This window comes from Rhinoderma darwinii, unplaced genomic scaffold (genome assembly GCF_050947455.1).
Source record: "Rhinoderma darwinii isolate aRhiDar2 unplaced genomic scaffold, aRhiDar2.hap1 Scaffold_4366, whole genome shotgun sequence".
NCBI classification, from domain to species: Eukaryota; Metazoa; Chordata; class Amphibia; order Anura; family Rhinodermatidae; genus Rhinoderma; species Rhinoderma darwinii.
Window position 1 is genome coordinate 66322 of NW_027463853.1, and position 62625 is coordinate 128946.

Below are 62625 nucleotides of genomic sequence, written 5' to 3' on the forward strand. Positions count from 1 at the left end.
TGTCCCTGGGTAGCCTGCGAGGGGGAGAGGTATGCCCAGAGTTTGTCTGGTCCCAGTAAAAAGATTTACCAGCCAGGATGACAGGATAATCAGCAGGAGAAGTTACGGTCCCCGGGAGCTCAGCTCAGATACGACTATCCATGCTGCTTGCTGGCCACGCCCCAAAAATAATAATAATATTTAATAATATAATATATTATTACCCCTTTAAGGACACAGTATTTTGTCCTCTAATTGTGCCCACACAGTGTTTTGCCCCCTAAGTGCCATACACAGTAGATTTCCCCCTGTAGTGCCCTTACACAGAATAATGTCTGCTTAGTGGCCTTCACACAGTATAATGCCCCCCTCCCCTCGCTGGCACACACACAGCCCCCCTTGTAGATAGTGCCCCCTGTAGATTGTGCCATACAGCCTCCCTGTAGACTGTGCCATAATCCGCCACCCCTCCTTGTTGACAGTGTCATACAGCCCACCACCTCCCCCTTGTAGACAGTGCTGTTCATTCCCCCACCTCCCCCTTGTAGATCGTGACATACAACCCCCCACCTCCCCCATGTAGACAGTGCTATACAGAGCCGCAACTCCCCCTTGTAGATCATGCCATATAGCCCCCCACCTCCCCCATGTAGACAGTGCCATACAGCCCCTCACCTCCCCCTTGTAGACAGTGCCATACAGCCCCCCACCTCCCGATGTAGACAGTGCCATACTCCCCCCAACCCCCCACCTGCTCCTTGTAGACAGTGCCCCAAACACAAAAAAATTGTACTCCTCTAGGCCCCGTTCCCAAGTTCGAGCTGCTCCGCGACGGGATCCTTGCGTAGGCCGGCGTGATCCTGTAGCCTAGTGCAGAGTTTCCCAACCTTTTCGGACTCGAGGCACCACTGGAGAAATAAAATTTCCTCAGGGCACCCCTACCAAAAATTGTTTCGAGAAAGACAGAAAACAGCTAAAAACAAGCACTACACTGAGAATATGTTCACACAGCGTTTTTTGTAAGGCAGAAAATATCTTCTTCAAAATTCATTCAGGAATTTTATAATGCCCCCCTCCCCTCGCTGGCACACACACAGCCCCCCTTGTAGATAGTGCCCCCTGTAGATTGTGCCATACAGCCCCTCACCTCCCCCTTGTAGACAGTGCCATACAGCCCCCCACCTCCCAATGTAGACAGTGCCATACTCCCCCCAAAATTCCTTCAGGAATTTTAACGCAGATTTTAAATTGACAGCGTTGTTTGACTTTTTTTTTAAGCCGTTGAAGCTAACGGAAAAGACGTAGGCAAAGAAAGCTCCAAACGAACGCCACAGGTATTTTCTGCCTCCTATTAACTTTAATTGGAGGTCAGAGGTGAAAACCACTTGAAGACCATCAGCCTGCCACTCTCACTTAAATGACCATCAGCCCACCACTCACAGATTCCCCTGTAGATAGTGCCACACAGCCCCATTGTAGATGATAGAACCCCCCCCCCCCCTTCCTGTACATAGCGCTACTGTAGCTCCCTGAAAGAGCGGAATCCCCCTGTGGCTGGAGATTCCGCTCCTGGACGGAGCGCTTGATGACTCTGTCTATTTATGGACAGTGACGTCAAGGGCCTCTACTGAAGTGGAATCCCCGGTCACTGCATCGGCAACGCTGTGGACGGGGATTACGCTTCAGGAGTTGCCCCTGATGTCACTGTCCATATATGGACAGTTACATCAAGCGCTTCATCCAGGAGCGGAATCCCCAGCCACACAGTGGCGCTAGCAGATAGCAGAGCTGGGAGATACCTTCCTGCTTTGCTATAGTATTTAATAGTACCTGTGTACTGATCACGCAGACACTATTGAATGTGGCGTTGCTACAGCTGTAGCAGCTGCTAGTGGTGCCGCCGGCCATGGGGGGCCGATCCCGACTGGCAGCATGGGCGTCCTCATTCCCGGTGTCGCCGCTATGGCTGCTATGGGCGGAAAGGCGGATGCTGAGTCACCGGGCGCGGGCGCTTCTGAAACAAGCAGGGGAAAGGTAGCCAGTGCAGCGCCCCCTTCCACCTGCTAGAGTGATGCACCCAGTGCAATGGCACACCGTTCTGGCCGGCCCTTTGTGGCACTATGTACAAGGGGTGTGTGGCGCTTTCTACAAGGGGATGTTTGTGGCGCTATCTACAAGGGGGGTATGTGGCGTTATCTACAAGGGGATGTGTGTGGCATTATCCACAAGGTGATGTGTGTGGCTCTCCCTACAAGGGGGCTGTGTGTGGCGCAATCTACTGAAGGGCTGTGTGTGGCGCAATCTACAGGAGGGCTGTGTGTGGAGCAATCTACAAGGGGGTGTGGTGCTTTCTACAAGGGGGGGGGTGTGGTGCTATCTACAGGGGGGCTGTTTGTGGCGCTATCCACAGTAGGACTGTTTGTGGCGCGATCTACAGGGGGCTGTGTGTGGCACTATCTACAGGGGGGCTGTGTGTGGCGCTATCTACAGGTGGGCTGTGTGTGGCGCTATCTACAAGTAGGCTGTGTGTGTCCCTATCTACAGGTGCGATGTGTGTGGCCATATCTACAGGGGGGCTGTATGTGGCCCTATCTACAGGGGGGCTGTATGTGGCCCTATCTACAGGGGGGCTGTATGTGGCCCTATCTACAGGGGGGCTGTATGTGGCCCTATCTACAGGGGGGCTGTATGTGGCCCTATCTACAGGGGGGCTGTATGTGGCCCTATCTACAGGGGGGCTGTGTGTGGCCCTATCTACAGGGGGCTGTGTGTGGCGCTATCTACAGTAGGGTTGTTTTTGGCGCTATCTACAGGGGGGCTGTGTGTGGCGCTATCTACAGGGGCAGTGTTGAGCGCCATCTACAAGGGGCACTGAGTGTGGCGCTATCTACAGGGGGCTGTGTGTGGCGCTATCTACAGGGGGGCTGTGTGGCACTATCTACAAGGGGCAGTGTGTGGCATTCCCTACAGGGAGCAATGTGTGGCATTCCCTACAGGGAGCAGTGTGTGGCATTCCCTACAGGGAGCAGTGTGTGGCATTAGCGCCGAAACGCGCGTTGGGGTGGACCTTGGCTGCATTCATTCTGTTCATTCATTATGGGTATGTGAGACCTCATCTATTTTGTGTACTTTACTTACCTTATTACGGAATCTCTGCATGTTTGATCCCATTGCATTTATAAATGACATGTGTGTTGTTACGTTTATTGTACCATAGTACTGCTAACTTATTTTTTGACTATAGGGTGTGATTCTATTTAGTCTACAGTACTTTGCATTCACATATGCACATAGCTGACCTATTTACTTTAATAGACTATACTCTCAAAGACGCTCACACACTCATGTCATATTATTTTCCATCAAGGGATACACATGTGTCTCACTAACCGTTCATATATAGATACATGGTTTGGTTAATGCTCCAGTCAAGGATCCGTGTTTTTACTGTGGGTTTATGGATTCTTTTTACATGTCTTATTATATGTTAATAAAATATTTTTGTATTTTCATTACTTCTTTGTTTCTCAGCATTTATTTTCTCTTTTGGTCTCGCTATCTACAGGGGGCTGTGTGTGGCGCTATGTACAGGTGGGCTGTGTGTGGCCCTATCTACAAGGTGGCTGTGTGTGGCGCTATCTACAGGGTGGCTGTGTGTGGCGCTATCTACAGGGTGGCTGTGTGTGGCGCTATCTACAGGGTGGCTGTGTGTGGCGCTATCTACAGGGGGGCTGTGTGTGGCCCTATCTACAGGGGGGCTGTGTGTGGCCCTATCTACAAGGGGGCTGTGTGTGGCCCTATCTACAGGGGGGCTGTGTGTGGCCCTATCTACAGGGGGGCTGTGTGTGGCCCTATCTACAGGGGGGCTGTGTGTGGCCCTATCTACAGGGAAGCTGTGTGTGGCCCTATCTACAGGGGGGCTGTGTGTGGCCCTATCTACAGGGGGGCTGTGTGTGGCCCTATCTACAGGGGGGCTGTGTGTGGCCCTATCTACAGGGGGGCTGTGTGTGGCCCTATCTACAGGGGGGCTGTGTGTGGCCCTATCTACAGGGGGGCTGTGTGTGGCCCTATCTACAGGGGGGCTGTGTGTGGCCCTATCTACAGGGGGGCTGTGTGTGGCCCTATCTACAGGGGGGCTGTGTGTGGCCCTATCTACAGGGGGGCTGTGTGTGGCCCTATCTACAAGGGGCAGTGTGTGGCATTCCCTACAGGGAGCAGTGTGTGGCATTCCCTACAGGGAGCAGTGTGTGTGGTAATATCTACAGGGGGCAGTGTGTGTGGTAATATCTACAGGGGGCAGTGTGTGTGGTAATATCTACAGGGAGCAGTGTGTGTGTGGTAATATCTACAGGGAGCAGTGTGTGGTAATATCTACAGGGAGCAGTGTGTGTGGTAATATCTACAGGGAGCAGTGTATGTGGTAATATCTACAGGGGGCAGTGTGTGTGGTAATATCTACAGGGAGCAGTGTGTGTGTGGTAATATCTACAGGGAGCAGTGTGTGTGGTAATATCTACAGGGAGCAGTGTGTGGTAATATTTACAGGGAGCAGTGTGTGTGGTAATATCTACAGGGAGCAGTGTATGGTAATATCTACAGGGAGCAGTGTGTGGTAATATCTACAGGGAGCAGTGTCTGTGGTAATATCTACAGGGAGCAGTGTGTGTGGTAATATCTACAGGGAGCAGTGTGTGTGGTAATATTTACAGGGAGCAGTGTGTGTGTGGTAATATCTACAGGGAGCAGTGTGTGTGGTAATATTTACAGGGAGCAGTGTGTGTGTGGTAATATCTACAGGGAGCAGTGTGTGTGGTAATATCTACAAGGAGCAGTGTGTGTGGTAATATCTACAGAGAGCAGTGTGTGTGGTAATATCTACAGGGAGCAGTGTGTGGTAATATCTACAGGGGGGGCTGTGTGTGGCCCTATCTATAGTGGGCTGTGTGTGGTAATATATACAGGGAGCAGTGTGTGTGTGTGTGGTAATATCTACAGGGAGCAGTGTGTGGTAATATCTACAGGGAGCAGTGTCTGTGGTAATATATACAGGGAGCAGTGTGTGTGGTAATATCTACAGAGAGCAGTGTGTGTGGTAATATCTACAGGGAGCAGTGTGGTAATATCTACAGGGAGCAGTGTGTGTGGTAATATCTACAGAGAGCAGTGTGTGTGGTAATATCTACAGAGAGCAGTGTGTGTGGTAATATCTACAGGGAGCAGTGTGTGTGGTAATATCTACAGGGAGCAGTGTGTGGTAATAACTCCAGGGAGCAGTGTGTGTGGTAATATCTACAGGGAGCAGTGTGTGTGGTAATATCTACAGGGAGCAGTGTGTGTGGTAATATCTACAGGGAGCAGTGTGTGTGGTAATATCTACAGGGAGCAGTGTGTGTGGTAATATCTACAGGGAGCAGTGTGTGTGGTAATATCTACAGGGAGCAGTGTGTGGTAATATCTACAGGGAGCAGTGTGTGGTAATATCTACAGGGGGGGCTGTGTGTGGTAATATCTACAGAGAGCAGTGTGTGGTAATATCTACAGGGAGCAGTGTGTGTGGTAATATCTACAGGGAGCAGTGTGTGTGGTAATATCTACAGGGAGCAGTGTGTGGTAATATGTACAGGGAGCAGTGTCTGTGGTAATATATACAGGGAGCAGTGTGTGTGGTAATATCTACAGAGAGCAGTGTGTGTGGTAATATCTACAGGGAGCAGTGTGTGTGGTAATATATACAGGGAGCAGTGTGTGGTAATATCTACAGGGAGCAGTGTGTGTGGTAATATATACAGGGAGCAGTGTGTGTGGTATTATCTACAGGGGGCAGTGTGTGGTAATATATACAGGGAGCAGTGTGTGTGGTAATATATACAGGGAGCAGTGTGTGGTAATATGTACAGGGAGCAGTGTGTGGTAATATGTACAGGGAGCAGTGTGTGGTAATATCTACAGGGAGCAGTGTGGTAATATCTACAGGGAGCAGTGTGTGTGGTAATATCTACAGGGAGCAGTGTGTGGTAATATCTACAGGGAGCAGTGTGTGGTAATATCTACAAGGAGCAGTGTCTGTGGTAATATATACAGGGAGCAGTGTGTGGTAATATCTACAGAGAGCAGTGTGTGTGGTAATATCTACAGAGAGCAGTGTGTGTGGTAATATCTACAGGGAGCAGTGTGTGTGGTAATATCTACAGGGAGCAGTGTGTGGTAATATCTACAGGGAGCAGTGTGTGTGGTATTATCTACAGGGAGCAGTGTGTGGTAATATCTACAGGGAGCAGTGTGTGTGGTAATATCTACAGGGAGCAGTGTGTGTGGTAATATCTACAGAGAGCAGTGTGTGGTAATATCTACAGGGAGCAGTGTGTGGTAATATCTACAGGGAGCAGTGTGTGGTAATATCTACAGGGAGCAGTGTGTGTGGTAATATCTACAGAGAGCAGTGTGTGTGGTAATATCTACAGGGAGCAGTGTGTGTGGTAATATCTACAGAGAGCAGTGTGTGTGGTAATATCTACAGGGAGCAGTGTGTGGTAATATCTACAGGGAGCAGTGTGTGTGGTAATATCTACAGGGAGCAGTGTGTCTGGTAATATCTACAGAGAGCAGTGTGTGGTAATATCTACAGGGAGCAGTGTGTCTGGTAATATCTACAAGGAGCAGTGTGTGTGGTAATATCTACAGGGAGCAGTGTGTGGTAATATCTACAGGGAGCAGTGTGTCTGGTAATATCTACAAGGAGCAGTGTGTGTGGTAATATCTACAGGGAGCAGTGTGTGTGGTAATATCTACAGGGAGCAGTGTGTGTGGTAATCTCTACAGGGAGCAGTGTGTGTGGTAATATCTACAGGGAGCAGTGTGTGTGGTAATATCTACAGGGAGCAGTGTGTGTGTGGTAATATCTACAGGGAGCAGTATGTGGTAATATCTACAGGGAGCAGTGTGTGTGTGGTAATATGTACAGGGAGCAGCGTGTGTGGTAATATCTACAGGGAGCAGTGTGTGTGGTAATATCTACAGGGAGCAGTGTGTGGTAATATCTACAGGGAGCAGTGTGTGTGGTAATATCTACAGAGAGCAGTGTGTGGTAATATCTACAGGGAGCAGAGTGTGTGTGGTAATATGTACAGGGAGCAGCGTGTGTGGTAATATCTACAGGGAGCAGCGTGTGTGGTAATATCTACAGAGAGCAGTGTGTGGTAATATCTACAGGGAGCAGTGTGTGTGTGGTAATATATACAGGGAGCAGTGTGTGTGGTAATATCTACAGGGAGCAGTGTGTGTGTGTGGTAATATCTACAGGGAGCAGTGTGTGGTAATATCTACAGGGAGCAGTGTGTGTGGTAATATCTACAGGGAGCAGTGTGTGTGGTAATATCTACAGGGAGCAGTGTGTGGTATTATCTACAGGGAGCAGTGTGTGTGGTAATATCTACAGGGAGCAGTGTGTGGTAATATCTACAGGGAGCAGTGTGTATGGTAATATCTACAGGGAGCAGTGTGTGGTAATATCTACAGGGAGCAGTGTGGTAATATCTACAGGGGGCAGTGTGTGTGGTAATATCTACAGGGAGCAGTGTGTGGTAATATTTACAGGGAGCAGTGTGTGTGGTAAGATCTACAGGGGGGCTGTGTGTGTGGTAATATCTACAGGGAGCAGTGTGTGGTAATATTTACAGGGAGCAGTGTGTGTGGTAATATCTACAGGGAGCAGTGTGTGGTAATCTCTACAGGGAGCAGTGTGTGTGGTAATATATACAGGGAGCAGTGTGTGTGGTAATATCTACAGAGAGCAGTGTGTGTGGTAATATCTACAGAGAGCAGTGTGTGTGGTAATATCTACAGGGAGCAGTGTGTGTGGTAATATCTACAGGGAGCAGTGTGTGTGGTAATATCTACAGGGAGCAGTGTATGTGGTAATATCTACAGGGGGCAGTGTGTGTGGTAATATCTACAGGGAGCAGTGTGTGTGTGGTAATATCTACAGGGAGCAGTGTGTGTGGTAATATCTACAGGGAGCAGTGTGTGGTAATATTTACAGGGAGCAGTGTGTGTGGTAATATCTACAGGGAGCAGTGTGTGGTAATATGTACAGCGAGCAGTGTGTGTGGTAATATCTACAGGGAGCAGTGTATGGTAATATCTACAGGGAGCAGTGTGTGGTAATATGTACAGGGAGCAGTGTGTGTGGTAATATCTACAGGGAGCAGTGTGTGGTAATATCTACAGGGAGCAGTGTGTGGTAATATCTACAGGGAGCAGTGTGTGGTAATATCTACAGGGAGCAGTGTGTGGTAATATCTACAGGGAGCAGTGTGTGGTAATATCTACAGGGAGCAGTGTGTGTGGTAATAGCTACAGGGAGCAGTGTGTGGTAATATCTACAGGGAGCAGTGTGTGGTAATATCTACAGGGAGCAGCGTGTGTGGTAATATCTACAGGGAGCAGCGTGTGTGGTAATATATACAGGGAGCAGTGTGTGTGTGTGGTAATATCTACAGGGAGCAGTGTGTGGTAATATATACAGGGAGCAGTGTGTGTGGTAATATCTACAGGGAGCAGTGTGTGTGGTAATATCTACAGGGAGCAGTGTGTGGTAATATCTACAGGGAGCAGTGTGTGGTAATATGTACAGGGAGCAGTGTGTGTGGTAATATCTACAGGGAGCAGTGTGTGTGGCAATATCTACAGGGAGCAGTGTGTGGTAATATCTACAGGGAGCAGTGTGTGGTAATATCTACAGGGAGAAGTGTGTGTGGTAATATCTACAGGGAGCAGTGTGTGTGGTAATATCTACAGGGGGCAGTGTGTGTGGTAATATCTACAGGGAGCAGTGTGTGTGGTAATATCTACAGGGGGCAGTGTGTGTGTGGTAATATCTACAGGGAGCAGTGTGTGGTAATATTTACAGGGAGCAGTGTGTGTGGTAATATCTACAGGGAGCAGTGTGTGTGGTAATATCTACAGGGAGCAGTGTGTGTGGTAATATCTACAGGGAGCAGTGTGTGTGTGGTAATATCTACAGGGAGCAGTGTGTGGTAATATCTACAGGGAGCAGTGTGTGGTAATATCTACAGGGAGCAGTGTGTGGTAATATCTACAGGGAGCAGTGTGTGTGGTAATATCTACAGGGAGCAGTGTGTGGTAATATCTACAGGGAGCAGTGTGTGGTAATATCTACAGGGGGGGCTGTGTGTGGTAATATCTACAGAGAGCAGTGTGTGGTAATATCTACAGGGAGCAGTGTGTGTGGTAATATCTACAGGGAGCAGTGTGTGTGGTAATATCTACAGGGAGCAGTGTGTGGTAATATCTACAGGGAGCAGTGTGTGGTAATATCTACAGGGAGCAGTGTGTGTGTGTGGTAATATCTACAGGGAGCAGTGTGTGTGTGGTAATATCTACAGGGAGCAGTGTGTGTGGTAATATCTACAGGGGGTCTGTGTGTGTGGTAATATCTACAGGGAGCAGTGTGGTAATATCTACAGGGAGCAGTGTGTGTGGTAATATCTACAGGGAGCAGTGTGTGGTAATATCTACAGGGAGCAGTGTGTGGTAATATCTACAGGGAGCAGTGTGTGTGGTAATATCTACAGGGAGCAGTGTGTGTGGTAATCTCTACAGGGAGCAGTGTGTGTGGTAATATCTACAGGGAGCAGTGTGTGTGTGGTAATATCTACAGGGAGCAGTGTGTGTGGTAATATCTACAGGGAGCAGTGCGTGTGGTAATATATACAGGGAGCAGTGTGTGTGTGGTAATATCTACAGGGAGCAGTGTGTGGTAATATCTACAGGGAGCAGTGTGTGTGGTAATATCTACAGGGAGCAGCGTGTGTGGTAATATCTACAGGGAGCAGTGTGTGTGTGGTAATATCTACAGGGAGCAGTGTGTGTGGTAATATCTACAGGGAGCAGTGCGTGTGGTAATATATACAGGGAGCAGTGTGTGTGTGTGTGGTAATATCTACAGGGAGCAGTGTGTGGTAATATCTACAGGGAGCAGTGTGTGTGGTAATATCTACAGGGGGCAGTGTGTGGTAATATCTACAGGGAGCAGTGTGTGTGGTAATATCTACAGGAAGCAGTGTGTGTGGTAATATCTACAGGAAGCAGTGTGTGTGGTAATATCTACAGGGAGCAGTGTGTGGTAATATCTACAGGGGGGGCTGTGTGTGGTAATATCTACAGGGAGCAGTGTGTGTGGTAATATATACAGGGAGCAGTGTGTGTGGTAATATCTACAGGGAGCAGTGTGTGTGGTAGTATCTACAGGGAGCAGTGTGTGGTAATATCTACAGGGAGCAGTGTGTGTGGTAATATATACAGGGAGCAGTGTGTGTGTGGTAATATCTACAGGGGGGCTGTGTGTGTGGTAATATCTACAGGGAGCAGTGTGTGTGTGTGGTAATATCTACAGGGGGGCTGTGTGTGTGGTAATATCTACAGGGAGCAGTGTGGTAATATCTAAAGGGAGCAGTGTGTGTGGTAATATCTACAGGGAGCAGTGTGTGGTAATATCTACAGGGAGCAGTGTGTGTGGTAATATCTACAGGGAGCAGTGTGTTGTAATATCTACAGGGGGGGCTGTGTGTGGCCCTATCTATAGTGGGCTGTGTGTGGTAATATATACAGGGAGCAGTGTGTGTGTGTGGTAATATCTACAGGGAGCAGTGTGTGGTAATATCTACAGGGAGCAGTGTCTGTGGTAATATATACAGGGAGCAGTGTGTGTGGTAATATATACAGGGAGCAGTGTGTGTGGTAATATCTACAGAGAGCAGTGTGTGTGGTAATATCTACAGGGAGCAGTGTGGTAATATCTACAGGGAGCAGTGTGTGTGGTAATATCTACAGAGAGCAGTGTGTGTGGTAATATCTACAGAGAGCAGTGTGTGTGGTAATATCTACAGGGAGCAGTGTGGTAATATCTACAGGGAGCAGTGTGTGTGGTAATATCTACAGGGAGCAGTGTGTGTGGTAATATCTACAGGGAGCAGTGTGTGTGGTAATATCTACAGGGAGCAGTGTGGTAATATCTACAGGGAGCAGTGTGTGTGGTAATATCTACAGAGAGCAGTGTGTGAGGTAATATCTACAGGGGGCAGCGTGTGTGGTAATATCTACAGGGAGCAGTGTGTGTGGTGATATCTACAGGGAGCAGTGTGTGTGGTAATATCTACAGGGAGCAGTGTGTGTGGTAATATCTACAGGGAGCAGTGTGTGTGGTAATATCTACAGGGAGCAGTGTGTGTGTGGTAATATCTACAGGGAGCAGTGTGTGGTAATATCTACAGGGAGCAGTGTGTATGGTAATATCTACAGGGAGCAGTGTGTGGTAATATCTACAGGGAGCAGTGTGTGGTAATATCTACAGGGAGCAGTGTGTGTGGTAATATCTACAGGGAGCAGTGTGTGGTAATATCTACAGGGAGCAGTGTGTGGTAATATCTACAGGGAGCAGTGTGTGTGTGTGGTAATATCTACAGGGAGCAGTGTGTGGTAATATCTACAGGGGGGCTGTGTGTGTGGTAATATCTACAGGGAGCAGTGTGTGTGGTAATATCTACAGGGAGCAGTGTGTGGTAATATGTACAGGGAGCAGTGTCTGTGGTAATATATACAGGGAGCAGTGTGTGTGGTAATATCTACAGAGAGCAGTGTGTGTGGTAATATCTACAGGGAGCAGTGTGTGTGGTAATATATACAGGGAGCAGTGTGTGGTAATATCTACAGGGAGCAGTGTGTGTGGTAATATATACAGGGAGCAGTGTGTGTGGTATTATCTACAGGGGGCAGTGTGTGGTAATATATACAGGGAGCAGTGTGTGTGGTAATATATACAGGGAGCAGTGTGTGGTAATATGTACAGGGAGCAGTGTGTATGTGGTAATATCTACAGGGAGCAGTGTGTCTGTGGTAATATATACAGGGAGGTGTGTGTGGTAATATCTACAGGGAGCAGTGTGTGGTAATATCTACAGGGAGCAGTGTGTGGTAATATCTACAGGGAGCAGTGTGTGTGGTAATATATACAGGGAGCAGTGTGTGGTAATATCTACAGGGAGCAGTGTGTAGTAATATCTACAGGGAGCAGCGTGTGTGGTAATATCTACAGGGAGCAGTGTGTGTGGTAATAGCTACAGGGAGCAGTGTGGTAATATCTACAGGGAGCAGTGTGTGTGTGGTAATATCTACAGGGAGCAGTGTGTGGTAATATCTACAGGGAGCAGTGTGTGGTAATATCTACAGGGAGAAGTGTGTAGTAATATCTACAGGGAGCAGTGTGTGGTAATATCTACAGGGAGCAGCGTGTGTGTGGTAATATCTACAGGGAGCAGTGTGTGGTAATATGTACAGGGAGCAGTGTGTGTGGTAATATATACAGGGAGCAGTGTGTGTGGTAATATCTACAGGGAGCAGTGTGTGTGGTAATATCTACAGGGGGCAGTGTGTGTGGTAATATCTACAGGGGGCAGTGTGTGTGGTAATATCTACAGGGTGCAGTGTGTGTGTGGTAATATCTACAGGGAGCAGTGTGTGTGGTAATATCTACAGGGGGGTTGTGTGTGTGGTAATATCTACAGGGAGCAGTGTGTTGTAATATTTACAGGGAGCAGTGTGTGTGGTAATATCTACAGGGAGCAGTGTGTGGTAATATCTACAGGGAGCAGTGTGTGGTAATATCTACAAGGAGCAGTGTCTGTGGTAATATATACAGGGTGCAGTGTGTGTGGTAATATCTACAGAGAGCAGTGTGTGTGGTAATATCTACAGAGAGCAGTGTGTGTGGTAATATCTACAGGGAGCAGTGTGTGGTAATATCTACAGGGAGCAGTGTGTGTGGTAATATCTACAGAGAGCAGTGTGTGTGGTAATATCTACAGGGAGCAGTGTGTCTGGTAATATCTACAAGGAGCAGTGTGTGTGGTAATATCTACAGGGAGCAGTGTGTGTGGTAATATCTACAGGGAGCAGTGTGTGTGGTAATCTCTACAGGGAGCAGTGTGTGTGGTAATATCTACAGGGAGCAGTGTGTGTGGTAATATCTACAGGGAGCAGTGTGTGTGTGGTAATATCTACAGGGAGCAGTATGTGGTAATATCTACAGGGAGCAGTGTGTGTGTGTGTGGTAATATCTACAGGGAGCAGTGTGTGTGGTAATATCTACAGGGAGCAGTGTGTGTGTGGTAATATCTACAGGGAGCAGTGTGTGGTAATATCTACAGGGAGCAGTGTGTGTGGTAATATCTACAGAGAGCAGTGTGTGGTAATATCTACAGGGAGCAGTGTGTGTGTGGTAATATGTACAGGGAGCAGCGTGTGTGGTAATATGTACAGGGAGCAGTGTGTGTGGTAATATCTACAGGGAGCAGTGTGTGTGTGGTAATATCTACAGGGAGCAGTATGTGGTAATATCTACAGGGAGCAGTGTGTGTGTGGTAATATCTACAGGGAGCAGTGTGTGTGGTAATATCTACAGGGAGCAGTGTGTGTGTGGTAATATCTACAGGGAGCAGTGTGTGGTAATATCTACAGGGAGCAGTGTGTGTGGTAATATCTACAGAGAGCAGTGTGTGGTAATATCTACAGGGAGCAGTGTGTGTGTGGTAATATGTACAGGGAGCAGCGTGTGTGGTAATATCTACAGGGAGCAGTGTGTGTGGTAATATCTACAGGGAGCAGTGTGTGTGGTAATATCTACAGAGAGCAGTGTGTGGTAATATCTACAGGGAGCATTGTGTGTGTGGTAATATATACAGGGAGCAGCGTGTGTGGTAATATCTACAGGGAGCAGTGTGGTAATATCTACAGGGAGCAGTGTGTGTGGTAATATCTACAGGGAGCAGTGTGTGGTAATATCTACAGGGAGCAGTGTGTGTGGTAATATCTACAGGGAGCAGTGTGTGGTAATATCTACAGGGAGCAGTGTGTATGGTAATATCTACAGGGAGCAGTGTGTGGTAATATCTACAGGGAGCAGTGTGTGGTAATATCTACAGGGAGCAGTGTGTGTGGTAATATCTACAGGGAGCAGTGTGTGTGGTAATATCTACAGGGAGCAGTGTGTGTGGTAATATATACAGGGAGCAGTGTGTGGTAATATCTACAGGGAGCAGTGTGTGTGATAATATCTACAGGGAGCAGTGTGTGTGGTAATATCTACAGGGGGCTGTGTGTGTGGTAATATCTACAGGGAGCAGTGTGTGGTAATATCTACAGGGAGCAGTGTGTGTGGTAATATATACAGGGAGCAGTGTGTGGTAATATCTACAGGGAGCAGTGTGTATGTGGTAATATCTACAGGGAGCAGTGTGTCTGTGGTAATATATACAGTGAGGTGTGTGTGGTAATATCTACAGGGAGCAGTGTGTGGTAATATCTACAGGGAGCAGTGTGTGGTAATATCTACAGGGAGCAGTGTGTGTGGTAATATATACAGGGAGCAGTGTGTGGTAATATCTACAGGGAGCAGTGTGTAGTAATATCTACAGGGAGCAGCGTGTGGTAATCTCTACAGGGAGCAGTGTGTGTGGTAATATCTACAGGGAGCAGTGTGTGTGGTAATATCTACAGGGAGCAGTGTGTGTGGTAATATCTACAGGGAGCAGTGTGTGGTAATATCTACAGGGAGCAGTGTGTGGTAATATCTACAGGGAGCAGTGTGTGTGGTAATATCTACAGAGAGCAGTGTGTGTGGTAATATCTACAGGGAGCAGTGTGTGTGGTAATATCTACAGGGAGCAGTGTGTGTGGTAATATCTACAGGGAGCAGTGTGTGTGGTAATATCTACAGGGAGCAGTGTGTGTGGTAATATCTACAGGGGGCAGTGTGTGTGGTAATATCTACAGGGAGCAGTGTGTGTGTGTGTGGTAATATCTACAGGGAGCAGTGTGGTAATATTTACAGGGAGCAGTGTGTGTGGTAATATCTACAGGGAGCAGTGTATGTGGTAATATCTACAGGGGGCAGTGTGTGTGGTAATATCTACAGGGAGCAGTGTGTGTGTGGTAATATCTACAGGGAGCAGTGTGTGTGGTAATATCTACAGGGAGCAGTGTGGTAATATTTACAGGGAGCAGTGTGTGTGGTAATATCTACAGGGAGCAGTGTGTGGTAATATCTACAGGGAGCAGTGTGTGTGGTAATATGTACAGGGAGCTGTGTGTGTGGTAATATATACAGGGAGCAGTGTGTGTGTGTGGTAATATCTACAGGGGGGCTGTGTGTGTGGTAATATCTACAGGGAGCAGTGTGGTAATATCTACAGGGAGCAGTGTGGTAATATCTACAGGGAGCAGTGTGTGTGGTAATATCTACAGGGAGCAGTGTGTGGTAATATCTACAGGGAGCAGTGTGTGTGTGGTAATATCTACAGGGGGGGCTGTGTGTGGCCCTATCTATAGTGGGCTGTGTGTGGTAATATGTACAGGGAGCAGTGTGTGTGTGTGGTAATATCTACAGGGAGCAGTGTGTGGTAATATCTACAGGGAGCAGTGTGTGGTAATATGTACAGGGAGCAGTGTGTGTGGTAATATATACAGGGAGCAGTGTGTGTGGTAATATCTACAGGGAGCAGTGTGTGGCATTATCTACAGGGAGCAGTGTGTGTGGTAATATCTACAGGGAGCAGTGTGTGTGGTAATATCTACAGGGAGCAGTGTGTGTGGTAATATCTACAGGGAGCAGTGTGTGTGGTAATATCTACAGGGAGCAGGGTCTGTGGTAATATATACAGGGAGCAGTGTGTGTGGTAATATCTACAGAGAGCAGTGTGTGTGGTAATATCTACAGGGAGCAGTGTGGTAATATCTACAGGGAGCAGTGTGTGTGGTAATATCTACAGAGAGCAGTGTGTGTGGTAATATCTACAGAGAGCAGTGTGTGTGGTAATATCTACAGGGAGCAGTGTGGTAATATCTACAGGGAGCAGTGTGTGTGGTAATATCTACAGGGAGCAGTGTGTGTGGTAATATCTACAGGGAGCAGTGTGTGTGGTAATATCTACAGGGAGCAGTGTGTGGTAATATCTACAGGGGGCAGTGTGTGGTAATATCTACAGGGAGCAGTGTGTGTGGTAATATCTACAGGGAGCAGTGTGTGGTAATCTCTACAGGGAGCAGTGTGTGTGGTAATATCTACAGGGAGCAGTGTGTGTGGTAATATCTACAGGGAGCAGTGTGTGTGGTAATATCTACAGGGAGCAGTGTGTGTGGTAATATAGCAGTGTGTGTGGTAATATATACAGGGAGCAGTGTGTGTGGTAATATCTACAGGGAGCAGTGTGTGGTAATATCTACAGGGAGCAGTGTGTGTGTGGTAATATCTACAGGGAGCAGTGTGTAGTAATACCTACAGGGAGCAGTGTGTGTGGTAATATCTACAGGGAGCAGTGTGTGTGGTAATATCTACAGGGAGCATTGTGTGGTAATATTTACAGGGAGCAGTGTGTGTGGTAATATCTACAGGGAGCAGTGTGTAGTAATATCTACAGGGAGCAGTGTGTGTGGTAATATCTACAGGGAGCAGTGTGTGTGGTAATATCTACAGGGAGCAGTGTGTGTGGTAATATCTACAAGGGGCAGTGTGTGTGGTAATATCTACAGGGAGCAGTGTGTGGTAATATCTACAGGGAGCAGTGTGTGTGGTAATATCTACAGGGAGCAGTGTGTGGTAATATCTACAGGGAGCAGTGTGTGGTAATATCTACAGGGAGCAGCGTGTGTGGTAATATCTACAGGGAGCAGTGTGTGTGGTAATATATACAGGGAGCAGTGTGTGTGTGTGGTAATATCTACAGGGAGCAGTGTGTGGTAATATCTACAGGGAGCAGTGTGTGGTAATATCTACAGGGAGCAGTGTGTGTGGTAATATCTACAGGGAGCAGTGTGTGTGGTAATATCTACAGGGAGCAGTGTATGTGGTAATATCTACAGGGGGCAGTGTGTGTGGTAATATATACAGGGAGCAGTGTGTGTGTGGTAATATCTACAGGGTGCAGTGTGTGTGGTAATATTTACAGGGAGCAGTGTGTGTGGTAATATCTACAGGGAGCAGTGTGTGGTAATATGTGCAGCGAGCAGTGTGTGTGGTAATATCTACAGGGAGCAGTGTATGGTAATATCTACAGGGAGCAGTGTGTGGTAATATCTACAGGGAGCAGTGTGTTGTAATATGTACAGGGAGCAGTGTGTGTGGTAATATCTACAGGGAGCAGTGTGTGTGGTAATATCTACAGGGAGCAGTGTGTGTGGTAATATCTACAGGGAGCAGTGTGTGGTAATATCTACAGGGAGCAGTGTGTGGTAATATGTACAGGGAGCAGTGTGTGGTAATATCTACAGGGAGCAGTGTGTGTGGTAATAGCTACAGGGAGCAGTGTGTGGTAATATCTACAGGCAGCAGTGTGTGGTAATATCTACAGGGAGCAGCGTGTGTGGTAATATCTACAGGGAGCAGTGTGTGGTAATATCTACAGGGAGCAGTGTGTGTGGTAATATCTACAGGGAGCAGTGTGTGTGATAATATCTACAGGGAGCAGTGTGTGTGGTAATATCTACAGGGAGCAGTGTGTGTGGTAATATATACAGGGAGCAGTGTGTGGTAATATCTACAGGGAGCAGTGTGTATGTGGTAATATCTACAGGGAGCAGTGTGTCTGTGGTAATATATACAGGGAGGTGTGTGTGGTAATATCTACAGGGAGCAGTGTGTGGTAATATCTACAGGGAGCAGTGTGTGTGGTAATATCTACAGGGAGCAGTGTGTGTGGTAATATATACAGGGAGCAGTGTGTGGTAATATCTACAGGGAGCAGTGTGTGTGGTAATATCTACAGGGAGCAGTGTGTGTGGTAATATATACAGGGAGCAGTGTGTGGTAATATCTACAGGGAGCAGTGTGCATGTGGTAATATCTACAGGGAGCAGTGTGTCTGTGGTAATATATACAGGGAGGTGTGTGTGGTAATATCTACAGGGAGCAGTGTGTGGTAATATCTACAGGGAGCAGTGTGTGTGGTAATATCTGCAGGGAGCAGTGTGTGTGGTAATATCTACAGCGAGCAGTGTGTGTGTGTGGTAATATCTACAGGGAACAGTGTGTGGTAATATCTACAGGGAGCAGTGTGTGTGGTAATATCTACAGGGAGCAGTGTGTGTGGTAATATCTACAGGGAGCAGCGTGTGTGGTAATATCTACAGGGAGCAGTGTGTGTGGTAATATATACAGGGGGCAGTGTTTGGTAATATCTACAGGGAGCAGTGTATGTGGTAATATCTACAGGGAGCAGTGTGTCTGTGGTAATATATACAGGGAGGTGTGTGTGGTAATATCTACAGGGAGCAGTGTGTGGTAATATCTACAGGGAGCAGTGTGTGTGGTAATATCTACAGGGAGCAGTGTGTGTGGTAATATATACAGGGAGCAGTGTGTGGTAATATCTACAGGGAGCAGTGTGTGTGGTAATATCTACAGGGAGCAGTGTGTGTGGTAATATATACAGGGAGCAGTGTGTGGTAATATCTACAGGGAGCAGTGTGCATGTGGTAATATCTACAGGGAGCAGTGTGTCTGTGGTAATATATACAGGGAGGTGTGTGTGGTAATATCTACAGGGAGCAGTGTGTGGTAATATCTACAGGGAGCAGTGTGTGTGGTAATATCTACAGGGAGCAGTGTGTGTGGTAATATCTACAGCGAGCAGTGTGTGTGTGTGGTAATATCTACAGGGAACAGTGTGTGGTAATATCTACAGGGAGCAGTGTGTGTGGTAATATCTACAGGGAGCAGTGTGTGTGGTAATATCTACAGGGAGCAGCGTGTGTGGTAATATCTACAGGGAGCAGTGTGTGTGGTAATATATACAGGGGGCAGTGTTTGGTAATATCTACAGGGAGCAGTGTGTGTGGTAATATCTACAGGGAGCAGTGTGTGGTAATATCTACAGGGAGCAGTGTGTGTGGTAATATCTACAGCGAGCAGTGTGTGGTAATATCTACAGGGAGCAGTGTGTGGTAATATCTACAGGGAGCAGTGTGTGTGGTAATATCTACAGGGAGCAGTGTGTGGTAATATCTACAGGGGGCAGTGTGTGTGGTAATATCTACAGGGAGCAGTGTGTGTGTGGTAATATCTACAGGGAGCAGTGTGTGTGGTAATATCTACAGGGAGCAGTGTGTGTGGTAATATCTACAGGGAGCAGTGTGTGTGGTAATATCTACAGGGAGCAGTGTGTGTGGTAATATCTACAGGGAGCAGTGTGTGTGGTAATATCTACAGGGAGCAGTGTGTAGTAATATCTACAGGGAGCAGTGTGTGTGGTAATATCTACAGGGAGCAGTGTGTGTGGTAATATCTACAGGGAGCAGTGTGTGTGGTAATATCTACAGGGAGCAGTGTGTGTGGTAATATCTACAGGGAGGAGTGTGTGTGGTAATAGCTACAGGGAGCAGTGTATGGTAATATCTACAGGGAGCAGTGTGTGGTAATATCTACAGGGAGCAGTGTGTTGTAATATGTACAGGGAGCAGTGTGTGTGGTAATATCTACAGGGAGCAGTGTGTGGTAATATCTACAGGGAGCAGTGTGTGTGGTAATATCTACAGGGAGCAGTGTGTGGTAATATGTACAGCGAGCAGTGTGTGTGTGGTAATAGCTACAGGGAGCAGTGTATGGTAATATCTACAGGGAGCAGTGTGTGGTAATATCTACAGGGAGCAGTGTGTTGTAATATGTACAGGGAGCAGTGTGTGTGGTAATATCTACAGGGAGCAGTGTGTGGTAATATCTACAGGGAGCAGTGTGTGGTAATATGTACAGGGAGCAGTGTGTGGTAATATCTACAGGGAGCAGTGTGTGTTGTAATAGCTACAGGGAGCAGTGTGTGGTAATATCTACAGGGAGCAGTGTGTGTGGTAATATCTACAGGGAGCAGTGTGTGTGGTAATATCTACAGGGAGCAGTGTGTGGTAATATCTACAGGGAGCAGTGTGTGTGGTAATATCTACAGGGAGCAGTGTGTGGTAATATCTACAGGGAGCAGTGTGTGTGGTAATATATACAGGGAGCAGTGTGTGTGTGGTAATATCTACAGGGAGCAGTGTGTGTGTGGTAATATCTACAGCGAGCAGTGTGTGTGTGTGTGGTAATATCTACAGGGAGCAGTGTGTGGTAATATCTACAGGGAGCAGTGTGTGTGGTAATATCTACAGCGAGCAGTGTGTGTGTGTGGTAATATCTACAGGGAACAGTGTGTGGTAATATCTACAGGGAGCAGTGTGTGTGGTAATATCTACAGGGAGCAGTGTGTGTGGTAATATCTACAGGGAGCAGTGTGTGTGGTAATATCTACAGGGAGCAGTGTGTGTGGTAATATATACAGGGGGCAGTGTGTGGTAATATCTACAGGGAGCAGTGTGTGTGGTAATATCTACAGGGAGCAGTGTGTGGTAATATCTACAGGGAGCAGTGTGTGTGGTAATATCTACAGTGAGCAGTGTGTGGTAATATCTACAGGGAGCAGTGTGTGTGGTAATATCTACAGGGAGCAGTGTGTGTGGTAATATCTACAGGGAGCAGTGTGTGGTAATATCTACAGGGGGCAGTGTGTGTGGTAATATCTACAGGGAGCAGTGTGTGTGTGGTAATATCTACAGGGAGCAGTGTGTGTGTGGTAATATCTACAGGGAGCAGTGTGTGTGGTAATATCTACAGGGAGCAGTGTGTGTGGTAATATCTACAGGGAGCAGTGTGTGTGGTAATATCTACAGGGAGCAGTGTGTGTGGTAATATCTACAGGGAGCAGTGTGTAGTAATATCTACAGGGAGCAGTGTGTGTGGTAATATCTACAGGGAGCAGTGTGTGTGGTAATATCTACAGGGAGCAGTGTGTGTGGTAATATCTACAGGGAGCAGTGTGTGGTAATATCTACAGGGAGCAGTGTGTGGTAATATCTACAGGGAGCAGTGTGTGTGGTAATATCTACAGGGAGCAGTGTGTGTGGTAATATCTACAGGGAGCAGTGTGTGGTAATATGTACAGCGAGCAGTGTGTGTGGTAATAGCTACAGGGAGCAGTGTATGGTAATATCTACAGGGAGCAGTGTGTGGTAATATCTACAGGGAGCAGTGTGTTGTAATATGTACAGGGAGCAGTGTGTGTGGTAATATCTACAGGAGCAGTGTGTGGTAATATCTACAGGGAGCAGTGTGTGTGGTAATATCTACAGGGAGCAGTGTGTGGTAATATGTACAGCGAGCAGTGTGTGTGGTAATAGCTACAGGGAGCAGTGTATGGTAATATCTACAGGGAGCAGTGTGTGGTAATATCTACAGGGAGCAGTGTGTTGTAATATGTACAGGGAGCAGTGTGTGTGGTAATATCTACAGGGAGCAGTGTGTGGTAATATCTACAGGGAGCAGTGTGTGGTAATATGTACAGGGAGCAGTGTGTGGTAATATCTACAGGGAGCAGTGTGTGTTGTAATAGCTACAGGGAGCAGTGTGTGGTAATATCTACAGGGAGCAGTGTGTGTGGTAATATCTACAGGGAGCAGTGTGTGTGGTAATATCTACAGGGAGCAGTGTGTGGTAATATCTACAGGGAGCAGTGTGTGTGGTAATATCTACAGGGAGCAGTGTGTGGTAATATCTACAGGGAGCAGTGTGTGTGGTAATATATACAGGGAGCAGTGTGTGTGTGGTAATATCTACAGGGAGCAGTGTGTGTGTGGTAATATCTACAGCGAGCAGTGTGTGTGTGTGTGGTAATATCTACAGGGAGCAGTGTGTGGTAATATCTACAGGGAGCAGTGTGTGTGGTAATATCTACAGCGAGCAGTGTGTGTGTGTGGTAATATCTACAGGGAGCAGTGTGTGTGGTAATATCTACAGGGAGCAGTGTGTGTGGTAATATCTACAGGGAGCAGTGTGTGTGGTAATATCTACAGGGAGCAGTGTGTGTGGTAATATATACAGGGGGCAGTGTGTGGTAATATCTACAGGGAGCAGTGTGTGTGGTAATATCTACAGGGAGCAGTGTGTGGTAATATCTACAGGGAGCAGTGTGTGTGGTAATATCTACAGTGAGCAGTGTGTGGTAATATCTACAGGGAGCAGTGTGTGTGGTAATATCTACAGGGAGCAGTGTGTGTGGTAATATCTACAGGGAGCAGTGTGTGGTAATATCTACAGGGGGCAGTGTGTGTGGTAATATCTACATTGAGCAGTGTGTGTGTGGTAATATCTACAGGGAGCAGTGTGTGTGTGGTAATATCTACAGGGAGCAGTGTGTGTGGTAATATCTACAGGGAGCAGTGTGTGTGGTAATATCTACAGGGAGCAGTGTGTAGTAATATCTACAGGGAGCAGTGTGTGTGGTAATATCTACAGGGAGCAGTGTGTGTGGTAATATCTACAGGGAGCAGTGTGTGTGGTAATATCTACAGGGGGCAGTGTGTGTGGTAATATCTACAGGGAGCAGTGTGTGTGTGGTAATATCTACAGGGAGCAGTGTGTGTGGTAATATCTACAGGGAGCAGTGTGTGTGGTAATATCTACAGGGAGCAGTGTGTGTGGTAATATCTACAGGGAGCAGTGTGTGTGGTAATATCTACAGGGAGCAGTGTGTGGTAATATCTACAGGGAGCAGTGTGTGGTAATATCTACAGGGAGCAGTGTGTGTGGTAATATCTACAGGGAGCAGTGTGTGGTAATATCTACAGGGAGCAGTGTGTGTGGTAATATCTACAGGGAGCAGTGTGTGTGGTAATATCTACAGGGAGCAGTGTGTGGTAATATCTACAGGGAGCAGTGTGTGTGGTAATATCTACAGGGAGCAGTGTGTGTGTGGTAATATCTACAGGGAGCAGTATGTGGTAATATCTACAGGGAGCAGTGTGTGTGTGTGGTAATATGTACAGGGAGCAGCGTGTGTGGTAATATCTACAGGGAGCAGTGTATGTGGTAATATCTACAGGGAGCAGTGTGTGGTAATATCTACAGGGAGCAGTGTGTGGTAATATCTACAGGGAGCAGTGTGTGTGGTAATATCTACAGGGAGCAGTGTGTGTGGTAATATCTACAGAGAGCAGGGTGTGGTAATATGTACAGGGAGCAGTGTGTGTGTGGTAATATGTACAGGGAGCAGCGTGTGTGGTAATATCTACAGGGAGCAGCGTGTGTGGTAATATCTACAGAGAGCAGTGTGTGGTAATATCTACAGGGAGCAGTGTGTGTGTGGTAATATGTACAGGGAGCAGTGTGTGTGGTAATAGCTACAGGGAGCAGTGTATGGTAATATCTACAGGGAGCAGTGTGTGGTAATATCTACAGGGAGCAGTGTGTTGTAATATGTACAGGGAGCAGTGTGTGTGGTAATATCTACAGGGAGCAGTGTGTGGTAATATCTACAGGGAGCAGTGTGTGTGGTAATATCTACAGGGAGCAGTGTGTGGTAATATGTACAGCGAGCAGTGTGTGTGGTAATAGCTACAGGGAGCAGTGTATGGTAATATCTACAGGGAGCAGTGTGTGGTAATATCTACAGGGAGCAGTGTGTTGTAATATGTACAGGGAGCAGTGTGTGTGGTAATATCTACAGGGAGCAGTGTGTGGTAATATCTACAGGGAGCAGTGTGTGGTAATATGTACAGGGAGCAGTGTGTGGTAATATCTACAGGGAGCAGTGTGTGTTGTAATAGCTACAGGGAGCAGTGTGTGGTAATATCTACAGGGAGCAGTGTGTGTGGTAATATCTACAGGGAGCAGTGTGTGTGGTAATATCTACAGGGAGCAGTGTGTGGTAATATCTACAGGGAGCAGTGTGTGTGGTAATATCTACAGGGAGCAGTGTGTGGTAATATCTACAGGGAGCAGTGTGTGTGGTAATATATACAGGGAGCAGTGTGTGTGTGGTAATATCTACAGGGAGCAGTGTGTGTGTGGTAATATCTACAGCGAGCAGTGTGTGTGTGTGTGGTAATATCTACAGGGAGCAGTGTGTGGTAATATCTACAGGGAGCAGTGTGTGTGGTAATATCTACAGCGAGCAGTGTGTGTGTGTGGTAATATCTACAGGGAGCAGTGTGTGTGGTAATATCTACAGGGAGCAGTGTGTGTGGTAATATCTACAGGGAGCAGTGTGTGTGGTAATATCTACAGGGAGCAGTGTGTGTGGTAATATATACAGGGGGCAGTGTGTGGTAATATCTACAGGGAGCAGTGTGTGTGGTAATATCTACAGGGAGCAGTGTGTGGTAATATCTACAGGGAGCAGTGTGTGTGGTAATATCTACAGGGAGCAGTGTGTGTGGTAATATCTACAGGGAGCAGTGTGTAGTAATATCTACAGGGAGCAGTGTGTGTAGTAATATCTACAGGGAGCAGTGTGTGTGGTAATATCTACAGGGAGCAGTGTGTGTGGTAATATCTACAGGGGGCAGTGTGTGTGGTAATATCTACAGGGAGCAGTGTGTGTGTGGTAATATCTACAGGGAGCAGTGTGTGTGGTAATATCTACAGGGAGCAGTGTGTGTGGTAATATCTACAGGGAGCAGTGTGTGTGGTAATATCTACAGGGAGCAGTGTGTGTGGTAATATCTACAGGGAGCAGTGTGTGGTAATATCTACAGGGAGCAGTGTGTGGTAATATCTACAGGGAGCAGTGTGTGTGGTAATATCTACAGGGAGCAGTGTGTGGTAATATCTACAGGGAGCAGTGTGTGTGGTAATATCTACAGGGAGCAGTGTGTGTGGTAATATCTACAGGGAGCAGTGTGTGTGTGGTAATATCTACAGGGAGCAGTATGTGGTAATATCTACAGGGAGCAGTGTGTGTGTGTGGTAATATGTACAGGGAGCAGCGTGTGTGGTAATATCTACAGGGAGCAGTGTATGTGGTAATATCTACAGGGAGCAGTGTGTGGTAATATCTACAGGGAGCAGTGTGTGGTAATATCTACAGGGAGCAGTGTGTGTGGTAATATCTACAGGGAGCAGTGTGTGTGGTAATATCTACAGAGAGCAGGGTGTGGTAATATGTACAGGGAGCAGTGTGTGTGTGGTAATATGTACAGGGAGCAGCGTGTGTGGTAATATCTACAGGGAGCAGCGTGTGTGGTAATATCTACAGAGAGCAGTGTGTGGTAATATCTACAGGGAGCAGTGTGTGTGTGGTAATATGTACAGGGAGCAGTGTGTGTGGTAATAGCTACAGGGAGCAGTGTATGGTAATATCTACAGGGAGCAGTGTGTGGTAATATCTACAGGGAGCAGTGTGTTGTAATATGTACAGGGAGCAGTGTGTGTGGTAATATCTACAGGGAGCAGTGTGTGGTAATATCTACAGGGAGCAGTGTGTGTGGTAATATCTACAGGGAGCAGTGTGTGGTAATATGTACAGCGAGCAGTGTGTGTGGTAATAGCTACAGGGAGCAGTGTATGGTAATATCTACAGGGAGCAGTGTGTGGTAATATCTACAGGGAGCAGTGTGTTGTAATATGTACAGGGAGCAGTGTGTGTGGTAATATCTACAGGGAGCAGTGTGTGGTAATATCTACAGGGAGCAGTGTGTGGTAATATGTACAGGGAGCAGTGTGTGGTAATATCTACAGGGAGCAGTGTGTGTTGTAATAGCTACAGGGAGCAGTGTGTGGTAATATCTACAGGGAGCAGTGTGTGTGGTAATATCTACAGGGAGCAGTGTGTGTGGTAATATCTACAGGGAGCAGTGTGTGGTAATATCTACAGGGAGCAGTGTGTGTGGTAATATCTACAGGGAGCAGTGTGTGGTAATATCTACAGGGAGCAGTGTGTGTGGTAATATATACAGGGAGCAGTGTGTGTGTGGTAATATCTACAGGGAGCAGTGTGTGTGTGGTAATATCTACAGCGAGCAGTGTGTGTGTGTGTGGTAATATCTACAGGGAGCAGTGTGTGGTAATATCTACAGGGAGCAGTGTGTGTGGTAATATCTACAGCGAGCAGTGTGTGTGTGTGGTAATATCTACAGGGAACAGTGTGTGGTAATATCTACAGGGAGCAGTGTGTGTGGTAATATCTACAGGGAGCAGTGTGTGTGGTAATATCTACAGGGAGCAGTGTGTGTGGTAATATCTACAGGGAGCAGTGTGTGTGGTAATATATACAGGGGGCAGTGTGTGGTAATATCTACAGGGAGCAGTGTGTGTGGTAATATCTACAGGGAGCAGTGTGTGGTAATATCTACAGGGAGCAGTGTGTGTGGTAATATCTACAGTGAGCAGTGTGTGGTAATATCTACAGGGAGCAGTGTGTGTGGTAATATCTACAGGGAGCAGTGTGTGTGGTAATATCTACAGGGAGCAGTGTGTGGTAATATCTACAGGGGGCAGTGTGTGTGGTAATATCTACAGGGAGCAGTGTGTGTGTGGTAATATCTACAGGGAGCAGTGTGTGTGTGGTAATATCTACAGGGAGCAGTGTGTGTGGTAATATCTACAGGGAGCAGTGTGTGTGGTAATATCTACAGGGAGCAGTGTGTGTGGTAATATCTACAGGGAGCAGTGTGTGTGGTAATATCTACAGGGAGCAGTGTGTGTGGTAATATCTACAGGGAGCAGTGTGTAGTAATATCTACAGGGAGCAGTGTGTGTGGTAATATCTACAGGGAGCAGTGTGTGTGGTAATATCTACAGGGAGCAGTGTGTGTGGTAATATCTACAGGGGGCAGTGTGTGTGGTAATATCTACAGGGAGCAGTGTGTGTGTGGTAATATCTACAGGGAGCAGTGTGTGTGGTAATATCTACAGGGAGCAGTGTGTGTGGTAATATCTACAGGGAGCAGTGTGTGTGGTAATATCTACAGGGAGCAGTGTGTGTGGTAATATCTACAGGGAGCAGTGTGTGGTAATATCTACAGGGAGCAGTGTGTGGTAATATCTACAGGGAGCAGTGTGTGTGGTAATATCTACAGGGAGCAGTGTGTGGTAATATCTACAGGGAGCAGTGTGTGTGGTAATATCTACAGGGAGCAGTGTGTGTGGTAATATCTACAGGGAGCAGTGTGTGGTAATATCTACAGGGAGCAGTGTGTGTGGTAATATCTACAGGGAGCAGTGTGTGTGTGGTAATATCTACAGGGAGCAGTATGTGGTAATATCTACAGGGAGCAGTGTGTGTGTGGTAATATGTACAGGGAGCAGCGTGTGTGGTAATATCTACAGGGAGCAGTGTATGTGGTAATATCTACAGGGAGCAGTGTGTGGTAATATCTACAGGGAGCAGTGTGTGGTAATATCTACAGGGAGCAGTGTGTGTGGTAATATCTACAGGGAGCAGTGTGTGTGGTAATATCTACAGAGAGCAGGGTGTGGTAATATGTACAGGGAGCAGTGTGTGTGTGGTAATATGTACAGGGAGCAGCGTGTGTGGTAATATCTACAGGGAGCAGCGTGTGTGGTAATATCTACAGAGAGCAGTGTGTGGTAATATCTACAGGGAGCAGTGTGTGTGTGGTAATATGTACAGGGAGCAGCGTGTGTGGTAATATCTACAGGGAGCAGTGTGGTAATATCTACAGGGAGCAGTGTGTGTGTGGTAATATCTACAGGGAGCAGTGTGTGGTAATATCTACAGGGAGCAGTGTGTGTGGTAATATCTACAGGGAGCAGTGTGTGTGGTAATATCTACAGGGAGCAGTGTGTGTGGTAATATCTACAGGGGGCAGTGTGTGTGGTAATATCTACAGGGAGCAGTGTGTGTGGTAATATCTACAGGGAGCAGTGTGTGTGGTAATATCTACAGGGAGCAGTGTGTGTGGTAATATCTACAGGGAGCAGTGTATGGTAATATCTACAGGGAGCAGTGTGTGTGTGGTAATATCTACAGGGAGCAGTGTGTGGTAATATCTACAGGGAGCAGTGTGTGGTAATATCTACAGGGAGCAGTGTGTGTGGTAATATCTACAGGGAGCAGTGTGTGTGGTAATATCTACAGGGAGCAGTGTGTGTGGTAATATCTACAGGGAGCAGTGTGTGTGGTAATATCTACAGGGAGCAGTGTGTGTGGTAATATCTACAGGGAGCAGTGTGTGTGGTAATATCTACAGGGAGCAGTGTGTGTGGTAATATCTACAGGGAGCAGTGTGTGTGGTAATATCTACAGGGAGCAGTGTGTGGTAATATCTACAGGGAGCAGTGTGTGGTAATATCTACAGGGAGCAGTGTGTGTGGTAATATCTACAGGGAGCAGTGTGTGGTAATATCTACAGGGAGCAGTGTGTGGTAATATCTACAGGGAGCAGTGTGTGTGGTAATATCTACAGGGAGCAGTGTGTGTGGTAATATCTACAGGGAGCAGTGTGTGTGGTAATATCTACAGGGAGCAGTGTGTGGTAATATCTACAGGGGGGCTGTGTGTGTGGTATCTACAGGGAGCAGTGTGTGTGGTAATATCTACAGGGAGCAGTGTGTGTGGTAATATCTACAGGGAGCAGTGTGTGTGGTAATATATACAGGGAGCAGTGTGTGGTAATATCTACAGGGAGCAGTGTGTGGTAATATCTACAGGGAGCAGTGTGTGGTAATATGTACAGGGAGCAGTGTGTGTGGTAATATCTACAGGGAGCAGTGTGTGGTAATATCTACAGGGAGCAGTGTGTGTGGTAATATGTACAGGGAGCAGTGTGTGGTAATATATACAGGGAGCAGTGTGTGTGGTAATATCTACAGGGAGCAGTGTGTGTGGTAATATCTACAGGGAGCAGTGTGTGGTAATATATACAGGGAGCAGTGTGTGTGGTAATATATACAGGGTGCAGTGTGTGTGGTAATATCTACAGGGAGCAGTGTGTGTGGTAATATCTACAGGGAGCAGTGTGTGGTAATATCTACAGGGGGGCTGTGTGTGTGGTATCTACAGGGAGCAGTGTGTGTGGTAATATCTACAGGGAGCAGTGTGTGTGGTAATATCTACAGGGAGCAGTGTGTGTGGTAATATCTACAGGGAGCAGTGTGTGGTAATATCTACAGGGAGCAGTGTGTGGTAATATCTACAGGGAGCAGTGTGTGGTAATATCTACAGGGAGCAGTGTGTGGTAATATCTACAGGGAGCAGTGTGTGGTAATATCTACAGGGGGCAATGTGTGTGGTAATATCTACAGGGAGCAGTGTGTGTGTGTGTGTGTGTGTGTGTGTGTGTGTGGTAATATCTACAGGGAGCAAAACCCCCCCACACTGTGCAAACACCGGAAATATAAAACCCCCTCACACCGCGCAATCACCGGAAATATAAAACCCCTCACACCGCGCAATCACCGGAAATATAAAACCCCTCACACTGCGCAATCACCGGAAATATAAAACCCCTCACACCGCGCAATCACCGGAAATATAAACCCCTCACACCGCGCAATCACCGGAAATATAAAACCCCCCCACACCGCGCAATCACCGGAAATATAAAACCCCTCACACCGCGCAATCACCGGAAATATAAACCCCTCACACCGCGCAATCACCGGAAATATAAACCCCTCACACCGCGCAATCACCGGGAATATAAACCCCTCACACCGCGCAATCACCGGAAATATAAAACCCCCTCACACCGCGCAATCACCGGAAATATAAACCCCTCACACCGCGCAATCACCGGAAATATAAAACCCCACACACCGCGCAATCACCGGAAATATAAAACCCCTCACGCCGCGCAATCACCGGAAATATAAAACCCCTCACACCGCGCAATCACCGGAAATATAAACCCTTCACACCGCGCAATCACCGGAAATATAAACCCCCCCCCACATCGCGCAATCACCGGAAATATAAAAGCCCTCACACCGCGCAATCACCGGAAATATAAACCCCCCCCACACCGCGCAATCACCGGAAATATAAACCCCTCACACCGCGCAATCACCGGAAATATAAACCCCTCCACACCGCGCAATCACCGGAAATATAACCCCCCCCCCCACCCCGCGCAATCACCAGAAATATAAACCCCCTCACACCGCGCAATCACCGGAAATATAAAACCCCCCCACATTGCGCAATCACCGGAAATATAAACCCCTCACACCGCGCAATCACCGGAAATATAACCCCCCCCCCCACACCGCGCAATCACCGGAAATATAAACCCCTCACACCGCGCAATCACCGGAAATATAAAACCCCTCACACCGCGCAATCACCGGAAATATAAAACCCCTCCCACCGCGCAATCACCGGAAATATAAAACCCCTCACACCGCGCAATCACCGGAAATATAAACTCCCTCACACCGCGCAATCACCGGAAATATAAAACCCCTCACACCGCGCAATCACCGGAAATATAAACCCCTCACACCGCGCAATCACCGGAAATATAAAACCCCCTCACACCGCACAATCACCGGAAATATAAAACCCCTCCCCACACCGCGCAATCACCGGAAATATAAAACCCCTCACACCGCGCAATCACCGGAAATATAAACCCCCCCTCACACCGCGCAATCACCGGAAATATAAACCCCCCACACCGCGCAGTCACCGGAAATATAAACCCCCCCTCACACCGCGCAATCACCGGAAATATAAACCCCTCACACCGCGCAATCACCGTAAATATAAAACCCCCTCACACCGCGCAATCACCGGAAATATAAAACCCCTCCCCACACCGCGCAATCACCGGAAATATAAAACCCCTCACACCGTGCAATCACCGGAGATATAAAACCCCCCACACAGCGCAATCACCGGAAATATAAACCCCTCACACCGCGCAATCACCGGAAATATAAACCCCCCCTCACACCGCGCAATCGCCGGAAATATAAACCCCTCACACCGCGCAATCACAGGAAATATAAACCCCCCCTTACACCGCGCAGTCACCGGAAATATAAAGCCCTCACACCGCGCAATCACCGGAAATATAAACCCCCCCTCACACCGCGCAATCACCGGAAATATAAACCCCCCCACACCACGCAATCACCGGAAATATAAAACCACACACACCGCGCAATCACCGGAAATATAAAACCCCTCACACCGCGCAATCGCCGGAAATATAAAACCCCTCACACCGCTCAATCACCGGAAATATAAAACCCGTCACACCGCGCAATCACCGGAAATATAAACCCCTCACACCGCGCAATCACCGGAAATATAAAACCCCTCACACCGCGCAATCACGCCTCGTGCCTCACAATAATAAGTGACAGAAATATACACTGATAGTACACAGGCATATATCTATATACTGATAGCACACAGGCATATATCTATACACTGATAGCACACAGGCATATATCTATATACTGATAGTACACAGGCATATATCTATACACTGATAATACACAGGCATATATCTATATACTGATAGTACACAGGCATATATCTATACACTGATAGTACACTGGCATATATCTATATACTGATAGTACACAGGCATATATCTATATACTGATAGTACACAGGCATATATCTATATACTGATAGTACACAGGCATATATCTATATACTGATAGTACACAGGCATATATCTATATACTGATAGCACACAGGCATATATCTATACACTGATAGCACACAGGCATATATCTATATACTGATAGTACACAGGCATATATCTATACACTGATAATACACAGGCATATATCTATATACTGATAGTACACAGGCATATATCTATACACTGATAGTACACTGGCATATATCTATATACTGATAGTACACAGGCATATATCTATATACTGATAGTACACAGGCATATATCTATATACTGATAATACACAGGCATATATCTATATACTGATAGTACACAGGCATATATCTATATACTGATAGCACACAGGCATATATCTATATACTGATAGTACACAGGCCTATATCTATACACTGATAGTACACAGGCCTATATCTATATACTGATAGCACACAGGCATATATCTATATACTGATAGCACACAGGCATATATCTATATACTGATAGTACACAGGCATATATCTATATACTGATAGCACACAGGCATATATCTATATACTGATAGCACACAGGCATATATCTATATACTGATAGTACACAGGCATATATCTATATACTGATAGCACACAGGCATATATCTATATACTGATAGCACACAGGCATATATCTATATACTGATAGTACACAGGCATATATCTATATACTGATAGTACACAGGCATATATCTATATACTGATAGTACACAGGCATATATCTATATACTGATAGCACACAGGCATATATCTATATACTGATAGCACACAGGCATATATCTATATACTGATAGTACACAGGCATATATCTATATACTGATAGTACACAGGCATAAATCTATATACTGATAGTACACAGGCATATATCTATATACTGATAGCACACAGGCATATATCTATACACTGATAGTACACAGGCATATATCTATATACTGATAGCACACAGGCATATATCTATATACTGATAGTACACTGGCATATATCTATATACTGATAGCACACAGGCATATATCTATATACTGATAGCACACAGGCATATATCTATATACTGATAGTACACTGGCATATATCTATATACTGATAGCACACAGGCATATATCTATATACTGATAGTACACAGGCATATATCTATATACTGATAGTACACAGGCATATATCTATATACTGATAGTACACAGGCATATATCTATATACTGATAGCACAGAGGTATATATCTATATACTGATAGTACACAGGCATATATCTATATACTGATAGTACACAGGCATATATCTATATACTGATAGCACACAGGCATATATCTATATACTGATAGTACACTGGCATATATCTATATACTGATAGCACACAGGCATATATCTATATACTGATAGTACACAGGCAATTATCTATATACTGATAGTACACAGGCATATATCTATATACTGATAGTACACAGGCATATATCTATATACTGATAGTACACAGGCATATATCTATATACTGATAGTACACAGGCATATATCTATATACTGATAGTACACAGGCATATATCTATATACTGATAGTACACAGGCATATATCTATACACTGATAGCACACAGGCATATATCTATACACTGATAGCACACAGCCATATATCTATATACTGATAGTACACAGGCATATATCTATATACTGATAGTACACAGGCATATATCTATATACTGATAGTACACAGGCATATATCTATATACTGATAGTACACAGGCATATATCTATATACTGATAGTACACAGGCATATATCTATATACTGATAGTACACAGGCATATATCTATATACTGATAGTACACAGGCATATATCTATATACTGATAGTACACAGGCATATATCTATATACTGATAGTACACAGCCATATATCTATATACTGATAGTACATAGGCATATATCTATATACTGATAGTACACAGGCATATATCTATACACTGATAGTACACAGGCATATATCTATATACTGATAGCACACAGGCATATATCTATATACTGATAGTACACAGGCATATATCTATATACTGATAGTACACAGGCATATATCTATATACTGATAGTACACAGGCATATATCTATACACTGATAGTACAGAGGCGTATATCTATATACTGATATCACACAGGCATATATCTATATACTGATAGCACACAGGCATATATCTATATACTGATAGTACACAGCCATATATCTATATACTGATAGTACACAGGAATATATCTATATACTGATAGCACACAGGCATATATCTATATACTGATAGCACACAGGCATATATCTATATACTGATAGTACACAGGCATATATCTATATACTGATAGTACACAGGCATATATCTATATACTGATAGTACACAGGCATATATCTATATACTGATAGTACACAGGCATATATCTATATACTGATAGTATACAGCCATATATCTATATACTGATAGTACACAGGCATATATCTATATACTGATAGTACACAGGCATATATCTATACACTGATAGTACACAGGCATATATCTATATACTGATAGTACACAGGCATATATCTATACACTGATAGTACACAGGCATATATCTATATACTGATAGCACACAGGCATATATCTATATACTGATAGCACACAGGCATATATCTATATACTGATAGTACACAGGCATATATCTATATACTGATAGTACACAGGCATATATCTATATACTGATAGCACACAGGCATATATCTATATACTGATAGTACACAGGCATATATCTATATACTGATAGCACACAGGCATATATCTATACACCGATAGTACACAGACATATATCTATATACTGATAGTACACAGGCATATATCTATATACTGATAGTACACAGGCATATATCTATATACTGATAGCACACAGGCATATATCTATACACTGATAGCACACAGGCATATATCTATATACTGATAGTACACAGGCATACATGTATATACTGATAGTACACAGGCATATATCTATATACTGATAGTACACAGGCATATATCTATATACTGATAGTACACAGGCATATATCTATATACTGATAGCACACAGGCATATATCTATATACTGATAGCACACAGGCATACATCTATATACTGATAGTACACAGTCATATATATACTGATAGTACACAGGCATATATCTATATACTGATAGTACACAGCCATATATCTATATACTGATAGCACACAGGCATACATCTATATACTGATAGTACACAGGCGTATATCTATATACTGATAGCACACAGGCATATATCTATATACTGATAGTACACAGGCATATATCTATATACTGATAGTACACAGGCATATATCTATACACTGATAGTACACAGGCATATATCTATATACTGATAGTACACAGGCATATATCTATATACTGATAGTACACAGGCATACATCTATATACTGATAGCACAGAGGCATATATCTATATACTGATAGTACACAGGCACATATCTATATACTGATAGCACACAGGCACATATCTATATACTGATAGTACACAGCCATATATCTATATACTGATAGTACACAGGCATATATCTATATACTGATAGTACACAGGCATATATCTATATACTGATAGTACACAGGCATATATCTATATACTGATGGTACACAGGCATATATCTATATACTGATAGTACACAGGCATATATCTATATACTGATAGCACACAGGCATATATCTATATACTGATAGTACACAGGCATATATCTATATACTGATAGTACACAGGCATATATCTATATACTGATAGCACACAGGCATATATCTATATACTGATAGTACACAGGCATATATCTATATACCGATAGTACACAGGCATATATCGATATACCGATAGTACACAGGCATATATCTATATACCGATAGTACACAGGCATACATCTATATACTGATAGTACACAGGCATACATCTATATACTGATAGTACACAGGCATACATCTATATACTGATAGTACACAGGCATATATCTATATACTGATAGTACACAGGCATATATCTATATACTGATAGTACACAGGCATATATCTATATACTGATAGTACACAGGCATATATCTATATACTGATAGTACACAGGCATATATCTATATACTGATAGTACACAGGCATATATCTATATACTGATAGTACACAGGCATATATCTATATACTGATAGTACACAGGCAGATATCTATATACTGATAGTACACAGGCAGATATCTATATACTGATAGTACACAGGCGTATATCTATATACTGGTAGTACACAGGCGTATATCTATATACTGATAGTACACAGGCGTATATCTATACACTGATAGCACACAGGCGTATATCTATACACTGATAGCACACAGGCATATATCTATATACTGATAGTACACAGGCATATATCTATATACTGATAGCACACAGGCATGTATCTATATACTGATAGTACACAGGCATATATCTATATACTGATAGTACACAGGCATATATCTATACACTGATAGTACACAGGCATATATCTATACACTGATAGTACACATGCATATATCTATATACTAATAGTACACAGGCATATATCTATATACTGATAGCACACAGGCAGATATCTATATACTGATAGCACACAGGCATGTATCTATATACTGATAGTACACAGGCATATATCTATATACTGATAGTACACAGGCATATATCTATACACTGATAGTACACAGGCATATATCTATACACTGATAGTACACATGCATATATCTATATACTAATAGTACACAGGCATATATCTATATACTGATAGCACACAGGCAGATATCTATATACTGATAGTACACAGGCAGATATCTATATACTGATAGTACACAGGCAGATATCTATATACTGATAGTACACAGGCGTATATCTATATACTGATAGTACACAGGCGTATATCTATATACTGATAGTACACAGGCGTATATCTATACACTGATAGCACACAGGCGTATATCTATACACTGATAGCACACAGGCGTATATCTATACACTGATAGTACACAGGCGTATATCTATACACTGATAGTACACAGGCATATATCTATACACTGATAGTACACAGGCGTATATCTATATACTGATAGTACACAGCCGTATATCTATATACTGATAGTACACAGGCGTATATCTATATACTGATAGTACACAGGCATATATCTATACACTGATAGTACACAGGCATATATCTATATACTGATAGTACACAGGCATATATCTATATACAGATAGTACACAGGCATATATCTATACACTGATAGTACACAGGCATATATCTATACACTGATAGTACACAGGCGTATATCTATATACTGATAGTACACAGGCGTATATCTATATACTGATAGTATACAGGCGTATATCTATATACTGATAGTACACAGGCGTATATCTATATACTGATAGTACACAGGCATATATCTATACACTGATAGCACACAGCCATATATCTATATACTGATAGTACACAGCCATATATCTATATACTGATAGTACACAGGCATATATCTATATACTGATAGTACACAGGCATATATCTATACACTGATAGCACACAGGCATATATCTATATACTGATAGTACACAGGCGTATATCTATATACTGATAGTATACAGGCGTATATCTATATACTGATAGTACACAGGCGTATATCTATATACTGATAGTACACAGGCATATATCTATACACTGATAGCACACAGCCATATATCTATATACTGATAGTACACAGCCATATATCTATATACTGATAGTACACAGGCATATATCTATATACTGATAGTACACAGGCATATATCTATACACTGATAGCACACAGGCGTATATCTATATACTGATAGTACACAGCCGTATATCTATATACTGATAGCACACAGGCATATATCTATATACTGATAGCACACAGGCATATATCTATACACTGATAGAACACAGGCATATATTAGTACACAGCCATATATCTATATACTGATAGCACACAGGCATATATCTATATACTGATAGTACACAGGCATATATCTATATACTGATAGTACACAGGCATATATCTATATACTAATAGTACACAGGCATATATCTATATACTGATAGTACACAGGCATATATCTATATACTGATAGTACACAGGCATATATCTATATACTGATAGTACACAGGCATATATCTATATACTGATAGTACACAGGCATATATCTATATACTGATAGTACACAGGCCTATATCTATATACTGATAGTACACAGGCACATATCTATATACTGATAGTACACAGGCGTATATCTATATACTGATAGTACACAGGCGTATATCTATATACTGATAGTACACAGGCGTATATCTATATACTGATAGTACACAGGCGTATATCTATATACTGATAGTACACAGGCGTATATCTATACACTGATAGCACACAGGCATATATCTATACACTGATAGCACACAGGCATATATCTATACACTGATAGTACACAGGCATATATCTATACACTGATAGTACACAGGCATATATCTATATACTGATAGTACACAGCCATATATCTATATACTGATAGTACACAGGCATATATCTATATACTGATAGTACACAGGCATATATCTATATACTGATAGTACACAGGCATATATCTATATACTGATAGTACACAGGCATATATCTATATACTGATAGTACACAGGCATATATCTATATACTGATAGTACACAGGCATATATCTATACACTGATAGTACACAGGCATATATCTATATACTGATAGCACACAGGCATATATCTATATACTGATAGTACACAGGCATATATCTATATACTGATAGTACACAGGCATATATCTATATACTGATAGTACACAGGCATATATCTATATACTGATAGTACACAGGCATATATCTATACACTGATAATACACAGGCATATATCTATATACTGATAGTACACAGCCATTTATCTATATACTGATAGTACACAGGCATATATCTATATACTGATAGTACACAGGCATATATCTATATACTGATAGTACACAGGCATATATCTATATACTGATAGCACACAGGCATATATCTATATACTGATAGCACACAGGCATATATCTATACACTGATAGAACACAGGCATATATTAGTACACAGCCATATATCTATATACTGATAGCACACAGGCATATATCTATATACTGATAGTACACAGCCATATATCTATATACTGATAGCACACAGGCATATATCTATATACTGATAGTACACAGGCATATATCTATATACTGATAGTACACAGGCATATATCTATATACTAATAGTACACAGGCATATATCTTTATACTGATAGTACACAGGCGTATATCTATATACTGATAGTACACAGGCGTATATCTATATACTGATAGTACACAGGCGTATATCTATATACTGATAGTACACAGGCGTATATCTATATACTGATAGTACACAGGCATATATCTATATACTGATAGTACACAGGCATATATCTATATACTGATAGTACACAGGCATATATCTATACACTGATAATACACAGGCATATATCTATATACTGATAGTACACAGGCATATATCTATATACTGATAGTACACAGGCATATATCTATACACTGATAGTACACAGGCATATATCTATATACTGATAGCTCACAGGCATATATCTATACACTGATAATACACAGGCATATATCTATATACTGATAGTACACAGGCATATATCTATATACTGATAGTACACAGGCATATATCTATACACTGATAGTACACAGGCATATATCTATATACTGATAGTACACAGGCATATATCTATATACTGATAGCACACAGGCATATATCTATATACTGATAGTACACAGGCATATATCTATATACTGATAGCACACAGCCATATATCTATATACTGATAGTACACAGGCATATATCTATATACTGATAGTACACAGGCATATATCTATATACTGATAGCACTCAGCCATATATCTATATACTGATAGTACACAGGCATATATCTATATACTGATAGTACACAGCCATATATCTATATACTGATAGTACACAGGCATATATCTATATACTGATAGTACACAGGCATATATCTATATACTGATAGTACACAGGCATATATCTATATACTGATAGTACACAGGCATATATCTATATACTGATAGTACACAGGCATATATCTATATACTGATAGTACACAGGCATATATCTATACACTGATAGTACACAGGCATATATCTATATACTGATAGCACACAGGCATATATCTATATACTGATAGTACACAGGCATATATCTATACACTGATAGTACACAGGCATATATCTATATACTGATAGCACACAGGCATATATCTATACACTGATAGTACACAGGCGTATATCTATATACTGATAGTACACAGGCGTATATCTATACACTGATAGTACACAGGCATATATCTATACACTGATAGCACACAGGCGTATATCTATATACTGATAGTACACAGGCGTATATCTATATACTGATAGTACACAGGCGTATATCTATATACTGATAGTACACAGACGTATATCGATATACTGATAGTACACAGGCGTATATCTATATACTGATAGTACACAGGCATACATCTATATACTGATAGTACACAGGCATACATCTATATACTGATAGTACACAGGCATATATCTATATACTGATAGTACACAGGCATACATCTATATACTGATAGCACACAGGCATATATCTATATACTGATAGTACACAGGCATATATCTATATACTGATAGTACACAGGCATATATCTATATACTGATAGTACACAGGCATATATCTATATACTGATAGTACACAGGCATATATCTATATACTGATAGTACACAGGTATATATCTATACACTGATAGCACACAGGCATATATCTATATACTGATAGTACACAGGCATATATCTATATACTGATAGTACACAGGCATATATCTATATACTGATAGTACACAGGCATATATCTATATACTGATAGTACACAGGCGTATATCTATATACTGATAGCACACAGGCGTAAATCTATATACTGATAGTACACAGGCATATATCTATACACTGATAGTACACAGGCATATATATATATACTGATAGTACACAGCCATATATCTATATACTGATAGTACACAGGCATATATCTATATACTGATACTACACAGCCATATATCTATATACTGATAGTACACAGGCATACATCTATATACTGATAGTACACAGGCATATATCTATATACTGATAGTACACAGGCATATATCTATATACTGATAGTACACAGGCATATATCTATATACTGATAGTACACAGGCATATATCTATATACTGATAGTACACAGGCATATATCTATACACTGATAGTACACAGGCATATATCTATATACTGATAGTACACAGCCATATATCTATATACTGATAGTACACAGGCATATATCTATATACTGATAGTACACAGGCATATATCTATATACTGATAGTACACAGGCATATATCTATACACTGATAGTACACAGGCATATATCTATATACTGATAGCTCACAGGCATATATCTATATACTGATAGTACACAGGCATATATCTATATACTGATAGTACACAGGCATATATCTATATACTGATAGTACACAGGCATATATCTATATACTGATAGCACACAGGCATATATCTATATACTGATATCACACAGGCATATATCTATATACTGATAGTACACAGGCCTATATCTATATACTGATAGTACACAGCCATATATCTATATACTGATAGTACACAGGCATATATCTATATACTGATAGTACACAGGCATATATCTATATACTGATAGTACACAGGCATATATCTATATACTGATAGTACACAGGCATATATCTATATACTGATAGCACACAGGCATATATCTATATACTGATATCACACAGGCATATATCTATATACTGATAGTACACAGGCCTATATCTATATACTGATAGTACACAGCCATATATCTATATACTGATAGTACACAGGCATATATCTATATACTGATAGCACACAGGCATATATCTATATACTGATAGTACACAGGCATATATCTATATACTGATAGTACACAGGCATATATCTATATACTGATAGCACACAGGCATATATCTATACCCTGATAGTACACAGGCATATATCTATACACTGATAGTACACAGGCGTATATCTATACACTGATAGCACACAGGCGTATATCTATATACTGATAGTACACAGGCGTATATCTATATACTGATAGTACACAGGCGTATATCTATATACTGATAGTACACAGGCATATATCTATACACTGATAGCACACAGCCGTATATCTATATACTGATAGTACACAGCCATATATCTATATACTGATAGTACACAGCCATATATCTATATACTGATAGTACACAGGCATATATCTATACACTGATAGCACACAGGCATATATCTATATACTGATAGTACACAGGCACATATCTATATACTGATAGCACACAGGCATATATCTATATACTGATAGCACACAGGCATATATCTATATACTGATAGCACACAGGCATATATCTATATACTGATAGTACACAGGCGTATATCTATATACTGATAGTACACAGGCATATATCTATATACTGATAGCACACAGGCATATATCTATATACTGATAGCACACAGCCATATATCTATATACTGATAGTACACAGGCATATATCTATATACTGATAGTACACAGGCATATATCTATATACTGATAGCACTCAGCCATATATCTATATACTGATAGTACACAGGCATATATCTATATACTGATAGTACACAGGCATATATCTATACACTGATAGCACACAGGCATATATCTATATACTGATAGTACACAGGCATATATCTATACACTGATAGTACACAGGCAGATATCTATATACTGATAGTACACAGGCATATATCTATATACTGATAGCTCACAGGCATATATCTATATACTGATAGTACACAGGCATATATCTATATACTGATAGCACACAGCCATATATCTATATACTGATAGTACACAGGCATATATCTATATACTGATAGTACACAGGCATATATCTATATACTGATAGCACTCAGCCATATATCTATATACTGATAGTACACAGGCATATATCTATATACTGATAGTACACAGGTATATATCTATATACTGATAGTACACAGGCATATATCTATATACTGATAGTACACAGGCATATATCTATATACTGATAGTACACAGCCATATATCTATACACTGATAATACACAGGCATATATCTATATACTGATAGCACACAGGCATATATCTATATACTGATAGTACACAGGCACATATCTATATATTGATAGTACACAGGCATATATCTATATACTGATAGTACACAGGCGTATATCTATATACTGATAGTACACAGGCGTATATCTATATACTGATAGCACACAGGCGTATATCTATACACTGATAGTACACAGGCGTATATCTATATACTGATAGTACACAGACGTATATCTATATACTGATAGTACACAGGCATATATCTATATACTGATAGCACACAGGCATATATCTATATACTGATAGCACACAGGTATATATCTATATACTGATAGTACACAGGCATATATCTATATACTGATAGTACACAGGCATATATCTATATACTGATAGTACACAGGCATATATCTATATACTGATAGTACACAGGCACATATCTATATACTGATAGTACACAGGCATATATCTATATACTGATAGCACACAGGCATATATCTATATACTGATAGTACACAGGCATATATCTATATACTGATAGCACACAGGCATATATCTATATACTGATAGTACACAGGCATATATCTATACATTGATAATACACAGGCATATATCTATATACTGATAGTACACAGGCATATATCTATATACTGATAGTACACAGGCATATATCTACATACTGATAGTACACAGGCATATATCTATACACTGATAGTACACAGGCATATATCTATATACTGATAGTACACAGGCATATATCTATACACTGATAGTACACAGGCATATATCTATATACTGATAGCACACAGGCATATATCTATATACTGATAGCACACAGGCATAAATCTATATACTGATAGCACACAGGCATATATCTATATACTGATAGCACACAGGCATATATCTATATACTGATAGTACACAGGCATATATCTATATACTGATAGCACACAGGCATATATCTATATACTGATAGCACACAGGCATATATCTATACACTGATAGTACACAGGCATATATCTATATACTGATAGTACACAGGCATATATCTATATACTGATAGCACACAGCCATATATCTATATACTGATAGTACACAGGCATATATCTATATACTGATAGCACACAGGCATACATCTATATACTGATAGTACACAGGCATATATCTATATACTGATAGTACACAGGCATATATCTATATACTGATAGTACACAGGCATATATCTATATACTGATAGTACACAGGCATATATCTATATACTGATAGTACACAGGCATATATCTATATACTGATAGTACACAGGCATATATCTATATACTGACAGTACACAGGCATATATCTATACACTGATAGCACACAGGCATATATCTATACACTGATAGTACACAGGCCTATATCTATATACTGATAGTACACAGGCATATATCTATATACTGATAGTACACAGGCATATATCTATATACTGATAGTACACAGGCATATATCTATATACTGATAGTACACAGGCATATATCTATATACTGATAGTACACAGGCATATATCTATATACTGACAGTACACAGGCATATATCTATACACTGATAGCACACAGGCATATATCTATACACTGATAGTACACAGGCCTATATCTATATACTGATAGCACACAGGCATATATCTATATACTGATAGCACACAGGCATATATCTATATACTGATAGTACACAGGCATATATCTATACACTGATAATACACAGGCATATATCTATATACTGATAGTACACAGGCATATATCTATATACTGATAGTACACAGGCATATATCTATACACTGATAATACACAGGCATATATCTATATACTGATAGTACACAGGCATATATCTATATACTGATAGTACACAGGCATATATCTATACACTGATAGCACACAGGCATATATCTATACACTGATAGTACACAGGCCTATATCTATATACTGATAGCACACAGGCATATATCTATATACTGATAGTACACAGGCATATATCTATATACTGATAGTACACAGGCATATATCTATACACTGATAATACACAGGCTTATATCTATATACTGATAGTACACAGGCATATATCTATAAACTGATAGTACACAGGCATATATCTATATACTGATAGTACACAGGCATATATCTATATACTGATAGTACACAGGCAGATATCTATATACTGATAGTACACAGGCATATATCTACATACCAGTATATTAGCCTGTGCACTGATAGTACACAGGCAGCTGTTAGGACATACCTCAATATGCCCTAACAACAGGAAATATGGTAGGACAGCCCTGGGGTCCTTCAATGGACCCTGGGCTGTCTGCCCATATATGGTATGTCCCTCAATCGCGTCACAGGGATTCCTGCGATGCGATCCAAGGGGCATCTCCCTTTCTCCTGAATGCTGCAGTCCGCTGTGATCGCAGCATTCAGGGGAATAGCGGCGGAGATGAGAGGTTTCTCTGATCTCCGCCGTTATAGAGCGGGGCTGCGGATGCGTAATACAACCATTGCCCCGCTCCTGACATAAGTGAGAGCGCGGTCAGCATGAGGTGATGCGGCCGGCGCTGCACTATAATAAGCGGCGGTGCAGACACTGAAGACAGAACATGGGGGTGTTTTGCAGCGCGCCCGCCATGTTCTGTCTTCAGTGCCGGCAATCATTAGTGCAGCGCTGGCCGCAACGCATCATCCTGACCCCGCGCACTCGTCATGACTCAGGAGCCGGGCAATGACTATCACACAGCCGCAGCCCCGCTCTCATACATTCATGTGTTACTATACTGAGCTGTGCGGCCGCAGAGCTAAGTATCGAAATACATGACATAACGGTATCTAAACAGTATGGAAGTTTCGAGGCATCGTGCATCCCTAACGGTCATAGATGTGGTCATAGATTTTGGTGGTTTCTTATGTTGATCTGTTAGATTCTTCGCACTCTCTGCTGTATTGTACTGAATTGTTACATATGTGAAATCAGGGGGAAGATCTGACTATTATTAAAACAGAGGATGAAGAAGAAGAGCGAGTGAGGGTCGATCAACCGTGTAAGAGTGAACCGGAGGAGGAAATTCCAGGAGGTGTTACCAGAGGTCAGTAATAATGAATTTAGAAAGTGAACTCCGTGGTTTATTAAGCAGGACCTGCTGTGTTATTTGTTGTTGTTTTTTTAACCACATTCCTCCCCTTATACTTGGCGTCCTCCAGATTCCAACGCTGTCATTTTCTTTTTTGCCCCCCTCCATGTTGTTCCACTACAGCCCTTACTCCGTTTTGCACCTAACATATGCGTGTTGTAATTAAAGGTACAAAGAGGAGACACCATCTCTCCTCAGTAGGCGTTGCCTCACTTTTTGTTGTGACGCTGTCCAATCAGAGCGGACCGCTTCACAGCGATGCAGAAAACCTGCTGATTTTGTGAAATTTCCTGCAGGTCTTTTGCATCGCTGTGAGGCTGTCCACTATGATTAGATAGCGTCACAGCAATGAGCGAGTCAACATCTACTGAGGAGAGAAAAGGTCTTCTCCTTTCTGTTCTCTTTAAGGTGGGGTTCCTCCTTAGTTCTACATTACAGTAACACGTCAGACAATGTGTTATACATAGTGCAGCACCTGAGGGAGCTGTGACTGCACATAGAAGTTCTCTACAAGGTGTTCTATGAATCCGGTCATGCACTAGGCTTAGCATCAGATTTTGGGGGGCAGCGGCTGCGATTAACAGCTGCACTCTAGGCCGAGATCTAGGAAAGCTCAGTTCAACCACTTACAGAGAATGTGTCATCAGAAAATGATCTATTGTTTAAATCAATTTTCGTTTAAACATATTTTTTATGATTTTTTGGTGCGTTTTTTTTATATTATTTTTTTGTCTTTATCTAATCTTGCAGTTTGCCCTCTGGCCAATGAGTCTCATAGTAGACTGCTCCTTACAGTTCTCAGCAGTCATCTCATTATCATCACAGGCAGGATTACACTGACAGGTAACATCTATATATGTAGATAACAAAGAATCCACCATTCATAATAGACTGACCCTTCCTGTTCTGTAGAGATCATTTCTCAGCACTCATCTCCTTATCATCACAGGCAGGATTACACTGACAGGTAACATCTATATATAGATAATACAGAATCCACCATTCATAATGGACTGACCCTTCCTGTTCTGTAGAGATCATTTCTCAGCAGTCATCTCATTATCATCACAGGCAGGATTACACTGACAGGTAACATCTATATATAGATAATACAGAATCCACCATTCATAATGGACTGACCCTTCCTGTTCTGTATAGATCACTTCTCATCACACCTCTCATTATCATCACAGGCAGGATTACACTGACAGGTAACATCTATATATGTAGATAACAAAGAATCCACCATTCATAATAGACTGACCCTTCCTGTTCTGTAGAGATCATTTCTCAGCACTCATCTCATTATCATCACAGGCAGGATTACACTGACAGGTAACATCTATATATAGATAATACAGAATCCACCATTCATAATGGACTGATCCTTCCTGTTCTGTATAGATCATTTCTCAGCAGTCATCTCATTATCATCACAGGCAGGATTACACTGACAAGTAACATCTATATATAGATAATACAGAATCCACCATTCATAATAGACTGATCCTCCCTGTTCTGTAGAGAACATTTCTCAGCACTCATCTCATTATCGTCACAGACAGGATTACACTGACAGGTAACATCTATATATAGATAATACAGAATCCACCATTCATAATGGACTGACCCTTCCTGTTCTGTATAGATCACTTCTCATCACACCTCTCATTATCATCACAGGCAGGATTACACTGACAGGTAACATCTATATATGTAGATAACAAAGAATCCACCATTCATAATAGACTGACCCTTCCTGTTCTGTAGAGATCATTTCTCAGCACTCATCTCATTATCATCACAGGCAGGATTACACTGACAGGTAACATCTATATATAGATAATACAGAATCCACAATTCATAATGGACTGACCCTTCCTGTTCTGTATAGATCACTTCTCATCACACCTCTCATTATCATCACAGGCAGGATTACACTGACAGGTAACGTGTATATATAGATAACACAGGATCCACCATTCATAATGTACCATCTCATTATCATTACAGGCAGGGTTACACTGACAGGTTACACCTATATATATATATATATATATATATATATATATATACTATAGAACAGGGTATAGGAGCGGCACTGTGTAGATAGCCAAGAAACGGTTGGTGCTAGCTTCAAAAATTAAGGAGTGACGTACTCCTCATACATATATCCAAGAAAAGAGACTAGAAGCAGCACTCAGCAAAAAATGTGAATTTATTCACCCAACACAGCCCTGTGTTAGACAACATATAGGCTAAAACGGCCAGAAAGATATAACTGACAATAGCTGGACGCAATAGTACAATCATGTAGAGGCTGAAAAAGCTAGCACATACCCTGGGACATGATAAGGAGTGCAGGAGATCAAAAAAGTGGATGGATGAATGAACGCCTCGACGCGCGTTTCGCCCTGTAGACCGGCTTCGTCAGAGTTATATCTTTCTGGCCATTTGAGCCTATATGTTGTCTTTGGATGCTTCTAGCTTCACTTTTCATGTATTGCTATATATTTTGTAGGCAATGATAGACCTTATTGTCTATCTCTGCATATTGTCATAATCAGCTGGTAGCTCTATACTACGTGTGGGCCTTATTACCTTATACCCATGGGTTTATAATTCTGTCATATGAACTATCTGAGCGTGGTTTGGTCATCCTTGTATGGTTGACTCTGTTTGTCTATGGTCTATGCCATCTGACCCTGCTGTATATATCTCCGTGTATGATGTATCCCATCTTTTATTCCATTATATGTTATTGGTGATTATATTTAATAAAGATTTTTTGTACTTTTGTATATCATTCAGTATACTATTTCTTTAAGGGCTATGTCCCTTCATGGTTCGCTTCTAGGTTGTCTACTTGCAATAAGGGACCCCAGCATACACCATTTTTTGGTGTGAGGTTTTGTTTAGGTTGTCTCAGCTTGAAGAATAGGCCAATGTTTTTGCAGTATTTAGAAAATCTGAGGAGAGCATATATCAAAATTGCCTATGCATCTAATTTGGGGTGATAATGGAGCATTTATCTTCCCTCTTCCATAAAGTAACTCACCTCTAGTGATGGCTCTAGCTCTGGCATAAGCTCTATGTAGGGACTTTTTAGGGTACCCACGTGCGCAAAATTTGTCAAAGTTTGTCACATTCAGATTGGAAGGACTTCTCATCGGAGCAGTTTCTTTTCGCTCTGAGATACTGTCCTATGGGAATACCCTTTTTCAGGGCCGGAGGGTGGAAACTTTCCCAATGTAGGAAATTGTTGGTAGCAGTAGTCTTCTGATAGATGTCGGTGTGCACACTGCCACCAGGGTCCAGCGAGATTTTGAGATCCAGGAAATTAATTTCTTTCTCGTGTATTTCGTAAGTGAATTTCATGCCTATGTCATTGATGTTGAGAATCTCCATAAAGTCCAAGAAAAGTGATTTGTCCCCATCCCAAAAAATAAGAATATCATCAATGTATCGACCCCAGAATAAAATGTGACAGGTAAAAAAACATAAATCATCCGTGAAAACAAAACTATCTTCCCACCACCGTAAAAAAAGATTAGCATATGTGGGTGCACAAACTGTGCCCGTGGCACTGCCTTTTATTTGATGGTAAAATTCGCCATCGAACATAAAATTATTGTGGGATAAAATAATTTTAAGTAGTCAAATAATGAATCCATTGTGTGCTTGGAACTGAGTGCCCTTCGTGCTCAAAAAATATTGAACAGCAGTTAAACCAAGATCGTGTCTAATGTTAGTGTATAGAGATTCAACATCAATGCTGGCTATTAAGGTGGTGGCTGTAACAGAAATCCCCTGGATCCTGGTGACAGTGTCCTTAGTATCTCTAAGATAGGAGGGCAAGGCTGTGACAAAGGATGAGAGCATCTCATCTACTTATAACTAATCCCTTGCGTGAGGTTATCGTTCCCCGAAACGATAGGTCTGCCTGGTATTGGACGAGATGTTTTATGAACCTTAGGCAAGGCGTAGAATGTTGAAAGGGTTGGATTAGGATTAAACATTCTTTTAAACTCATCCTGTGTGATGAGAAACTGTGATTTCGCCTCCGAAAGTAAGGAATGTAATTCACTAGTGAACTGTTCGGTAGGATTTTTTGCAAGAATGGTATAAGTGGACACATGATCTAAAAGTCTGTGGACCATAGATGTGTAATCATCCCTATCCATAACGACAGTGTTACCCCCCTTGTCAGATGGCTTAACAATGATGGATTCATTCTTAGAGAGTTCATCCAATGCAACCTGCTCCATATGACTGAGGTTACCAAAGACTTTGGATTTAGCGTATTTTAACCCTCGTAGATCTGCACTGACAATCTTGACAAATATGTCGATGTGGCCATATTGGGAGAACGGTGGTGTCATGTGTGACTCTGGTCGCAAAGACGAGAAAGGACCCGTGGCCATAGTAGCTCCAAATTCATTTTCATTAAGAAGTGCTTCGAGGTCAGTAAGAGTCCTCAATTCATTGGGAGTATTTGGAGTGTTCGGAGAAGGGTTAACTTTAAAATGTTTAAGTAGAGCTAACTTCCGTGCAAATAAATGTAGATCTTTGGTCCAAGTGAATTCGTCATAGCCAGGGGTGGGAGGGTATGAAAGGCCTTTCTGTAGAAGCGCCATCTGATATGGGTTCAGTTGGAAAGAAGATAAATTATATATCTGCATTCTGTCATTTTTAGTCATCAGGTCCCCTGACTTCAAGTCCCTCAACTCACCTGATTCCAACCCAAATTGGGTGGTCCTAAAAAAGGAAACGGAGTATTTAGAGTAGATGGACTCTTCCCAGTGCCACTTGACACTGTAATGCTTGCTCCCAATGGTCCAGTGTTCTTCCCCGCTGTGAAGGGGGTGGTAACCGTATTGGTCGTGAACATAGTGGGTAAAGCATAGGAGGAGGAAGAAGAGGGAGCCGACATGGGTACTCTGGATGGATTTTCTTGGCCAGGTTGTATAGGGCATATTTGTTTATTTACTTTAAGAGGTAAAAAGGTTCTTTTTGGAGGATTATATCTCCTGTTGTTGGTTTTTCGCTTTGTCCCCAGTCTCTTATTCTCAAGGGATGGCCTAGGGTCATCTGTACCGGAGATATCAGATTCAGAGTAGTCAGTAGATCTAATTTCACGATGGATAACAGGGGGGTGTGTGTTTACGGAACGAATACGCTTGTCCCGTTTCAAAGTCTTTGCGGTCTCGTATATATTTACGGTGTTGCGTTCCTTCATTTCTCTTTGCAGGCTTTCCATATTTCTTTGTAGTTTGATTTCACAGTTGTTATATTCGGATGTGGTACTGAAGATTTTAATATCCTCAATTTCCTTTTGCAACTGGAGGTTAATTTGATCAAAGGCACTTTTTTCAAAGTCCAAGGGGTAGTGAAGCATGCGTAGAGAATTATCGGTTAGAAGGTCTTCCCACCCTTTAAGGATGTGCGCCGACTTTTTGTGCGCAGGCGCGCCCTCCTGGATTTCTGATTGGTGCAGTCCATTGGCCATTCTGATTGGCCTTACGACCCGCTCGTCTCACTATTGACGGCCGGTCTGTTTAGCCTCTTTTCATTGGGTCCCTGCGGACCGACGCCCACTGTCATGGCGGACCGAGGCTTTAAAAGGGTGTGGATCCACAATACGCCGTCAGTAGCCCCATATGAACCCCTGAGGACGCTACGTTCGTAGCGAAACATGTCGGGGGGGCTTCTCGCTATGTTTTATACGCAATGTCTCACTGACTGTCAGCCGCTGCTATGATCTTGTTTTGCAATTTCAGCGTACTGCAGACGCTGTCTAAACACTGACCCATTACACTGGACTGACTGTTTGCATCTCAGCACGCAGATCTTCTGCTGCCAGTGAGCATTGGCTCGTTTTTAAACGAGTGTCGTTTCGTCTTTGATCATTTACTTATTTAATCATACCCAATAAAAGTTATATTTTATCTTATTGAATACTCCTGTATCTGGCTGGAAACAAGGGCAACCCTTCTCTATTTTGCCTAACCGCAGATTAGTTTCACTTTGTTACAGTGTTGTGCCTGCCAGCCAGCGGGGTCTCCCTTTCCCTTTTTTGCTATAAAAACCACATCAAAAACCTCTTGATTACACTTGATTTTGCGTGTTTGTGTGTGTGTGTGTGGGGGGGGGGGGTGCTTGCCGCTGATTCTTCAAAAGAGCTGATAAGCGGCTATGAAGTATCAGCGGCGCGCGTTAACACTCCGCTCTGCCCCACACACAGCTCTGCAGGCACGAGAAAAGTGTTAAAGGGATCGTCCAGTAAAACATGGCGCCGCACCTGTCCTCAGGTCGGGTGTGGTATTACAGCTCTGTCCTATTCACTTCAATGGAGGTGAACTGCAATACCAGACACAACCTGAGGACAGGTGCGGCGCTGTGTCTCCAATCCGGACACCCCTTCTGTCCTGAGATGACCCGACGGGGGAGGAGGGTGTCAGAGCCACCCACCGCCATCACTGCAGACAGAACCACAACTACGGCATGAGGGCAGGGCTTGTCCTGAGTGCACTGTCTCTTGTTATGGACAGATTTATAGTCACGTGAACCCCGTCTGATGAACCGGTAACCTAGGTCCGATCACATGACAGAGGGGGATCACCAAAAACCCTGTGAACCCTCAGCCCATCAATCCAGCCCTTTCCTGGTTATATCTGCTTCTGGGAAAGCTGGGTGACCACCATTACCCCTCCTACTGGAGTGTGAGAGGTTCATTAGTCACATCCCCAAACATACTCCAGTAGGAGGGGTAATTGTCGTCACCCAGCTTTCCCAGACCCCTGAACGGTAAATCTCTCTAGTTGTGCTGAGACTGTTTGGGAATGTGACAGGGGTCTGGGAAAGCTGGGTGACCACACTAACACCGGGCATATTATCACCCAGCATTCCCAGGACAGTTACATCATGTGTCCTTTATACAGAGTCTCCTGCACGACTACAGGGGGGGCCGTCGGGTGTGGGGGGGGTCACGAGAGCGGGGGTCTGTGAGATAGAGAGTGGGACAGACACACACATCTTACATGCAGTGCAGCTGGTCTTCATGATGGCGCCTGCTCTCTCCCTGCAAACAGCTGCTCTGCTGTGTGACTCTGACCTGCGTCTGCGCAGTACAGAGCCAGAGAGCAGATACAATGGACGGGAGCCGTTCATTGACTCCTATGCATTGTAGCTGCCGTATTCCATCTCTGTATGTGTCGTTAATCAACACATACAGAGATGAAAAAAAAAATGGTAGCCCCCATAGAGAAGAAAAAGAAAGAAAAAAATAAAAAGTACAACACAAATAAATACAATTTATTTTAATGACCTACTAAAAGCAATATTATATAAAAAATAAAATTTTCCGTGACCCCTTAAGGACGCAGCCTAGATTTTTCAAATCTGACATATTTCATTTTATGTGGTAATAACGTCGGAATGCTTAAACCTACCCAAGCGATTCTGAGATTGTTTTCTTGTGACACATTGGGCTTTATGTTCGTGGTAAAATTTGGACGATATATTCAGTCTTCATTTGTGAAAAATTGCAAAATTTTGAGAAAATTTACAAGAAATAGCATTTTTCAGAATTTAAATGCATCTGCTTGTAAAACAGACGGTTATACCACCCAAAATAGTTACTAGTTCACATTTCCCATATGTCTACTTTAGATTGGCATTGTTTTTTGAACATTCTGTTATTTTTCTTGGACGTTACAAGGCTTAGAACATAAACAGCAATTTCTCATATTCTTAAGAAAATTTCAAAAGCCTTTTTTTGAAGGTACCAGTTCAGTGCTGAAGTGGATTTGAGGGGCCTATGTATTAGAAACCCCCATAAAACACCCCATTTTAAAAACTAGACCCTTCAAAGTATTCAAATCAGCATTTAGAAGTTTTTTAACCCTTCAGGCATTTCACAGGAATTAAAGCAAAGTGGAAATGAAATTTGCAAATTTAATTTTTTCAGCTGAATTTCAATTTTATTCAATTTTTTTCTGTAACAAAGAAGGTTTTACCAGAGAAACAATACTAAATATGTATTGTCCAGATTCTGCAGTTTTTAGAAATGTCCCACATGTGTCTCTAGTGCGCTCGTGGACTAAAACACAAGCCCCAGAAGCAAAGAAGCACCTAGTGCATTTTGAGGCCTCTTTTTTATTAGAATATATTTTAGGCAGCATGCCAGGTTTGGAGAGGTGTTGAGGTGCCAAAACAGTAGGAATCCCCAAAAAGTGACCCCATTTCGGAAACTACACCCCTCAATGAATTAATTTATGGTTGTTGTTACCATTTTGACCGCACAGTTTTTACACAGCACATATTTGAATTGGGCTGTGAAATTAAAAAAATGAAATTTTTTCCAATAAGATGTCATTTTTGATAAAAATTTCTTATTTTCACAGGGAACAAAATACCCCATTTTGTTGCCCAATTTGTCCTGAATGCAGCAATACCCCATTTGTGGTGATAAACTGCCGTTTGGGCCCATGTGAGGCATCAGAAGGAAAGGACCACCATTTGGCCTACTGAAGCTTTTCTGGTGCTAAGTCATGTATGCAGAAGCCCCTGAGGCACCAGTACAGTTGAAACCCCCGAGAAGTGACCCCATTTTAAAAACGACACCCCTTAAGACTAGAGGTGTAGTGAGCATTTTGACCCCACAGGTACTGTGTAAAAGATAATGCGCAGCAGATGGTGCAGAGTGAGATTTGCAATTTTATATATATATATATGGCATGTCAGTGTCCGATATAGTGTGCCCAGCATGCGCCACCGGAGATATACACCCCATAAGATGTAATGTGGGTTCTCCTGGGTACGGCAATACCCTACATGTGGCTGTTATCAGCTGCCTGGGCACACAGCAGGGCTCAGAAGGGAAAGATGAGGGGGATAAGCTGTGCGGAGGGCATCAGGGTAAGTAAAACTGGGGTAGATTAAAAATCAAGGGATGTATGATCAATTTTAAAACAATCTTTTATACAGAGCTCTGGTTTTTCAGGACACGTGTCACATTGGTATATTGTGTCCCTCCTTATCGCCCTCTTATAGCAGACTCTGCACCCCTTTTGACTCTTTCCCTTTCCACCGGTTTTGGAACTTCTCCTGGAAAGTGTTGCCCTGGTACGATGCGTGTGGCCATGCTTCCAGAAGTACTGGGTGCCCCCCCTTCCTGGTCCCTAAAGATTAGATTTTTGATAACCAACTCTTGAAATTCCAGGAAAGTTCCCGTCTGGCCTGTACATCGACGTAGCACGTAACGCATTGTACAATGCCATCTGTATGATGTGCACAAACAGCTTCTTATACCACACCTCATGGCGCTGTAGGGCTTCAGGACTTGATTTGACAAGTCCATCCCTCCCAAGTACCTACTGTAGTCCAGGATGCAGTCTGGTTTGGGGGTGGCCTTTCCTTCATGTATCCTAAATCTGTAGGTATACCCTGATTCACTCTCGCAGCTCATACATCTTCACGCCATACCTTGCCCTCTTATCCGGCAGGTACTCGCGGAATTGAACCCTCCCTTTAAAATGTACCAGGGACTCATCAATAGAAATACAATTCTCGGGGGTGAATGCTGGGAAAACCGGGCACTGGCACGGTCTAATAGGGGTCTCCGTTTATACAAACGGTCAAAACTGGGGTCATCTCGGGGTGGGCACGGCTCATTATCAGTATAATGTAAGAAGCCAAGTATTGCCTCATTTATTTATTTTTTTAGGTTCCAGTTCAGTTCTGAAGTTGCTTTGAGGGGCCCATATATTAGAAACCCCCATCAAACACCCCATTTTAGAAACTAGACCCCTCAAAGTATTCACAACAGCATTTAGAAAGTTTATGAACCCTTTAGGTGTTTCACAGGAATTTAGAGCAAAGTAGAGGTGAAATTTACATATTTATTTTTGTCAGAAAATCCTTTTTATGCAATTTTTTTTCTATAACACAAAAGGATTTACCAGAGAAACGCAACTCAAAATGTATTGCCCAGATTCTGCAGTTTTGATAAATATCCCACATGTGGCCTTAGTGCGGTAATGGACTGAAGCACCGGCCTCCGAAGCAAAGGAACACCTAGTGGATTTTGAGGCCTCTTTTTTATTAGGCACCATGTCCGGTTTGAAGAGGTCTTGTGGTGCCAAAACAGTGGAAACCCCCCAAAAGTGACCCCAATTTTGAAACTAGACCCCTTGAGGAATCCATTGTAGTTTTCTTGGGGTGCATGCGGCTTTTTGATCAGTTTTTATTCCATTTTTAGGTGGCGCGGTGACTAAAAAACAGCAATTCTACTATTGTTTTTTCATTCTTTTTTTTTTACTGCGTTCACCGTGCGCTATAAATGACATTCACTTTATTCTGCGGGGCGATACGATTACGGCGATACCAGATGTTTATAGTTTTTTTATGTCTTATGGCGTTTGCACAATAAAATACGTTTTGTAAACAATCATTCCCTTTTTGTGTTACCTTATTCTAAGAGCCAGAACTTTTTTATTTTTCCATCAATAAAGCCGTGCGAGGACTTATTTTTTGCGTAACGAACTGTAGTTTCGATCAGGACCATTTTTAGGTACATGCGACTTTTTGATCTCTTTTTCTTCAATTTTTTGCGAGGTGAAGTGACCAAACAATTGTGATTGTGGTACGGTCTATTATTATTTTATTTTACGGCGTTCACCGTGCGGGATAAATAACGAAATCATTTTGTAGTTCAGGCCGTTACGGACGCGGCGATACCAATTATGTATAGTTTGTTTGTTTATATATTTTTATTAATAATAAAGGACTGATAAGGGAAAAAGGGGGATTTTTACTTTTAATACTTTTTAAAACTTTTATTTTCTTATTTTTACACATCTTTTTTTTAACTATTTTTTAACTTTATTACTTTGTCCCACTAGGGGACTTGAGGGCAGGAGGCCCTGATCGCAATTCTAATACACTGCACTACATGCGTAGTGCAGTGTATTAGAACTGTCAGCTACTCACTGACAGCAAGCATAGTGGGTCCTGACGTTGTCAGGAACCACTAGGCTTCCGTCTATGGCATAGCCGGACGCCATTGTTTGGTGTCCGGTTGCCATAGTCACCATCGCCGGCCGCTATCGTGTAGCAGGCCGGCGATGGCGGATTAACCCCTAAGAAGCCGCGATCGCTATTGAACGCGGCTTCTGAGGGGTTAATCGGCGGGGAAGCTTCGCGATCGGTCCCGGCACATTGAGCAGTGATAGTCTGCTGTCGGAAACAGCAGCTATCACAGCTCATGAACGCGCCCCGCGTGAACGGCGCCGTGTTTACTCCATGACCTACTATTAGGTCACTGAGCACGAACGCTACAGTTAGCATGACCTAATAGTAGGTCATGGAGCGTTAAGGGGTTAAAGAACTGCAACAGTGTGTATATATGTATGTGTATATATGTATGTATGTGTATGTGTGTGTATGTATGTGGATATATGTATGTGTGTGTATGTATGTGTATATATGTATGTATGTGTATGTGTGTGTATGTGTGTGTATATATGTATGTGTGTATGTATGTGTATGTATGTATGTATGTGTGTGTGTGTGTGTATATATGTATGTGTGTATGTATGTGTATATATGTGTATGTATGTATGTGTATGTATGTGTATGTATGTATGTGTATATATGTATGTGTGTATGTATGTGTATATATGTATGTGTATATGTATGTGTATATATGTATGTGTGTATGTATGTGTGTATATATATATGTGTATATATTTATATATATATATATAACATACGCACACACACACATAAATAACGGGTAAATCTATTTTAAAAAATTACAAAATTGTTTATTTTTCAATTTTTTTTGTGATTTTTCTGCTCATAATAAAATTGTAAAACATGGAATTAATTAAACTAATCTAGAAAATGAAAGCCTCATAAGTCTTGTAAAAATCAAAGTTAAAATAGTTGTGATATTCAAAGCGGTTGCAAAGTTATTATCGTCTAAAGTAGTGCAAATCAGAAACGGAAAATGTGACCTGGACGCAGGGGCATCAATGACCCCTGGTCATGAAAGGGTTAATTATGTACCGAAAATACAATTGACAAAATCTACAATCAATATATATATAAAGTATTTTTCGGACTATAAGGCGCAGTTTTTAGCAAGAATAAATCTTGCTAACAAGTCCCTGCGTGTTCTAGTCGGCAGTGCCGGGCCCCCTGACCGCTCCTTACTTAACCCCTTCCCGACCCATGATGTGCCAGCACATCATCAGGCGGGGAGGGGATGATGTATGGAGCGGGCTCACGCGCTGAGCCTGCCCCATACACTGCAGGTGTCAGCTTCTGACACGCTGCACTACCGGCTAGGAACAGAGATGGCGCTGTTTAACTAGTTAAATACTGTGGTCAATAGCGACCGCTGCATTTATATTGGTTTTCCTACGAAGGACATTTATGACATATCCACAGGTGTAATATCTCTAGAACGGGGCCCCCTAAGCCCCATTCCATCTTACCCGGCTCCGCGGTCTTCCGGCCACTTCACTTCCTGGTTACATGTTCGAGTTACGCAGTTTCCGCAACTCCCATAGAACTGAATAGTAGTTACGGCTACAGAGTAGCATGCTACGCTGCTTCTATAACTGACATTCACTACTATGGGAGTTCCGGAAACAGCGTAGCTCAGCGAGTTACGCTGTTTCCGTAACTCATCCATGTATTGCAGTGTATTGTACCAGCGATCTAATGATCACTGGTTCAAGTCCCCTAGGGGAACTAATAAAATGTGTGTAAAAAAAAATAATCTAAAGTTAAAAAAAAACATTTCCCATTTTCCCCAAGCACAATGTAAAAATAAAAAAATAATAATAAAATTGGTATCGCTGCATCTGAAAAAGTCCGGAACTATTACAATATAGCATTATTTGACTCACACAGTGAACGGTGTAAAAATGTTTTATTTAAAACCCCCGACTGTCTGTATTCTTCTACCATATTACGTTATAAATGGCCGCTCTGTTGTAACGGTTCACTGGGATACGCTTCTTGTGATGTCATCTAGAATGTGGGCAGATTCTATTTCTCTGAGCGTGACGTCCTCTAGAGAATCTGAGCGTGATGTCATGTGAAGGGCGGGGCCTGTGATCTGCATGTGTTCCGTTTGCACATAATGGCCCTCAGGTTGTGACATCATCAAGTTTATAAATTGGGGTCACACATTGACCGCGGTGTCAGTTTCTCTTGCTGGCTCTCATCATGGACGTGTCTCATATGAAGAAGAGGAGGATGGTGATGTTTCCAATGATGAGTGTTGTAGAGAAGATGGAGGTTGGCGGACGCCAATTTCCGGAGGACGTGGAGATGGAGGAGGAGGATGAGAAGATGGAGGCTGGCGGACGCCAGTTTCCAGAGGACGTGGAGATGGAGGAGGAGGATGAGAAGATGGAGGCTGGCGGACGCCAGTTTCCAGAGGACGTGGAGATGGAGGATGGGAAGATGGAGGTTGGCGGACGCCAATTTCCAGCTCCTGATGTGGAGATGGACGACCTTTCGGGGGCTACGGTTAACATCAGGGCCTCCAACCCCCGAAAGAGAAAGTGGCCATTTTAGTAACATCTGCCACTTGGGGCCCATTTACCATCAGGGCCCCCAACCCCCGGGAGAGATAGCGGCCATCTTATTTCCATCTGCCGCTCGGGGCCCATTTACCATCTTTAGGTGAGGTAAGTGCCGTCCACTGATGATCTTCTCACCTCACGACTCTTCTACAGCCGCCTGGACACTGAATTTCTGGTTTGTTTTGCAGTTGTCACCCCAATATTGTGGTCTTTACCACCTAAACCATCAGAAATTCCCATGAAGACTCCTCCAGTGATGAGCAGACGTGAGATCCGGTAAGTCTGACGTCTTCCGCTCGTCTTCATCTTCTCCTTGTGGTGAAGGTTTTGTGAATTTTTTTGCTTATTTGTATTTTTTCCTTTTCTAGGATCCGACTTTGAAAAATATGAAAAACGTTTCCGGTTTCTTCTGATCCAGGATCGAGCTGTGTAAGGGTGGACTGGCGGCCATATCCACGGGTGAAGAAGGACCCTCCCCCTCTTCATCTCACCGATCATCGCATGTTAAAGGGCCGGAGCCACAGAAAACCGCACAGAAATTCTACCAGATTCTATAATAAACAGATTTATTTTTACCATTTTTAGTGTTTTCATTTCTAGATTGGGGAATTTATCCAGGGAACCTGTGTTCTATGGGGAACCGAAGGTTATAGGTGTAATACTCTGCAGAATATATCACTATGTATCTGTCAGGAGGTGGAGAGGACAGAGCAATGTTCTGCAGATCTGTAGAGAGGTCAGTGGTGTAATAATCTGCAGAATATATCACACTGTATCTGTCAGTAGAGGACAGAGCAATGTTCTGCAGATCTCTAGACAGGTCAGTGGTGTAATAATCTGCAGAATATATCACTCTGTATCTGTCAGGAGGTGGAGAGGACAGAGCAATGTTCTGCAGATCTCTAGAGAGGTCAGTGGTGTAATACTCTGCAGAATATATCACTATGTATCTGTCAGGAGGTGGAGAGGACAGAGCAATGTTCTGCAGATCTGTAGAGAGGTCAGTGGTGTAATAATCTGCAGAATATATCACACTGTATCTGTCAGTAGAGGACAGAGCAATGTTCTGCAGATCTGTAGACAGGTCAGTGGTGTAATAATCTGCAGAATATATCACTATGTATCTGTCAGGAGGTGGAGAGGACAGAGCAATGTTCTGCAGATCTGTAGAGAGGTCAGTGGTGTAATAATTTGCAGAATATATCACTATGTATCTGTCAGTAGAGGACAGAGCAATGTTCTGCAGATATCTAGACAGGTCAGTGGTGTAATAATCTGCAGAATATATCACTATGTATCTGTCAGTAGAGGACAGAGCAATGTTCTGCAGATCTGTAGACAGGTCAGTGGTGTAATAATCTGCAGAATATATCACTCTGTATCTGTCAGTAGAGGACAGAGCAATGTTCTGCAGATCTGTAGACAGGTCAGTGGTGTAATAATCTGCAGAATATATCACTATGTATCTGTCAGGAGGTGGAGAGGACAGAGCAATGTTCTGCAGATCTGTAGAGAGGTCAGTGGTGTAATAATCTGCAGAATATATCACTATGTATCTGTCAGTAGAGGACAGAGCAATGTTCTGCAGATATCTAGACAGGTCAGTGGTGTAATAATCTGCAGAATATATCACTCTGTATCTGTCAGTAGAGGACAGAGCAATGTTCTGCAGATCTGTAGAGAGGTCAGTGGTGTAATAATCTGCAGAATATATCACTATGTATCTGTCAGTAGAGGACAGAGCAATGTTCTGCAGATCTGTAGAGAGGTCAGTGGTGTAATAATCTGCAGAATATATCACTATGTATCTGTCAGTAGAGGACAGAGCAATGTTCTGCAGATCTGTAGAGAGGTCAGTGGTGTAATAATCTGCAGAATATATCACTCTATCTGTCAGTAGAGGACAGAGCAATGTTCTGCAGATCTCTAGAGAGGTCAGTGGTGTAATAATCTGCAGAATATATCACTCTGTATCTGTCATGTGATACAGGAGCAATGTTCTGCAGATCTGTAGACAGGTCAGTGGTGTAATAATCTGCAGAATATATCACTCTGTATCTGTCAGTAGAGGACAGAGCAATGTTCTGCAGATCTGTAGAGAGGTCAGTGGTGTAATAATCTGCAGAATATATCACTCTATCTGTCAGTAGAGGACAGAGCAATGTTCTGCAGATCTCTAGAGAGGTCAGTGGTGTAATAATCTGCAGAATATATCACTCTGTATCTGTCAGTAGAGGACAGAGCAATGTTCTGCAGATCTGTAGAGAGGTCAGTGGTGTAATAATCTGCAGAATATATCACTCTGTAACTGTCAGTAGAGGACAGAGCAATGTTCTGCAGATCTGTAGAGAGGTCAGTGGTGTAATAATCTGCAGAATATATCACTCTGTATCTGTCAGTAGAGGACAGAGCAATGTTCTGCAGATCTGTAGAGAGGTCAGTGGTGTAATAATCTGCAGAATATATCACACTGTATCTGTCAGTAGAGGACAGAGCAATGTTCTGCAGATCTGTAGAGAGGTCAGTGGTGTAATAATCTGCAGAATATATCACTATGTATCTGTCAGGAGGTGGAGAGGACAGAGCAATGTTCTGCAGATCTGTAGAGAGGTCAGTGGTGTAATAATCTGCAGAATATATCACTCTGTATCTGTCAGTAGAGGACAGAGCAATGTTCTGCAGATCTGTAGAGAGGTCAGTGGTGTAATAATCTGCAGAATATATCACTCTGTATCTGTCAGTAGAGGACAGAGCAATGTTCTGCAGATCTGTAGAGAGGTCAGTGGTGTAATAATCTGCAGAATATATCACTCTGTATCTGTCAGTAGAGGACAGAGCAATGTTCTGCAGATCTGTAGACAGGTCAGTGGTGTAATAATCTGCAGAATATATCACTCTGTATCTGTCAGGAGGTGGAGAGGACAGAGCAATGTTCTGCAGATCTGTAGAGAGGTCAGTGGTGTAATAATCTGCAGAATATATCACTCTGTATCTGTCAGTAGAGGACAGAGCAATGTTCTGCAGATCTCTAGAGAGGTCAGTGGTGTAATAATCT

At 42.9% G+C, this 62625-nt stretch overlaps 1 long non-coding RNA gene across 1 annotated transcript; it reads left to right on the forward strand.

Annotated features, from left to right (window-relative positions):
- The first annotated feature begins 45535 nt into the window (after positions 1 to 45535).
- On the forward strand, positions 45536 to 60128 carry LOC142713823 (uncharacterized). The gene is made up of 3 exons (XR_012870221.1): positions 45536 to 45921; positions 59759 to 59846; positions 59939 to 60128. It is a non-coding gene; the product is annotated as an uncharacterized LOC142713823 (long non-coding RNA).
- Positions 60129 to 62625: the final 2497 nt, after the last annotated feature.